At 48.0% G+C, this 72089-nt stretch overlaps 1 protein-coding gene across 1 annotated transcript; it reads left to right on the forward strand.

Annotated features, from left to right (window-relative positions):
* Nucleotides 1–10185: 10185 nt before the first annotated feature.
* Nucleotides 10186–55711, forward strand: LOC119431673 (uncharacterized). Its single transcript, XM_049657219.1, has 11 exons — nucleotides 10186–10344; nucleotides 23956–24223; nucleotides 25232–25547; nucleotides 29013–29148; nucleotides 30913–31080; nucleotides 32629–32784; nucleotides 38215–38482; nucleotides 39696–39856; nucleotides 43119–43465; nucleotides 44476–44818; nucleotides 55257–55711. The coding sequence occupies exons 2-11, from the start codon at nucleotides 23959–23961 to the stop codon at nucleotides 55578–55580; spliced, it is 2484 nt and encodes an 827-aa protein (XP_049513176.1). The 5' UTR covers nucleotides 10186–10344; nucleotides 23956–23958; the 3' UTR covers nucleotides 55581–55711.
* Nucleotides 55712–72089: the final 16378 nt, after the last annotated feature.

Raw genomic sequence — 72089 nt, forward strand, 5'->3', positions numbered from 1 at the left:
GTAACTGGTGACAATGCGTCGGGGGTAGATGAACGACTCCCAGAAGGAGTCCGTAGCATCAGGCGTGGTCAATATACCCAGCACCTCCACCACTGTCACGGTACAACGCCGAGAGAGGACAGGGAGACGTTCTTCAAGAACAGCAGGACGACCTGTTTAAGCCAAACGGAACAGAGACACGTCTTCTTCGTCGTTAGCCAAAAATCCCACTGACCCACTAGACGGAGTCCGTTAATGTTCCCATCGTCGTTGTCGTCGTAGAGCACACGCATCAATATAATGTAGTCATGGGCGAATTCAATTCAAAACTGGGGAAAAGCAGGCTGGCGAGCAAGCAATTGGCAACTACGGCATCGATTCTAGGAACCCTAGAGGAGAGATGTTGGTAGAATTCGCGGATAGGAATAGGCCCCGAATAATAATTACTTTCTTGATGAAGTGCAGCAACGGTGAAGTGGACCTGGAAAAGCCCTAATAGAAAAACGAGGAATGAAATAGATTTCATACTCTCTGGCGATCGCAGCATAGTGCCAAATGTACATGTGTCAGGTACGGTGAATTGCAGTGAACATAGGTTAGTGAGGTCTAGGATTTCTCTGAATTGGAGGAGAGAAAGAATGAAGTTAGTCATGAAGAAACATGACAACCTAGACGCAGTAAGGCAGACGAATTCAGGCTGGTGTTCACAAATAAATCTTAGCTTTCCAACAGGAAGATAAAGACAACGTAGAGGTAATGACTGAAACCATAACTAGGTTGATCTCAGAAGCAGCAATTGAAGTGGGAGGTAAGGTAAGCTCGCCCAAGTAACAAAAGACCTAATAAAGAAATGTCAATTGTCAAAATGTCAAATTAGAGAGATTAGATAGAATTCGCTTAACTTTCGAAACCCATCAACAAGAAGAAAGTAATGGATATCCGAAAATATAACGTGGAAAAAATTGAGGACAGAATAAAATATGGACGCAGCATGAAATCAGTGAAAAGAAAGCTAAGCATAGCACAAGGCAAACTCTATGCACTGAAACATAAGCAGGGTAATATCAGCAATGTCGATGACACAGTAAAAACAGCGGAAGTATTCTCCTATACAGTACACAGAGCAGCCAAGGTACTTTCATTCGAAGTATTGATGAACCGGATACAGAAGCCCCTTCAATACCTAGCGATGAAGTTAGACGGGCATTGAAAGACATAACCAGGGGAAAAGAAGCTGGAGGAGATGGAATAATCGTCGATTTAATCAAGGGTGGAGGAGATATACTTGAAAAGCTTGCGGCCCATTATACGCAATGCCTCAAGCTTCAAGTATACCAGAAAGCTGGAGGAACGCCAACATTATACTCATCCGTAAGAACGGAAAAAAATTATGGGGTTGTATGTGCCAAAACGACGATCTGATTATGAGGCACGCCGTAGTGGGGGACTCCGGAAATTTCGACCACCTGGGGTTCTTTAACGTGCACCTAAATCTAAGTACACGGGCGTTTTCGCATTCGTGCACTTAGATTTAGGTGCACGTTAAAGAACCCCAGGTGGTCTAAAATACGAAGGGAGACGTTAAAGAATTAAAGAATTATAGATCCATCAGGCTTTCTCTCAGTATTGTAATAAATATTCACCAAGGTAATTACAAATAGAATCAGGGCAACACTTGACTTCAGCCAACCAAGAAAATAGGCTGGCTTCAGGAAGGAATATTCTACGATGGATCTTATCCATGTCATCAACCAGGTAATAGAGAAATATGCAGAGTGCACTGAAACTCTCTATATGGCTTTCATACTTTGTAGATTATGAAAAAGCATTTGATTCAGTAATTACTCTATGACTTGCAGTCATAGAGGAATTACGTAACGAACGAGTCCAGGATGCACACGTGAGTATATTGGCAAATATCTGCAAGGATTTCACAGCGACCTTGGTTCTCCACAAGAGAAGTAGAAAGTTGACTATCAAGAAATGGGTCAGGCAAGGAGACGCGATCTCTCCTGATCTTTGGCGCAGAAATGCATTGGCGTTCCAGTTGATTTTGTGCTTCAATGCATAAAGCGACGTTTTTTAAAGAAACAGTGTAACGCCAATGCATTTATCTGCAATGTTCGGGAATTGATATCTCAAAAGTGGTGTCATCCTGAGAATTAACTGCAAGTGAATCCGCCTTGCGAACTACACGGCTACAATTTGTAAATTGCAATATGGGCCAATAGGTAATTCGCTAAAAACTTAATTATTCAATTTTTGTTAATTATTCCATTATGCATTTTAATTTCTTGTGCAAGGAATGTCCGCCTCTTCGAGTAGACCAGCGCATGAACTAGACTTGTGCTATCTGCCACGGGCAACCTTTAAAAATTTTTGAAAGTGTTCGCTTAAACTCCTTGTATATTTATCCATATGCATATAGGGCCACAAGGGGCATTACATAGAGGGGAGACATGAATCAGAACACAATTTTCACTATCGTAGGAGCATTGCAGCTGGTTAATACTGCGCTTTGGTACAGCATGAAGTGAAACATACTAACACGGTAAACATTCGTACAGAAATGCACAATAAACTACGAAAGAAGACAATAGTGGATGCGAATAAGTACTCTCGGAGAGAACATTTTGTTACTGAAAGTCTTGGGATTATAGATACGTTACCAATCCTGAAACCACCCTTCCATACTTCATCGATGGTTTTTCGCATATATCTAATGTCTTTATACTTGTGACATTCAAACCTGGCTCTGCAACGGTCTTCTCACGATCTTGGAGGTTGCAACCAGCGCGGCTCTGTAATACGGCCTTCGTAAAATTTGTTTTGAAACGCCACAGCGGTTATGTATGAAATTCATATACTGGGAGCAATGAAAAAAGCAACAGGATAGCGTCTTTTTTGTTTTTCTCTTTATCTTTGTTATTGTGCGTCAGCTGTTGCACCTAAGGATCTTCTGCTAACAGGTGGTAGTAATAATGACGACTAGTGCAGTGGCCCTTCATTGATTGTATTTGTTCTAAGCCTGAAGTTTCGTATTTCAGAGACACTGCTAATTTGGGCAGTGGAGATACTTGCGAGCGGGAACCTCCACAGGAGCCAGAGCCATCTCACCGGACCAGAACAGCCACAGTGGAAAAACACCGGTACACCGGCGGAGGCACTTGTGGAGGATTACAAGGCTGCAAAATTAGACGAGTTGAGAAAACGTAATTACACTGCTGGAGCGCGTTGATGGTGCTGTAGAGGCATGTACTGCCAATAATAAATGAGCTATCTTGCACATTGTGGAAAGTTTTCTTTTTTATTAGAAATTTGACAATGTGAGCTTCGAACCTCCATATGCTATGCATCTAAACTTTACGTTACAGATTCTACAGGAGTATAGTGCTTTATCAAAGTAATGAAACCTTGGCACTGCTTCTGAGTAACGGCTTTTTCCTCCAAACTTTATGGGCGGGAAAACTTTGGGTGATGATGCCATTTTAATCGTCGCTACCGACTTTGTCTGCACGAGACGTTTTTTTGAACGAAATAAATCTTCGAAGTAAATTTTTCATCATTGCACATGTTGTGCAATACACCCGGGCCCATGACACCAGGCCTGTAGTGCTTGATTACAGCAGCGTCAATAAAGTATAATTTGCAAAACATTTCCTTGAGCTGTCGAGGAGTGCATTAAAGCGCTTCACTGAAAATGGCACTTCTTGTCACTTTTCTTGCATATCGGAAACATGTCCTCAGTATCATGGTAATATATCAAAAATATTGGACGCAGCTGGTACGCATACTCCCACTTAATCACCACCAGCACCTCTTGTCACAGCAACGTGAAACAGTCTTAGCTAAGCACCCTGGCATTGTGTGCCGATCTAGTAGATTCGACGACGAGATCAATACTTTGTTCCTGTCATTGCGTGCTCTCCATCGCAGCAAATATGCCAACTTCGTTGCCATTCGGCTGTTAGGATTCAGCCAGCTAATTAGTTTTTATATAAGGCACCCTCATTGGCGCTCCTTGGCAGAAAGCTGGCCGTGATGCCTTATTGCTCATCCAGGTTTGTCCATACGATGACTTTGTTAAGAATTAACTCGGGCGAGTCGTAGCAAGCGGCAAGATGGCTGAGCGTCTCGAGTTACTGTCGGAGCAGCCGTCTGAATTCGAGCCTAAAGTAATTGAATTCTGGGGTTCTACGTGCCAAAAACCACGATTTGATTACGAGGACCGCCATAGTAGGGGACTGGAGTATAATTTTGACCACCAGGTGAGCTAACGTGCTCCCAATGCACTGGGAACGGTCGTTTTGGCATTTCGCCCCCATAGAAATACGGCCGCCACAGGCGGGGATTTGGTTCCACGATATGTTGCTTATCAGCGCCAAGCAATATATCAGCTAAGCACTATAATGTGAGGGTTGTTCAGGAGTTCACTAGACACGCGTCCTGCATTTTGGAGGAGCGAAGGGCAACTCACGGTGGTTCTCTATCTATGTAGCCTGTTGCGCCAAACCAGTGGCCAAAGCTGTGTACCTGTTTGGACCACTAGGTTCGTGGTCATGGCGTCATTGTCGTTGCACTATCACTATCGTCATTAAATTTCGCGATCTTACCCTCGTAATGCAATCGTCGTCACGCCTTCGATTGCGACCCAGTGACCGAAGTTGTCTAGGTATCAGCTTGGGCCACTAGGTCGTGATGTCGTCCTGGTCGTTGCAAGGCCCTCATTCTATCTTTGTTATCCAAGACTCGTCATGCAGTCGCGATCACACCATAGTCGTCACAGAGCCATCATGCATTCCTTGTCACACCGTCAAAGTGGTGCCGACTCACATCGATGTGTGCCGTCATTCCAGCTTAGTGACCTGACTCTCGACATGCAGTCGTCGTAACGCCTTCTGCGCTCACCCAGTAGTCCAAGTTGTCTAATAGACGTCTCCATGTTTGCGAACAGCCTGACGTAGCTTTGCGAGTGCCCCTCCCATCTGCCGCACCTCTGAAGTGAGCGCTGGTTGACAAAACTGAAACGTTCACCCGACCGGTTGTCTACGTAGGAGCGCTGCTTGTATCTAAGCTACTGCAGTCGCGTTGTTTGCATATTGATATTTTCTGAAACGACATTGGTGAACAGTGCTTACGAAGTAACCGTCCTCATTTTACTGGTATAAAAGGCATAACGAAGTAGCACTGTTGCCAAGTGCCTGGCGAGTTTATGTCAGCATGGTTTCCTAAGAATGCGTCTTCAGGCCACAAAAATTAAATTATTCTTCCAAAGCAAATATATTACCGCTATCCCACCGCGGTAGCTCAGTCAGCTAAGGCGTTGCGCTGCAAAGCACGAGATCACGGGATTGAATCTCGGCCGCAGCGACCGCATTTCAATGGAGGCGAAAATGCAAAAACGACCGTGTGCTTGCGTTCTAGCGCACGTTAAAGAACCCCAGGTAGTCAAAATGAATCCGGAAGCCTGCAGTACGGCGTGCCTCAAAATCAGAACTGGTTTTGGCACGTAAAGCCGCACAAAGAACAAGATTACGGCAAATATTTTACCAGATGAACATTTTCAAGATACCAAAATGACACTTCACTTAAATGACTGGTCTTTCGTAAAAACATTTTATTGTACTGACGCGAATGTACTGAAATTGGGTCCATTTACACTGTAATGCTAAACGATTAGTAGGAATAATTTCGTCTACAGCTATCATGTATGCCCTGTAAAAAACATTCAGAGCCCTTTCACTACTCTGCAGATGGAAGTCAGTTGAGCTGTGACTGTGGTGGGTCGGCTATAGTGAATATTGCTATAGTGAACTTATCTATTACTACTATTGACCATATTGAGCGTCTTCGGCATGTTTGTCAAAGAGAAAGGACACCGGCGTCTTGTTCTTGCCCGGCGCAATGGCCAAGTAGTGCGTTTGCTGCACCAAGTCCGCCCGAGTACCATAGATTAGCGTATGAGCTACAGCGTTCATGACCACGGCACACTGCACAACATCATCAGGATCCTGACGTCAGGATCCTGGAAGATGTGCTTAAACGAGCGTCCGGCCCCTAGCGAGTCCAAAGGGCAAGTGCTGATAACAGCGCTAGCGCGAACTCTACGTCACGAGAAATACGGCACAATGACGGGTGGGACGTCCCGCCGCCGAGTATAGCGACACTTGTGAAAGAGGCATCGGCGGTGGCGAGGGGTAAAGCAATGGGTCATCCATCCGTTTTGACACCGCCACGCATATGGAGCCAAAGGAAATGCTGATGACAGTTTTTTTTTTACGCACGGACACGATCCTGGGAAACCTAGCCTTTAACAGCTTCGCCGTAAAAAGAAGAAATAAAACAAGAAAGTCGACTGCTTTAGTTAAAGCCCAAGAGATCTGATAAGGCGCGATAATTTTAGTAGGCCGCCTTTTGTGCAATCCCCTTGGCGAAGCGTATACAGGCCGCTTCGGCAATGGTATAAACGTGCTAATAACGCACGCACGTTCCTCGCTGAGAGGCGTACGCTGTTCCGGGAGTGGTAAAAAACGTGCGATTAGTGGATTTCCAACCATACAAGGCTAATATATTATGCTCAATTTTTTTTCGCCGCACAGCGCAGACGGCAATGACGTATACGTGCTCACTGGTCAACGTGTCTCTTTCATTCCCACCTATACAAAAATGACGGTCTCTGAAGTTCTGTCAATGGCCTGGTCCCTGCGACGGCCCCTTTTCCACGTCCGGCGCGTCCGCATTTTCGTAAACATGTTGTATTGCTAATCGTGCATTACAATTACATACACACACAATATAATTGTAATTGTAATGCACGACTAACAATACAACATGTTAACGAAAATGCGGACGCAATTGCATACACACACACAATATGCCAGTCTTGAACGTGCCGCCAATTGGAACGGGACCATCGTGTTGCCCTCCGAGTGATGCTTGGCTTACCTCGAGAGGCGCAATCGGTTCCACTACTCACAGAAGCGCACCAGTTGCCCCTGAGCTTGCAAGCAGACCAGAGAGCGCTACACCACATCGAGCGTTTGCACCGAGCATCAGACGGCAAAGCACCGATTAATCGATTGATTCAGGATCCGTTCTCTCGGGTGGGGAAAATGGCGGCATTGTTTGGGGACATTACTCGCAGTTCAAGAGACACTACTTCATTCACATCTCCGAAGAAGCGCAACAAATGTTCCTTCCCCATTTATCTATCAATTCCCGAAATACACAAAAAGTCTAGCCAGCCTGTTTCGGCACTATTTCAATTGGCCCAGTCCCACCTATTTGAAAAATTTTCAGGTTATATTAAAGTATTCATGGACGCATCTGTACACAGGGCCGCCATAGGCGCTTCTGCAGCTTTCTTCTGCCCTTCGAATGGCATCAGGCGGGTGTTTAAAATATTACATCCCACCTCATCAACAACTACAGAACTGGCCGCGATTGATGTTGCTCTGAAGTACATACACGAAGAGTTAAAAGCATCGTATGTCGTCATTCTTACAGACTCCCTTGCTGTCCTCAGCAGACTGAGACAAGATTCCCCAATTTTGTGCAGTATTGAAGAAACTTCCGGCAAAATTACTTCCTGTGGAGTGTCCCTCATTGCCCAGTGGATACCATCGTATATACGTAGGCCTCTCTGGAAATCAAGAGACTGATCGCCTCGCTTCAAGTTGTGCCCACCGCGAATCCAACTGCCTTGAGATTTCCTGCATGTTTGAAAACGCTTGTCTTCTGATATGCCGACACCTCCTAAAGCAGCACCGAGACCAGCGTGTTGCAGACGGATCGTTCCCTTTCTGTGTTCGTGGTCGAGGCTTGCCCCGTCGTGCTAGAGCACTGCTATATAAGTTAAGGGTTGGGTCTGTGTTGGTGCGGGAACGCCTATACCGACAAGGACGTGTGGACATGCCCGTCGTGTACGTTTTGTGGCTCCTGTGGGACACTTGAACATCTCGTGTTAGACTGTCCTGCATTCGTTGCGCAGCGCACATTGCTAATTAAGGAATATGGACTTACTAGACTGCAATGTGTGACCATTGACGATTTTCTATTTCCAAGGGGGTGCGCTTCCCGACGTGACCAGGCTCATCGAGCCCTGCTAACTTTTCTGAAGGACACTGACTAGGCCTCCCGTTTATAGACATTATTTGTATTTTGTTTTGTTCTGTCTGTGTCTGCGTCATTTCTTCATTTCCTGTTTTCTTTCTTCATGTTTTGATTTCATCTATTCCCTCCTCCTGAAAGATTAGACAGGCGTTGTGCCCCTCTCGGTGGCAGTTTTCAGCTTGCTCCCTCCTTATTTCCTTCGTGTCCTTGTGTTATATGTATACAAACCAAATAAATAATAATAACACACACAATAATGTGGTCCGTTTCCAAACACGAAAATGAGCCCATGCCGTCGATATTTTTCGGCGCGCCCTTTATCACGCCGCAACAAATATGGTGCTTGTCCAAAAAAAAATGCCGATGTCACTATCCTTCATCACACAGTCCACCACAATCCACCACGTTGTTCCCTTCCGCAAGTAAAAAAGACAGCGTCAACAGTTTTTCATCGCGCAGTTCCCCACACACCGATGTTTTCCGGCACACATTACGGCTAATCTGACTGACAAGAGCGGAGGTTCTCGAAAAAGACAAAGCTCATTCACATCACACACACACACACCCAAAGCACTGCACCCTTACACCCCGCCGAGATCTGTCGGAGGCATTGTTTTGGCAACCAGAGCCACTGCACGTGCGCCTGTGGCGTCGTGCTATGACGTCGCAGGTGCTGTGTGACGTATCCTAGGAGAGGTCTGAAGCTTGCGCCATTGGTTGTGTGTTCGGGGTCGTGTAGCTGTCGTGCTCCTTGCGTCGTCGTCATTCCAGCTTTGTCATCCGGCTCTTGTCATGTCGTCGTCAACCCTGCATCTTCGTCACACAGTCTTCGTCATTACATCATCGCCACGCATCCGTTTTATCACTGTCATCACTTCAGTAATGTGATCCCATGGTCGCCATGCCATCGTTGTCATACTTCCTTAGTCGTTCATTCAGCGTCAATCTTTCTTCGCCATTGTATTGTAATCTTACTGTCGCCATTAAATCGTGATTGTGCTGCCCTTGTCGTGCCGTCTTCATCAGATATTCGCTACCGGTGCCTGCATTGTGAAACCGTCGCAATGTCACCATGGTCATGCCGTCATCGGCACTCCAGCTTCATTGTCCGACTCTTTGTCATGCCATCGGCGTCAAGCCATCATGGTCATAAAGGTTTTCGTGATACAGTCATCGTCAGGCAATTGTCATTATACACCCGTCGTCATCCCATTTTCCTTGGGCGGTTTCCATGCCATCGCACGTTGAAGTCCGTGGTATTGTCATGCCTTAGTTACGCGGACCTTATTTTTTGCGTGCTTGTGATGGCGATTTGACGGCTTTGGCCTCCTGAGCTCGAGTTCGCACGCTCGATCCCGGCAGCGGCAGCCGCATTTCTAAGGCAGTGAAATGCAAAAATGTACCTAGAGTTAGACGCAAGTTAACGAACCCCAGGTGGTCAAAGCTGATCCGGGGTCCAACACATGCGGAATGCCTCATAATGATAGCGTGGTTTAGCGCGCAATGTTTCAGTATGTCATTTTCTATAAAACTGAATTGCACCAAACGTGCAACTCCTCTAGAATCATGAATGGTAGATGTGGATTTATGCAGCAATATACGCGCCGAAATCCATTTTATTAACAATAAGCGAAACCAGTTTGGTATTTTTTACCCAGAATGCCTCACTCCTAACCCTAAAGACAGCTCAGTTATATTTACTGAATATTTCTGGTAAATTAGCGACCATATGGTGATGTATACATGTATGTTGGACACTGCGTCAAAATTGCTTGTCGCCGCGCCGAATAAGATTTCTGCTCGCGCCAGAACTTGCGCCAAAATATTAAATGGCTGTTCCAATACTGAAAAAGTTAATTTTAACGCGACACGTGCATCGTGTCTCTGCCCGTCATCTTCATTTGATTCAATCTACTATAAAAAGTGTCCTGTGCACATGGCTTGTGCTATCTTGAGGAGGTGTCTAAACTGCTGTATAACTTCAAATCCATCGCAATATCGCAGTGCCTGTTGCGCATGCGCAGTTTTGCATAGATTCGAGATATTGTATCGCTACGGGCACCATGGGCACAAATGTTTGCTTAGCTACAGGCTGTGTGGGCGTCAGCGGAGAAACCCACCGTGCTTTGTCCTACATTGTGTAGTCTTCGGTAGTTCTGTAGCCGCAGGCTTAGTCACCAGACGCTCGCAGTTCGTGCACTCTGTTCGGACATTTACGGATGCAGCGAGGCTGGGCACCAGGAAACTTTGAAGGTAAGCCTTGCTTTCTTGAGAGCAGCAACAAAGCATCGGCAAATTAAAAATGTCGCAAGAAAAAAATTGGAAGACGCTTAAGCTTCGCTTTTAAGAGTGGAACGCGATAGCATTCAAGGATCTCTGACAGCTTGTCACGGTTCCCGACGACTGCAGCTTAATTATGCAACCATAACGGTTACTGTCAAACACTGGTGGTGAACGCTATGCACATAGGCGAGCGTTCTGGTACAAACGCAGTCTCTTGCGTGGGCCGATCCCGGAGATGGTGCACAACCGCGTCAAAGAGATTACATCATTTTTTCAGGTTCCCGTATTTGTTTCCCACTTTTAATATTTCAGTCTGAGAAGATTTAACATAAAAGGTATGCGCTGTGGGTGTTTTGTTTCATTACATTTGTTTGTGGATTGTCATTCTCAAAATTCCGAGGAATAGCTTTGTCAAGAATGTGAAACAAGTATGAGCAACATTAGTGATAGAATGATGTGGCAATATAACCCGCATATACCGCACGTCTTATATGAAGGCGTGGCATATGCATGTGCCTGAATATATTCGGAGGGCCTGCATAGTTGGGGATAATTTTCTCCGCCACCCGCAGACATCGCACGCCGGTTGCCGACGCCGGATTTTCTGCGACACGGTGCCCTTAACGCTGTCGCGTTAAAAATGTTCAAGCCCCTGACGCAGCAGTGTTTAAACAGGGCCACATTGAACAACGAGGCACAGGAAAATCCTTTGTGTTGTCTTTTGTTTTCTTTTTCCTGTGTCCCGCTGTTCAGCATTCTGCCGTTTCACAAGATTTGTCAACCTGCCCAAAGGAACACGCTGCAGATGCTTTTCCTTTTGGTTTTCGGCCGGATGGGCTAGAACATGAAAACGTACGCATACTAAGCAACAGCAAGTGCAAAGCGAAGTGCGAGATGAGTAATTTTTTTTGTTTCAGATTTCAATGGCTTATTGTAATTTTTCTCGCTTTGGTACTTGCAAAAAAAAATACACTAGCGCTAATACCTCCTATTACAGTTCGCGCTTTCGGTGAACCTTCCGGACTCAAATAGACCAGGATACGTTAATGGCCTACGCAAATGAAATAATTATGTCCTCATTACATCCTTCGTGTTCGTTTAGGTGGGTGCCAGGCCGTGCAGCAATAACGTACAATTCAACCGGTATAATCGTACGAATCGGTATAGTATGTTCATTTATGCAATCCAACGTATAACTCTGTATAGGCCGAGTGTAGGCTCGCCTTTTCAACGCAGTTAAACTGTCATACCGAGACGACGCCTATACTTGTTAAGTCATTGAAAAGCCTGGGTAAGCGTCGTCTCAACGTGAACCGAGAATCTGCACGAGGAACGTGGGATAAACGTCGAGGGTAACCAAAAACCGCGACATTCTTCGTCTGCATCAGTCTTTTAGAGCAACACTTCGCGCAGAAAAAAATTGTTCCTGTATTTGGGGTGTGTCCTGTAGATTTCCCCGTGGTTGCAATCGGAAGTATCTGGAATAGGATTCGTATACGTTGGCTTATCACCAATTCAATTGAAATCACACGCAACTTTAGGTTGTAAAGTACTAAAAATGTCGCTTCATAGTCATGTGTTGGTAACGTCCTGCTGTAAAAATGGCGGGTATTCGCAGGACGACGGAACAACTTGTAACGGCAGCCAACGAGTGCGTCCTGCTCATTGAAAGCGCTTTCTTCAGCTTTCTTGCTCGGCAACAGTGGTGCAGAAAATTTGAGGCAAACAATTTACCGTGCTTCGAGAACTGTTTAGTGATGATCACTGGTGCACCTTTATCCGAACTTTCGCGCAATTTTCAGACAGCTCCTTTCAATGTCTTTTGTCATATTGTGGAAGAAACGTCGGCAGGCTCGTAGCATAGTCGTCATTCACCGGGACCTATTTGAGCCAGGGCATTAATAAATCAAACCCATGACTAATCGAACTTTTGATGGCTACATACTCTAATGCGCCACACCTGCAATAGTCTGAAAGCTGCCCTTCGTGACAATGTTCTTAATTGCTTTAATTACTGCTTACGTCAATTTGCTGCTGGTGCCCCGTATATGCTTATTCATGTAGACGATTTTGACGCTGTCCTACGAGCATCTCAATCGGGATGGTGGTGCTCGTTCACGCGGTGTTACCTGTTACTGTCAGTAACTCTTCCGACTAAGTTCAGGCTTGAAGAATGCGAAGATCTATGCTGCATTGAACACTGACACAATCGGCACTTAAACGGGGTATTCAAGTCGACCTGAGTTCGTTCTCCAACCTGCACACTTCGAATTTGTTTGAATCCCGTCCTTCATGCACCATTTTGCATGCAGTTTTTTTTATTACGAGCGTTCGTAAGATCAGAGGTCATTTGCGCTCACGTTTCCCATTAACATGATAGCTGACACCACTAACGCTAGCATAAAACTTACGTTTACTTGCCAGGTTTACAGTAGGCAAAAACGAGTGCCTTGGTACAATTTGAATCAATTTTAACGCCACTGCAAACACGTTTCACAATTCCCACTACCGTCACGTTTTGGTAAACACTCCTTGTAAGTGACCAAGCCTCCGAACTTATTTCGGAATCCGCTCGGGTTCGTTGTTTACTTATGTAGCTCATAAGAACTGTGTCGTATTGAGAATATACGGGTTCCGCAACGTATATTAGGTTTTAACTAGGCCCGCAACCAAAAGCCTTTAGGGTCTCGCATGCTACTAGACCAACAGTTTTCGTCCAAATCTCGACTATGTTTTCACGTTTGCTCTTTCTGTATTAGGAGACAAGTTTTACTTTCTCCATAAACGCGCTTCGCAGAATACCAGGTTGCTGTATGAGGAAGAAGCAACACCAGTAGCGACATCTAGTGGCCCTTTTGTTTTGCGTAATTGCTCTCATCGAATAAAATTTATAGGATGTAATGATGGCTCCATGTCCCTTCTGGTTAGAGTAAGCGCCACATGATAGCACCACTACCGCGACTTGTGTCCGGTAACCCGGCCTTCCGTAATGCCTTTAGTGACACGGCCCCTCGTACTTTTGATTTGCGACGGCTTTGTAAAGCAGCTTCATAGCAGGCTCTTTTAAATCGACGGCGCACTGGTTGACTCCCAGACAAGAACCCAAACAAAATAAGGACGGGTGTTGCTTGTCATTGTCTCTTAACTAAAAGAAATCACTGAATAGCCCAATCAGTTTCTCTGCTACATCATGATAGGAGCAATTTTCTGCAAATGCTGTGCTGGATAAATATCCCGATCCAAAGTTTACATTTAAATCAGGTAGGTTTCTGTTTTAAAGCAAAGCTTTCTTTGCGAATCCCCCTGCTGCTCTTGCTGACCGTGGCTGCCACCTGTTGCTGCTACTCCTGCGTTCTCTTCGAATAGCTCACTCTCGCCTGCGGGACGGCGGCGCCATCTAGGAGGGATGGCTCACACTACATCAACCGCAGCCGTGGAAGTTAGAGCGGGGAATCGGGCTTGCGCAGGCGGGTCCTTGGCAGCTGGTAAAGTGGGCGAAAGGTCCCCGACGCGGAGATCCGGGATGAGACGGGAGAGAGGGTAGCGGAGGAGATGGCCTCGCCTTGCGCAGCCTGGCAACCCCGTGGACGGTCGCATCTGCGCCTCCAAGGGGACGTCGGGAACCCAAAACAAAGGGCGCAGAAAGGTGTTGCCCTACTTCTGCGCCAAAACACCAATGTGACCCCCACGAACACATGGGATTGACCGTTGTATTACACGTGTGCGTGATTTACAAGTAATTGCTTTCCCATTGTAAAATACCTGAATAAAGCGTTCGGTTTCACTTTGCAGTCGCATTGAGTAAACACAAACACGTGTTTCAGCACTCCTTATGCATCTACGGAAAGCATCGCGGCATATATATTCCAACAGGGCACGTTGGATCTACTGCATTTCCTTTCCACTGGCATTGTATTCCAGACGCCACTGGGTAATCAGTCCTGCTGCACGAGTTTCGCGTTCAAGTTGCCAAAATGTTTATAGTCCACTTATTAAAGTTAAGAACGGTCAGTTCGTAAGGCATATCCCCTTGAAACGAATTCTGAGGATGACTCCTCTTTTGAGAAATTCGATGTCAAACTAGCGGTAAAATATACTGTTGTAGCACATATTTTAAAGGAAAACGCCGCTTTATGCATTTAAGCACAAAATAACTAACTTTAGTAGCCAACAATTGATTTCCTCTGAGACTATGAAAATTATCTCGGAACTGACGTAGGCCTGAGAACTCGTTCCAAGTGAATACACCTTGCGAACTCACCGGCTACAATTGGTAAATTGAAACACTGGCTGTAAAATATTTATTAATTTATTTAGAGTAATTGTTCTTTATTTAATTACGCATTTTGTTTTCTCGTAGAAGTAATGACCACTTTATCGAGTAATTTAGCTCAAGGGTGAGAATTGTATTATCTGCCACTGGTAATTTTTAAAGATATCGTTAGCATGCCTCATAATCAAATCATGGTTTTGGCACGTGAGACCTCAGAATTCAATTAAAAATTTGGTTTGCTAAGAACATCTGGTACATAGTGGCATTACATGCGTGATGCCATTTGATCCTTCCATGTAAAGTTTTGTCATTTTAATGAGTCACAATATTCAAGCTCTACTGCTTGTAAAGGTGGGGTACCAAGTATTACTGGATCTGCAGACGACTGCCGGATGCATTCCTGCGCCCACTGATTAAGCCAGCCGCTGGTGTCGGTACATAATGTCGCGCTTGCGCGTTATTTTTTGCTCGTGGGCCAGCCGATACGCCAGCTTCTGATCAGCTTTCCGTTGACTCGCGGTGAGTACACAAGTAAATTGGTGCAATAACGATGGATTCGTACCAACTAGCTCGCATTCATACCCTTCTGAGTGAGCGAGATTACGCTAGGAGAACGGTGTCTGTTTTAGCCGGTAAAGTGTGTGGTGCATTGCCGACGTCACAACGGCCTGAAAGGGACATCGCTCTCCTATGTCGCTCTTTTGCAATCACTGCGATATATAAAAGGCTGGCCGGAAGAGGGCATATTGAGATGCACACGAGGAAGAAAGGACGCGCAGTGTCATGTCACACTAGGCGCTTGTTTCGTCAGGTGACCCAGGAAGGCAGTTTTGCACCACGATTGTTTAGCCCTCAATATTTTGTACCCGTTGGTATATTTTCCTCAGTAAAGCACAATTCCTTGCACTTTGGTGTATGGTGCTTTGCAGGGCATTTTACCAGTACTTCGTACGCTCTTAGTGCGTTGGCTCGATGGGGGGCGAAATGTGAAAACACCGGTGTACTTAGATTTAGGTGCACGTCAAAGAGCCCCAGGTGGTCCAAATTTCCGGAGTCCCCCACTACGGCGTGCCTCATTATCAGATCATGGTTCTGGCATGTAAAACACCATAATTTCTTAATTGTGTGTTGGCTTCTTAGGATTGTGACGAAATAATTTTTTTTATCATTCAAAAACGACACATAACCAGCGATTCAATTTCGCGTTAGATATGTTCATCGAAGAGCGACACATACTCAGCTGTGCGTACCCAATTACCAAAGTTGGTCCGACGGTTACTTTTGAACCGGGGTCCCTCGGCAAAACAGCTCAACGCTTTACCGATAGGACCATGCATGGGACCCAAATCAGCGAGAAAATAGTTAAGAACCCAGTCTGACAATCCCCTAGAAGTGAGTTCCTAAAAAATGCTAATCGCGATCAGTGACAGAATATCGCAGGGTTGCAGTCACCATGAGGTGTCACAGTGCTTCCTGCATGAGTTACTTTTCACTGTTTAGTGCCCGAACTTTTATCCAGAAAAACAAGCAACGCTACGATAACAGCAGCAGCTAACAAAGTCGTCGAAATATGAATTACATGTTCCTATATCCCGTGCTCATGTGAACTGGTGTTATCCCTTCAAAATTTTTTCCCACAATGAGAGAGTTAGACGACTAATACGTTTATCTTTTGTTGTGTGTCTGTTCAAAGCTTCAGACGGCCCCTTACCCGGAGGGGCGTCTGCGGCAGCAGGCATGACCGTTAGTGTGTTCTTCACCAAGGACCAGAGCAAACAGGCGTCGGACAATTTCGCGTATAGCCGTGTTCGAAGAAAATTAGATCATCGGAATTGATCCAATGTCGGGTGTTTGGACCGTTAAGGCTCCTTGGTGGATTCAGCACCCATCTTTGGCCACCGCTTCCCGTAGACGGCACCACCGAACTGACACACCCCTGGGAAATCAGCCGTGACCTTTTCCTCTCCTGTTCCCCACGCAGTTTTTTTACTTCTCTTTCATACCAGTCCTGTATTATATTCTTTTCTATTCGCTTTTAATTTTTATTGGTTGCGAGAGTTTGTGCGGCTAACCTGCGTTGGTTATGTCGTATTTGGTTATAGCACAGGTGCACAACTTGCATTGCCGTGACTTCCTTTGCCGGAATTCCTGTACCTTGCCCTTTTCTTGAGTTGGGAGCTGGTCGGCTGGCATCGCGGCCGAAATTAAGTAAGGCTTCCAGGTATCAATTTTATTCTCCAAACTACCTGATAGTCCTCTTTTCAAAAGATTGACCGAGGAAGCTATAAACTTTACTGTCCAAAGTAAATAAATGTTACCCGATATCATATCATAGGCCATTAAAAAAACCGAAAAGACTGTCCACACCACTTCACGATTTTTTGTTGCTTAGTGCATCACCGGCTACACCGGCTGGATCCCGGCTACAAAGTCGCAAAGAGCGAAGAAGGGCTTCTAAATGGAAGGACCAGAATGTTAAAGTGCAGTGAATGACCATCAAACGTGAAAATAAATTCCAACAAACCATTTGATGCTCACCTTTGCGAAGAGTCATCATCCAGATTCTTTTGCAACTGAGTTCACAGACACGGCTAATGGCATACATTCCATCGAGTACACGTGTTCGTAGGCTCCAAAGCTTCGACTCTTGAGGCGAGCACTTGACGACGAACACACCGCTCAGAAGAGTGGACGTCCGCCAGGGGTCTTAGGGCCGCGCCAAGAGGAACCCCAAAGTACGGAGCCCGGAAGAGGCCCTTTAAAATCCTCTACCTTCACCTCCTTCTCTTGGGCAAACAGCACTGAACTTCTCTTAACATGAATACTAAAGTACTGCAATGGAACGTCAGGGGTCTTCTCCGCAACCTTGATGACGTTAAAGAACTCCTGCATAAGTTTAATTCAAAGGTGCTGTGGGTTCAAGACACACCTTAAATCTACAAAGACAACTTTCTTTGGCGATGTGTCATTCACCTCAAGGACCGCGACGACGCTGTCGCATCATGCAGCGGCGATGCCATAACACCGGATAACAAGGCTGCCCTCCCAGCAACCACAACTTCAAACGTCTCTTCAGGCAGTTAGTCCGAGCTGTGCGGTTCAATACGTTAGTCACCATTAGTTCCTTATGCATTCCTCCAAGCTCTCAGCTATACAGAACCGACTTTAAGAACAGAACCATATATAATTTCAGACTTCAATGTGCATAGCAGTGGGGAGACTGACGTTGAGATGCGAGAAGGCACCTAATGGAAAATTTTGGTTCTCCTCAGATGCTTGCGTACTTATCAAAAAGGAACGAACAATGTACAGGCTTGGCGCAAAACATTTTCTTAGATAGATCTAATTATAGCGTGCAGTACACTTAAGCCGTATCCGGAGTGGAACGTCATTCGGAATCCATACGGAAGTGACGATTTCGCGATTGTTTTAAACAGTGCTAAACTACGAATAGTACGAATTACCTTTTTTTTGCAGTAGGAACAATCGGTTTATGTTGGTAGCAGACGTTGTACTCCACACCAGACAGCAATAGTGTATGTGACTCAGAAAAAGAGCATTATATAAGAGAAGTTTGACTTTGCGTGGTAGTGGTTTTATACTGAACAGTATTCCAGCTACTTGGGCAAGTTTACCTGCAAAAAAAGTCTATGTGGTCATTCCATGACATATGGCTATCAAAAAACGCACCAAGCGTTTTCGCCGACCGGGTATGCTCAATTCTTGAAGAGCCTATAAAAATGTCTGACATTTTCAAGCATTTCAAGAAGTTCAAGCATTTATTCTTTGCTTGAAATAAAATAGCTTTGGTTTTGTCAGTATTAATTTTTAAGCCATTATCCTGTGACCATCTATGCATTTTAGCAAGGACAGAATTTGCAGTTGAAGTTAATCTTGCAATATTGTTCGACGAAAAAAGCACAGTAGTATCGTCTGCGTAGATATATTTTGGCTCACTATCCACGAGAACAAGGCATAGACGTTGAAACAAAGGAGGCCTAGTATGCTCCCTTGGGGAACTCCAACTTTTACTTGTTTGAATCGGGAGCAAATGCCATTAATTTCAACAAGTTGACTCCGCTGCTTTAAATAAGATTTGACTATATCTAGAGCCATACCGCGAATACCGTAGTTCTCTAGCTTCTTTAATAAAAGTTTATGATCAGCAATCAAACGCTTTACTGAAGTCGATTAGTATGCCGAGCGTGAGTTGCTTCAATTCAATGTTTCTCAATATCAATTCCTTTTGCTCTAGTAAGGCAAGCTGGGTTGACCTTCCACTTCGGAAAGCATACTGACAATCTGTTAGCAGGCTGTGTTTTTCTAAGAAATCCGAGATACGCCGAAATATTTTCTCAAGTTCTTTTGAAAATGTTGGAAGAATAGAAATAGGTCTGTAATTAGATATTTCAGTTTTATTACCCTTTTCAAACAGTGCTATTACTTTAGCGATCTGAATTTTTGCAGGAAATACCCCAGATACCAGACAGATTGTAAACGTATACCAAAACAGGTGCGATAATGTCTAAGACGTGTTTTACAGGTGTAATCTGTATGCCGTCAACGTCACATGATGTAGTATTACGTAACTAAGAAAATAAGTGAATTACCTCAGATTCAGTAGTGAGATATAAGAAAATGCTATCGGGGCATCGGACCTGAATACAGCGGTCGGCATTTTGATCTACACATATGCCAGCTGCACTGATAAAATAATAATTAAAACAATCGGAGTAGTACTTCGTTCAGAATAATTCCGTCTCTCAAAATCTCATTACCTGCTTATGAGGACGATGCACGATTTAGCATATTGTTTATTTTTTCCAAGTTTTGCGGCTGTCATTTGGACAAGACATGAAATATTCATATTCATAAGAGGTTTTAGCTTCCAAAAGTTCATTTTTTAGCTTATTACGGTAGCCTTTAAATATGTGCAAACCAGTTATATTACGCGACATAACAAACTTATTGAAGAGCATGTTTTTGAACTTTATTTTGCGAAACATGTCATCTGTGATCAATGGTTTACGAATATGCGAAGATCGTTTGCGTTTCGTTCGCAGAGGAACGTTTTCTTGGTAACACGGGCTGAAAATCCGCAGAAATTCCTCATACGCTGATTCGGCACACCGTGTGACGTATACATCGCTCCAGTTGAGTAACTGGATCCGAGTGCGAAAATATTCAAGGCGATTTGGTGTAATCAGTTGGCTGGGTGAAAGACGCTGTGTTCTTTTTGGTGTGTCGTTTAAGACAGAAAAATGTGGTTGATCCCTCTTATATAGGAATCGGTATAGAACACGAAAGTGAAACGTGTCTTCACAGAAGTACTGTAATGTTTATTGCACAATGATATATAATGTCTATTGGTGTTTTGTGGCTAAAGCGCCCTTAGGCGTTGATGCACCCACGATGACGCCTGGTGGCACGTCTCCTCCATCACGACTACCAACGTCGATGACCATGAGCAACCGTCGTGCATATGGAAGCTGCACTACGCTGCACACGCTAGCACAACGCGAAAGACGAAGCACGTAACTGACACACTAATACAACGCGCAAGACAAAGCACGTAACTGAATCGTCACCGAGTCAAATCAGCGCGTACAGCGCGTCGTAATTGCAGCCTCCGCGATCAACTTCAGAAACATTTTCAGAGCTAATTGCGGAGGCCACGCTCTGCTGTGCTGAGTACGGTGAACGCCACCTAGGTGGCATTGGTAGTGCTAAAAAATGGGCATGTGGTCACTCAGGTTGCACGAAAGAACGCCGGCCTCTGATTACTGTAGAAACATTAGTTATATACAGATCGGGGCAAGTGGACGCGCCATGCGTTACTCGCGTTAGCATGGAGATAACACTTGAGCCTACATGCGACTGAAGCAAGATATGAAATTCCCGAGTCAAGCGAGTGTCAGTTAACAAATCTATGTTAAAGTCGCCACCCCAGATGACGTCATAGTTATACATGGAAACATACGTAAAAAAAGTTTTCAAGCAAACAGAAAAAAACTGTGGATATTCCCACTTGGTGGACCATAAAATACTGAGTAAACGCTTCTGCCACAAAGAAAGGATAGAACCTCGTAATCATCGGTGACGCTTGAGAATTCTTCGATGTAGTCAACAATAATACTGTCGCGAACAAGTAAGCTAACACCATCACCGCGAGAGGTGGGCCTGCATTGATTAAAACATTGATAGTCAGATAGATGCCAAACAAGTGAGCCGCGGTTGTACCATGTTTCAGATAACATAATGAAGCCAAACTGAAAATTAAGGCTGCTAAAGAAGACATCTAGCTCATTATGTTTGCTTCGAACAGATTGACAGTTTAAATGAACACATTTAGTAGATAGACTGTTCCGAACCAATGTAATTAAAAAACTCTGTGGGAGATGCCCAATCTGTACTAGACATGATGAACTGATGACAGGCAGGTTGACTCATCATTTCAAATTGTTAAGGTCAGCTGCATTCTTTACCACATGAGCAGTATTACCTTCTTCCTTCCTAATAAGGATCTTTCCACCGCGGTGCCAGAAAAAACGAAAATTGTTTGCTTTCGCCCATTCCTTGGCTTTCTTAAGCAGAAACCTGTTATGCGTTGTAAAGTTTTCCATCACATTTTCCATCCAGCCAGATTGACCTGCAGGGAACAATTTTCGGTTTTATAACCACTTATCTCGGACCATTTGGTTCGCAAAACGTATGGTGATACCAGGAATTTTATCCGCCCTAGCTGGCAACCTGTGGATTGCCGATATCGACTGATCGTTCAGCATATCTAGATTGAGCTTGGAAGCGATAGCATTGATTTCGGTGAGCAGACATTCGTCTCTAACATGCTTAACGTCATGAACTTCGAGGTTCAGCTTTCTGCTCTGATACTCGAGATCATTTACAGAAGCAATGCGCTCCAGTTCCGCGGCTGAACCACCCGTTTTGTTTAAATGTCTTGTCTCGTCGGCAAGACATTTAATCTCGCCATCATGCCTAACTACATCAGCGAGCACGACGTCGTATTTGTCAGACATGAGTTTGACCGATGCTTCCAGGTCGTGAACCATCTTTTTCAGAGGTAGTAGCTCGTCAAGCTTTCTACTCATCTCGAGAAGCAGAGCAGCGACAGAAGTATCATCAGCACCCTTGAGGCATGGTGCATTTGACTCGGCCTTTCGGCACTGGTTCCCCGCCCTCATGGGCGCAGTCTGTCCTAAACTTACCAACCTTAACGAGACGGCAAACTCCGCTGCACGCGACATAATTGACCGTTAGGGAACAGCTCTCGCGGTTGACGCAGACAAGGACAGGCTAATGAGCTACAATGAAATAACTAAGGCCTTATATCTGGCGCGACGAAGTTTCACTCCGCCTAACATGTTACGCAGAGCCCAAGCTACCACCGGGCGGCAGCTACAGACGTGACACTTATCCAAACCCGCTAGCGTATCATTGATTCTACCCTGAGATCTATCCTGACAGCATCTGTAAGGTCTGCGACATAAGACATGCTGCACTAAAACACATGCTCTTGGCGTGTGAAGCAAAAACTAGAGGCATTACTCCCGATGTTCTCTCGGCGAGGTGGGCCGATGTCCAGCACAGCTCCAAGCTCGCAGACCAAATCTGAGCCGTCCAACAGGCCCACGAAGCAATCGACTGGGAAAGGCCTGGACGTCCCGACGTGAGACCTGAGCCCGGGGTCATCAATCTGCAGGACACTTAAATGTTTTTGCCAACCAACCAATACCCCATGGCTGAGACCACAAGCGTTCACCAAACTGAAGCAAACAGTGTTATATTCATTGAAATCACCCGTACAACACAAACAGCATACGTATTAATAAACGGGCTCAAAAGAAGCATTCGAACTATGAATAACCCATTACATACCCTCCTCAATAGTTGTAGCGGTGGTTTTGCAACATCTTCGCTGGACATCCACTATCTCAGGTTGACAACGACAAGGGGCGGATCGAATTCGATAAAGATAACGACCGATAAAGCTTGATAAGTGGTTCGACTGGTCGGATTAAGTTTGATAAGATTGATAATGACACCGCGCTGCTTGAGCAAGTGACACAATGCTTACGCATACTTGGACAACTCCAGTGGAGTTGAATTAAAGAAAAATGCGTATCTAGGCTTCTCAACAAACTGAAATTAAAAAGTCGCAGTTTCACCCAAAAGGCGAAGCTTCTATTGCGATAGAAAATTAGCAGAGTCATACGAAGTAAGCTTAGTACTTTTAGCAGCCGTATCGACTTGTAAACATTCGCTTGATAACTAAACAAGCGTAGTGTCAGCGCGCACAATAAACGTATCATAATCGATGACCGCGCGGAAGCTCGCTGTCAAAACACTGGTGTCAGGAAACGCGACAGCAGCAGTGAGCGAATTGGCCTTCCTGCTGCTGGTTATCAACGCAATCTGAGCGCCAAGAAAACGCAGCACGCACAACGCCACCACCCGCCAACGTACCTATGCTCTGCCCCAACACAGATCGCTCTCAAGATACGGCCGCGCGACCGTGCGCAGCCGCCACATGCGCAGTTGCTGCCGGTGTAAAATGCCGCCCCCTGATGCCCCGCAACGTTGGGTGCCTCGCGCGTGGCGAAAGATGGCGCAATGCCTGCCCGCTTTCTTCTGCTTCGCGCGGGCGCAATTGAGCCGCGCTCGTTGGCTCCCCTCGCACGCCTTCGCTAGCACGAGCTAAGGGCGCGTGGCGACGGTGTTATCGCCCTTGGGCTTAAAAACGAACTTCACGGCGATGACGACGGTGACGGCAGAAATTCGCATAGTGTTCATATAATTGACATCGCAATAAAATTATTTGGCGAACTTATTTATAGCTGCAATGGAAGCATCTGTAGCACAAGTGCGTTCAGGGGCCCTCATGAGGTAGCGGTATACTGCCACATTTACGTCTGGCTAATCATTCCTTTGTCGGAAAACTTAGATTCATGGTACATAAAACTTATCGTTGTCAATATTTTAATGCGAATATGCCTTACGCTTTTGACAGCGAGTGATATTTAGTTCTCTCTACAGCCACGTTAAATCTGCAATCTGCCATTCATTTCCTTATTTCATTGACAATTGCTGCGGATCAGAACGTGCACGGCGCTATTTTCCCATGTGGCCCTGGCGCCAATAAAATGCACACATCAATCAATCGTAATCAATGAGAAGGTGCATTCAGACTGCCAAATGATTGTGTGGCGAAGTCGGTAGATCAAGGAATCTTTATTTCACTGCAGTAGCTGTGCTTACAACATGTGTTTACGCTCTTTTGCTCATTACAGAAAATGGCGAGCTCATCGAAGCCGGCGCCACGAGGCGCCGGAATCCTAAGTCCGGACTACATGACCTTGCTCCAGAGCCTGTGCACCTTGAACCAGCCAACAGTGGCTGATGTCACCGGGATTTTTAACAGCGAGTTCCGCCGCACTTTAGGAGGCGGAAGAGCCAGGCCTTCTGTCAGGGCTGAAGCTGCCAGGGCTCAAGCTCCGTCGACATCCCGGGGAACTCCGTCCACATCCCGTGGTTCCAAAAAGCGCGGCGGCAAGCCCGGTAACGACCGTTTTCTTGCAACCTTTCAAAACCATTTCTCACGCAAGAAACTGACGTTTTTTTTGCGAATTCGCCAGCTTTCCTAACCTGGGGCTGCCATCTTGCCGAATATCTTTGTTGATATACAGGGGTATGCTAAATTACAATATTGACCATAATGTAATTAGTTAAAAACCTTAATTAGAGAATGTTTGCTAATTAGTCGATTGTGTTTTTCAATTGTCCAAGTAATGTCCGCCTCTTCGAGTAGACCAGCTCATGGACTAGAATTGTGCTGCCTGCCAGAGGCAACCTGGAAAAGATTTTTGACAGTGTTGGCTGAAACACCCGGTATACATGCAAACGCTATATGAATGTACCCGAAAAGTGCGTCATGTAAACCTTATATGCTGACTACGCATTCCCAGCTCTGTTCTGCGTAATAAAAAAGCCTTTAAAAAAACATGCATATATCATGCCGGATAACAGGCATGTCTAAAGCGCACCGATCTGGTAATGTAACGGTGGATTAGGTTTAACGGATCCTTGTATTTGCTTTTTCTTCGTTATAGCCGCTCTGTATGTTCCACTGCGGTCTTGACCAATCCTTAGAAGGGTTGTCCCACTGTGACGTACATAATCCTTCTACAGGGTGTTATTACGAATACTTTAGGTATTTTAAAAATAGCAGTTTTGAAATCAAAGGACCGTTTCTTCGGTGATATGTCATTGGTGGCGATCATGAGGCGACGGGTGTTATTCGCTAATTAACGAAAATACATCAATACCTTAAAGGTTTAGCTTCAGCGGGCTCATTGTACTTGGGAAATTGAAGCGCGCTCTCCGTAAAACCATTTCAAATTTTGGATCTATAAAGCCGCAGACTGTGCCTATGAGAGGGCTAAATTCGGCTATGAGAGCGAATGAAACCTAAGCTGCAGCGAGCGCAAAGCCGTGTCCACCGAGACGACGTTCTGCTACCACCACCACCATTGTTCTGCCAATATCGTCCGTCCATCTTTATCTCAGGGCGTGGCAAAGGTCGGGGCCGTAAGGGTGGCGGAGGTGACGACCCTGATGATGACGACGAAGTTGAAGAGGACACCAGCGGCGACGAAGACGGCTTCCAAAGATCGTGCACGTGGGAGCCCGACAAGCCCTGCTGGCTTTTCGCAGAGCTAGACCCGTGGAATCGGCTGCTCGCCAAGGGCTGCTTCGAGCTGAGGATGCACAAGTGGTCCGAGTTCGCGCTCACAGGATTCGCCTGGCCTGAGAGCAATGCACCGGACTACCCGGACGTGCTTCGGCTTTCACTACTGATGCACTTGCTGCTGAGGCAGCACAGGTAACAATTCTTCATTCTTATCTCGTTCTTGGGGGAGTTAGTTTGTGCGTGGTTATAACATTGTAGCTCAAATAGAACATTATAGCAAAAGCAACTGGTGTTAGTGTCCCTAGAAAACCAGAAAAAAGTGAAGAAAAATGCACATGCACATATTCAACACTGCGAAGAAAAAAAATTATTCAAATCAATACACGTGTCGCTGACACAATCCGTGCATCTATGATTTGAAGAGCCTCAAAACACGTGCTGTAGTTGCCTTGCGGCTTACATATAGGTCAATTGGTCAGCCCGTATATATATCTCGTACTACTCAATGCATTAATGACCGAGGATGACCGCAAGACATCTCCCATAAAAGTTTTAGCAAAGCGTTCACGGTAGGCTTGTCAGGCTGGTGCGTCCGATGAATTTACCCACAGCTGGTCAGCGGAAACGACAGTGCGCGCGCGCACACACCGCTAATACCGGCAGCTGATTATAGAACGGTGTCTTCGCTTCGCTGCAAGGCCGCTTAATTGAGCGAAGCGTGAGTGTGCGTCCACTTTCTCATATGACGTTTTGTAGCCTGGCTGACTGAGCCTCTCTCGCGTCTCTGGGAGACACGCTTGGTAAAGGGCCCCTCACCAGGCCGCATAGCAAATGTTGGTTATAGGCTGGAAGTGGTTACCTGCCCTCTAACGAGCCTTCTACCCCTACAATCTCTCAAATTGTTTCAATAATAGCCGAGATAGAAATATTTCAAATGCCACGAAACCATGATATGAGGAGGCGAGTGTCACCCCCTGCTAACTCTCTCCACTTGCCCCTGTCTAATCTCCGCAAGCGAACTTCTTTCCCTGCGTTCGCCCATATCGGAGCTGGAGGATGGCATGACGCATACGATCGAATTTTACGACGATGGGATCAATACATGAACAATCGCGGTAGGTCCGACTGTATACCACCCCAGCTACCGGCGAGAAACGGCAACCCACGCAAGCTTTACTCACTTGAAAAGGGAAATACACGTGTTTACTTCACACAGAAATGAGCATGACAGCTTTCCCGAAACTCATAAAGAAAAGCAAACGTCGCGCCTCATCGCTGTGCTTGTGGAACTGCTTAAAAAGACTAATGTGGCAGCAATTACACGGCTCATGAAAAGCTCGCGTGATGGCACATAAATTACCGATGTAATAGACGCGTTAGCTGAGAGCGCGATATCCGCTCTATGGAATGTGCAATGTACTTTCGACGCAAACGGCAGCCTTCACACCATGGCGGCAGACGCCGCGCGCATATTTTTCAGACAACCATCGTCTGTTATGCTTGCGCTGGTCCGAACAAAAATCGGCTGACAGCTCCGAGAGTCCGCGGACAGTCCGCGACTTCAGGTCCGGGAAAACCAACGCTCTCGGACTGGGGGGCGGAGCTTCCGAAGCTGTCCGGGAAAATCAAATGAGGGAGTGCAGTCCCTAGCAGTCCGGGATTGTCAGGGACTGATAATCGAAGACGCCTAGTGCTGAACGACACTGAGGTAGAGGCAAGCGGATCAGAGCATGATCGCGCGTGGGAACACGGTAGAAAAGGAGTTTATTTCTCTGCGCGTGCGACTGCACGACATGGGAACAAGCAGACGAAATGGAAGTGCATCCAAGGTCGATTCAAACAGGTCGCGAAGCTTCGGGCGTAAAGCGCTTCAGAACGAATTGTCACCGACATCAGCAAGGGTGGTTATGGGAGCAGCGATTGAAGCGCGACTATGTTTGGAGGGAATAAACAATGAGAAAGAAAAAAGCGTTTTCAATTTAAAGCGAGACACAGATTCGTTCAACGAAAGTAAAATTCCTAACCAATTTTATAGTCTTGGCGAGAAAATAGCTCTATTTTACATATTCATTTTCAATACATTTTTTAGCGCCCACCGTAAGAGCGCCCATCGATAGCGGCGGGCGTTGACGCCGCTATCACTTGCAATGCAATGCAGCTCTTGGAGTGCGCACGCGCTTGTAAAGTTCACCTGTTACAATACGCCTCCCTTACATGTTGTGTTGTTTTGCTTGTCGACGTTTGTCTGAATTTGTTGACGCGGGTAGTTTCATTGTTTAACCTACACAGTCAAAAGTAGTGAGTTGTGACTGCCATATACTTGTTTGCGTTAGTTTGCGTGCGACAACGCTGGCCGGGCTTGGCGTCCGATGAAAGGTCGAGCACTGTACACACCCTACATCCAAAGCGTTCTTCGGCCTCCAAAGAAAGTACGTTCTGTGCAGCGATGCGATTTCGACACCCGTATGGCTGATCTTTTCCTGCATCGCTTTCCACGCTGAAAGCTTGGAACACCCATGAAGTCGAATGACGGGGCATTTGAATATGCAGCTGTAATGGCAGGCCTCCGAAAACAAATTGCGCGCCTTTGAAAACAAAATGACGTCACGTCTGTTTTAACGGATATGACGTCACATGATTTTCTTCCGCCGAAAGTGTTCCCTCCTTACACAGATGACGCTAAGCCCCATGATACAGTATATTCAAGGCACTGTACCCATGAACCGCCGATTAGCCGCCATGTTTTGAACGTATGCGTTTCTATGGAAGCTTCGCTACCAGGCATATTTACCTTGGTACATCTCTCTCGCTACGGTACGATGTAAAGTAAATGCGGGCATATGCAGACTTTAGGTTCATACATTTTGTTATTTCACTAAACATTAATTCGTCTATTGAAGCAAGAGATCAAACAAATAACTGCTGTTGCCTTGAATAATTCTCAGTCACGTACCACTGTGTGTGACGTCACAGCACGGCGAACTACGCAGATGCACTTGCGTGATTGACGTCGACTCTCCGGCTGGGCGAGCGGCGTCGCGAGGAAAGGGAGCAGGGCGTTTGGTTTGACATTTTGGCTCCTCTCGCAGTGCGTAGCGGTCTATTACTTTGCATGCACGATCATTAGCGCGCATTGTATGCACTGCGATTGTCAGTTTAAAATGGCCACACCTGGTGAGTGGCCCTCTAAAGCTAAATCAACGCGCTTATTTATGACCCCCGGAGCGCCTGATCTCAGCGAAATGTGGAGTGTAAGCGACGCTCTGCTAAAACTGTGTAATGAATCCAATACGCATTTGCCTGCACATTGCATGGCTTACAAGTATAGACCTTGATTTCACGAGATGAATACTCCTTTCAGAAGCAAAGAAATTACATGCACGTGAAATTTCTGAGACTTTTCACATCGGGGGGAAAAGAGACATGGGTTGCATCAGCGATAGGTATGTTTCAAAAAGATTCGACTTTTCTTGCTCATAGCTGCGTCGAACCAGCTAGCACGCATACGTAATCAGCGTTCGGTGTAGCGCCCGTGCTGTCCTGCCTTTTTTTTTTTTTCTTTTCACTTGTGGTGCTCGGGTAACATGAGGGGCGATTGTCTCACACTAGCACTGAGTGTTTGGTGGTGGGGCGCGTTCTTTTTCTGTAATTTTGCAGATGCGTGACCCGCGTCGTTGTGGACCTGACAATGTCCACGGTCGAAACCAAGATTTTCTGGCACGCCTTACAGAATAGCGCCGGTGGCGTCAAATGCATCGAGTACCAGGCCAGCCTCGCTGAAAAACATGGCTTAGTAAGTGCGCCAAGGTTCTTTGCGGGAAAAATTCCTACACATGAGCCTGATACGATTGGGCCCAGCCAGGTGGCCCTTTGACTTTGCACAAGATTTCCATTTGCAGCAGCGGAGCTGTTTATGCCGCTCGTTATTCTGTTTGTCATCCACAAAAATATGTAGGCCGATCCTGGCGGTAGTGCAGAAATGGTCCAAGCGCAATGGCACACACCCCTGTGAACTAGCGAAGCTTAGCCTGGATAAGTCTAGCTAAGCATGGTTGGGACTACTTAAGCGTGCGACTGTTGGGATACGGTGCGTGCGACTGCCCGGCGCCGCGAAAAGTACAAGTTGCTCGCAGAGCAGAAGCCGCAACCCCTCCCTCCCACGCTGCCTTGCCGCTTTCCTCCTTTCGCGTGGGTGATTGAGTTGCCAGTTGCCCTTGCGCCCGGTCGCAAGATACGCATTTGGTGCCGCAGCTAAACGTCGCCTGCCCTCCCTCCCTCCCGTCCCCCCAGGGACTTTCGCGTGACGGAGGAAGTTGCGTTTGCTCTCCGCCGTCCGAAAGCACGCGTACCTCGCGCGCTTTCACCCGCACATACAGCATACGGCCAATGGTTTTTCTTTTTCTACATCCGGTCGCGACCATCGAAGACTGAGCCCTTCAGCGCTTCGCTTTAAGAACTCGGCGTCCACGCTAGAAGCTTGCATACACTGTGTGAAGCTCGCTCTGCTGAGTCAGGGGGTTGAGGTGCCCGTGTCTGCGTGGACAGACGTCTGTTTCCCGAATAAGAGCTATTTACTTGAGCTTCGTAGTTTTTTCTGGCGCCTCAATAGATTCAGGAAATGAAGCCGCGGCGCTGCACGAAAAAGAGCTAAAACAAGATCTGGGCCACGACAGTGTGGGGATGCCTTGCGCTTGATTTTATATATATATCTCGTGAAGTAAAGAGTAACAGGAGCCGGCACAGAAGTAGTTCAAGAAATAGTATATATAACATGGCATATATATATATATATATATATATATATATATATATATATATACGATACCTATATTACCCCATTGACAGCGCGGGCGGAGCGTCACTCTGACTATTGACTGAGCGCGAAAATCAATAGCCGGAAAATGACATCACTATAAAATTCCGGTACCAATCCCATTTCTTGTGTTAAGAATTCAATGTGACGAGTAGAAGAATGAGAACTCGGCTCATAGCCTCACTGGCATGTCTGCACATCCATATTTTCAGTGACGCTTCCTACAAACATCGCACAGAACTTTTGACGCCGCAAATATGAACTCTTCCTGACATTGGTATAGCGAATTCTATGCAAAGCTCTATTATTACGCCATCTTGTAGACTTGATGACGTCGGTGCGTCTCGGAGTACACCCTCCCTTTATATAAGTGCTGTTGCTTGAGCGTCATGTCGAAGCTAACCCAGAGGGAAAATATTGTAGGGTCTGTTGTGTGTAACAGTGACCCTTTTATACGAGCGCCACTGTCTTTGCGGTGTAGTTATTCGTCGTGCTAGACCCGAACACGCTTTAAGCCTTTTTCGTTTCTCGCGGACGTTGCTGGAGATCTGGTTGCGGTGCCCCGAAACCGCGAGTACAACTTTCTCGAAGGTCCTTTGCGTTTCTTTCATACGGCTCTACCTTTTGTCAGAATGTTGGAGTGGGTCTTTGTCCGGGTTAAGTCCGGCGGTGACTGTGCAGCAGCGCAAGTGCTTTCACTGTACATCTGCTTTCACCCTCGTTTCCTAACCAATATCCTCGCAGGCACTTCCGAGTGATTGTGTTCAGTGGGCTCTCTCGGTTTCCGGCATGAGCTCCCTCTGCGCCTTGTACCTCGCGAACGTCTACTTCGACGCAGAAGTCGCCCGGACACTGGCCAAATACATGGAGGAGACTACCACGCTGGTCACTCTGTCGTTTCAATCCGTGGCGGTAACTGTTTCTCTGTCTTTCTAAACTATGTGATCCAATATTTTACCTGTCATCTACTCATTCCACGGTTATCGGGACCCATATAGACGTTTAATAACAAAGTGCTTTTCTCTGTCCTCCTTTCCCTGTCTGTGTCAAAAAAAAAAACGGCATGCTGTGCCGACAGGCAAGCCTACCAGTGCATTCTAATACCAACTCAGGCTATACTTATAAGCGCTGAGACACATTGACTGTAAAGGACCACGTACACATTGAAGTACAGAAGTGCTTCTAAGAACTCTCATTTAGAAAAGCAGGCATATCTAAAGCCAAGCATACAAATTTCAGGCTTTCCGGTACACTTCCAGTTACTTTCGATACATTGAAATAGCAACGTTAGTGACAAACCTTCCGATCTGGCCTCTGCATCACGGTTACATATTACCGCTCCTTGAAAAGCGTTACTGCGCCGGCACTGTTCATGATCGGCAGATTGAAGACTCGTCACGCATTGCTCACATTTTATCATGCAATTATTCAATCTTCCATTCGGCACTCACATGTTTTACGTTACTTGAGGAAAACTAAGATGAAGTGTACATTTCTTGTAGTAATACTTATTACCTAAAGTGTGGTTTTACAAGTGCAATTCGTTGTATTCGCATAAATTTTAGACCGTCTTCGAAAACCACGACGTAATTTTTTACGCATGTCTTTGTTCAGAGGCTTTGAAGAAAGCGATGAATCTCAACGCCTTGATTTTTAACAAGCGTTTTCAGGACGCATGATCCACTGCCTTTGCTAATATTCTCAGTAGTATGGCTTCAATAACCACAATATTGCGTGGTAAATGCAATGTGCCGCTTAGTGCAGCAAGTGTAATTGTCAAATTTTGTCAAATAACTTGGCTGCACCAACCGCAGGTGTAGGAGTGTTAGACTGCTGCGAGTAGATGTAGCATAAGGCAATCAGTGTTATGTAATTCTAGAACACCTTACGTGTACACTGCCCCTGGCAGCGATATAACAATGTACCTTGAGATAGCACGTCAATAGCACTGACACAAGTGTTCAAAACGTGCCATGCACATATTGACACTCATCTAATTTGACGTTGGCTACAAGTGTCACTACCGTGTTTTTGTGAAAGGAGTTCGACGATAGAACGCCTGGATGCTTGTCCTCGGCTTCCACGTACCGACATGTACGGGGTTCACTTTTATTGTTCCTGTAAATTAGTCACGTCGTAAATACTTTTTCAAGTATCTAGAAGAATGCCTTCACAATTTTATGGGCATACAGTATTTATCCTCTTAATATTTTTAGAGAATGCATGCTTGAAGTCAACTTTCTAAACTTGGCAGGACTTGCTGAACAATGGAAAATTTTAGGTTTCCTTTTTCTGCATTACACATTTAGTGTTTGCGAAGGGGGCAGGAAATGTGACGAAATTGATTTTCAGTAGACACGACTGTCACATGAAGGGGATATGGCACGAATACTTCCAAAACGTGGTCTTGCTCTGAAAGGCATGACGCCACTCTGTGGCGTATTGTTTGTGTGTGTGCAGTCGCAGACTGATGACGATGCCGGGACCTTTCTGGAATCCTTGGCTCTGAACAAGACGCTCAGAACATTCTACATGCCACCCGACTTTGTGAAGGCTCGAGACGGCGAATCCGTCGCGAAATTCCTCCGCAACCACCCTGCCATCGACAAAATTGTGGTAAGGCATGTCCATGCGTCTAAATTTGTTTCAGCTCAGTCGAACAACTACACTTGCCAATTTTGACAACTCGGAGCACGACTTTCGCGACATCTCGCTTTCCGGTCTTGTATTTCACGACTCCTATTGCAAAACGCCCGCAGGCACCATTTTTGACGTCATGGTAACCGGACTCCTATTGTGAATTTACCAAACCATGTAAATAGACTGAAATGAGATGCGAAACACTCTAAATGTCACTGCTTAATGTCGCAACAGATGGGCAGTTAAGTACTCTTGTTTCTCGAAGCAATACATCGCTTTCCGAAAACCAGCTTTTACAAAGCAGCACTCCCTGTCAACGTATGACAACCTAACCGCACTGGACTTTTCAGCCAATTCTAACTGGGTAACGGCGCCTGCTTCCTTCCGAGTCTTCTCATTGGATCAATCGGCTGTGTCACGTGCTCACTTCATGGTAACATTGCTTTTCTTGCATATTAAAACCGAGGATTTTCTTGCGAACCACTGCGCGATGGCACGTATCGTCCAATGTATCGCCGAGTAATCTTTCGCTGCTCGACCCACACGTACTCATCTGTCCACCATAGCACAAAAACGATTCACGTCGCGATGCATTATGCATGATGAGCGGATATCTGTCACGTGATGTTGCACTTTGCCCCTTGCCTCACTACTAACGTGCTGATCTCCACGCATCACTAGTGTCCCTACCTGTTCCGACTACATCCGCTGTATTGTGGAGTTTACAGAATAGAATGTTGGGCTTTTTGATGCATACCTTAAGGCGATGTATGGCGCAATGTTAAAACCAACAGGAGAAATAAGAGGAGGCGGGAAGAGCGCCACATTTTGACGGCATTTCTGCACAATGGCTGTGTGCATGTATGTTATGTGCATGCACATTTGTGGCTTCCTGGAACAAAATGTGTTGAGTTTGGCGATCTTTCTGCCTCCTGCTATTTCCTCTGTTGGATTTACCCTAGCGCCATGCATCCGTTTTCAGTAACGCGTACAGTTTTCCACACCGTTTCCTTCTTGCGGATGCCCTGGTGCCTGCAGCGGCCCGGGCGTTTGCCGCCATGTAGCGTTTTAGCTGGTGATAAACGCTATGTGGTCATGCAAAAACGCCCATGTGCTTGCTTTGTATTGCACGTTAAAGAACCCCAGGTGGTCAATTATTCCGGAGCCCTCCACTACGGCAAGCCTCATAATCAGAACTGGTTTTGGCACGTAAAACCCCCGCTATGTGGTCCCAGGCATACGTTCCTACATAAATGTTTATAGGGAACACTGACGGATAATTTCTTGCATATGAAAGGAAAGCTATGGGGCAGATATTTTGCTCACGTAGTCGTACGAAACATTGTCTGGATAATTGTGTCACCGATTTTTCCAGCCTTGCGTATCTGTTACTTTAGTGAAGGCAGAAATGACTCACTTGGGGTAAATTTATGCAATTAATCAATATTTATACACGTCGAATATGTATTGAATTCGGAATTGCGAGTAATGCAGCGCGTGTCGGAGCGCTGGAGCGACCGTATGACATCCACGTGGGTTAGGAGTAGGACGCGCAACAGACAACGTCGTCGGTCGAGCCGTGCGCGGCATAAGTTGAAGGTTCGCTCACTGCTTTGTGCATGCCGACGTTGCTGATTTACCGATGCGTTCTCCTGGTTTCCGCGTGGCCGCTGCAAACACTCGCATTATTTACATAGATGGTTTTTGACAGCGAAGCTGTATATATGACGTAGAATGCCAACCATTTCTTCGTCCCTGCAACGAAAAAATCAACCAATTATTGTGGGAGGCGCGCGCCACGCGTGCCGCTGGTTTTCCTGCAGCAGCACCACCCGATGGAGCTTGCCTCCACGCATCCGCAGAATTTGTGAAAAGGCGTAATGGTTCCATACACACATTTGGAAATGCGGTTGTTTGCTTGAAGTGACGGGTGCAATGAGGACGCGATGGCCACCAAAGGTCAGTGGGAAGCGTCGCTTTGGGCTCTCACGGGAACACTACAAACGAAGCTCTGCAGGGCGATATGGGCAGGAGAAATTTTGAAGTGAGGAAAGCTCAAATTAAAATTAATTTTGAAGAACGACTGAGGAACATGAAACATGAAAGTGAGAACATTCACTCAGTGGAGAAAAAAAAAAACTAGGAAGCTTACCAGCAAATACGTGACCGATATAGTGACATGGCAACAAACACAGAGATGCTCAGTCAATCTGATGGATGGCGGCAATGGAAAAGAAACCTGCTTTGAGTGACTACCTAGGAGGTAAAAGCGAGGTCAGAAAGCAAACAATTTACGACAACTCAAAGGAAAGCTCTTTACTTTTCTAAGCGAGATCAGGGTGCCTTAGAACGCGTACTTATAAAGCGAGGTACAACAAGGAAGAAGACGCATGTGGATGCGGCGCTAAAGCTGCGGAAACCAAGGAACATGTTTTATTAGAATGGGAAGATATCTACACAGCGATCGGTTTAGGCTACTCTGGCCTCCTTGAAGCCCTTGGGTTCAGCGATAGAAGAGGAAGGTAAACATGTCTGCTATAGAAGAGGCGATTGGAAGTTTCATTGCAGAAAAGTAGGGAGATCACAAACAACGGAGTCGTACAAAAAATGTCAGTTTCGCCCTAAGGGCGAAGCAATGAATGCGATAGCAACACAGCAATGTCATACGAAGTAAGGTGAGCGGCTTTGGTAGCAATATGAATTGTAGTAAACATGAGCTGATTAAGTAAGCAGGTGTGCTGCGGCGTAAGTAGACCGACATGAAGAGAGACTCGATGATCACGAGAAGGCGTGTGTGAAACGGTGGTGCTGATGAGAAGCGCTTCCCGTGGGCAGCGCGTGCGAAGGGACACACCTGTAGCGCTGCACTGCCGATCTGGGCAACATTGTATGTGTAGCGTGAGTTGGAAAATGTGGCCCGACTATTACTAACTGAACAAGCGTGGTGTGAGCGCGCACAAACATGAATAGATCACACTGAATGACTGCAGACAACGACTGTCAAAACGCTGGCAGCAAGCGCATACGCAGCAGCGGGCGAGGTACGTGCGGTCTATCGCATCAACGGAAACTGAGCAGCGAATGCACAGCGCATACAAAGGTCAGGGCAGTGTGGAGATAGACGGTGCGGGCGAGCGCCGAGCGCGGTTGTTGGCAGAGTAGAAGTGCGCCCCCCCCCCCCCCCCCCCGCTCCCTCCGGCTCTGGCTTCCCGCTTCCTTGCTTGCCCGTGGGAGATTGAGTGCGTTCGCTCTCCGTGATAGCGCGCGTCCCCGCACGCTTCCGCTCGGGCATACGGCGCGCGGCGAAGATATTTTATCTATACGGAACCTCACGGCGACGGCGATGGCGACGCCGACGGCAGAAATCCGATTGAAGTGTCCATATAATTGCTATCGCAATAAAACAAAGTTCCCAATAAAGGTTAATCAAGTTTGATGCTAGGGATTCTTTTGTTTTAACATAGGTCGGACATCGGGCAAAAAAATGTTGCAGTGGCTTAGCTCGGCTATGCCAGGATATACGTAGCGTTAGCAAAGGTTCAGCTGATTATTCTTAGCTTATTCTTAAGATAAGATTATTCTTATGAGTCAAGCTTCTCCGTTCTTCTGCGCTGTTGAGCAGCATTTGCGCTCTCCTTCTCCATGGCTATACCACACTGGCACACGCCAGTCAGAAGCGCAGCGGCTCCAGCGCAGTGTCAGACGGCGACTGCACAGCGAGCGCGCGCCGGCGCCAGTGCGTCTACCACGGCTACGACGTCACTCCTCTGGAATGCGCAGACCGGTGGCGGGGTGCGCGAGAGGTGCCGGCTCCGGTGGCTCCGGGGCGCAAGCCGTATGACATCACTGATCCTTGCGCATGCGCAGCACGGCTCTTGATGTGCCGCACGAAACAGGCTTGGCTAGGCCAGTGTAGCTAACGCTGGTGGCACAACCCACCACCCCGTTTCAAAGGGGGCGGTCATAGCATCCATCCATTAGCGGCAGCACTGACCATACGAGGAAAAAAACCCAGAAAGCTCGCCTTCACGCACAGCGTTTGTCGCAAGCGTTTCCCGGTAAAGATTGCGGTTGCATAAGCTGCAGTTGCCGGAAAGCGGCAACTGTGTGGCCGGTCTATAGATAGCGCCGCGCGTCGCGACGCTGCCAGGTTGTGCGGTGATTTCGGCGAGTTCTGTGGTGCCTTCAACCTCTCAGTCAGTAGTTGCACCCGGCTCCTTTGGACAGCCACGAAAGCCGAGGCATTCATCCACGTAGGGATACCCAAGTGCCCTTGATTTATTGCTAGGTTGGCGAGTGCTCACCTTTTTTGTCAAGCAGCAACGTTTTGTGCCGACTCTTGGTTCTTTGTCGCTGTCGCACTGACTGTTCCGCCCAGTGGCGTGACGGCGGTCAACCAACTTAGCCTCTCCCACTCTTCGCCGGAACTACCACTGGAGTTAATTGGGCGCAATGTAGCCACCGAAGCTTCCGTTGACATTTACAGATCAACTTAAAAACTCTGCCTCAAACTTGAGCCAGGCTTCAAGTTGGCTCAAGTTTGATGGTTTCTTTTTTTTCCCCAAGTGACAAGAACTTCTAAACTTCAGCGCGGAGCCCGCCATCGATATGTTATGTGTTAACACATCTTTGGTATATACGTTTATAAAAGTAATTTACTCTTTTTATTCTCTTAAAAACCGTGATTCCTTGCTAAATTTCAACCCCCGTCTAAAGACACCTTCTGAGCACGCACAAGGTTCCGAATATCTTTTTATCCTCGCTATTCGTTGAAGCGGGAGCCTTCCAAGCGTGGTAAGCTTTACAGAAAGCACTGTCATTCACATGACAGCGCCATGATGAATTTCTGGAAAAGCTCGAAATAAATGCTGTAAGGTGACTTACCAACTATGTCGTTCCCCTGCTAAACGCGACGCCTGGAAGCGAAGTAATCTACCTCTTATCAAGAAATGCTACTCGAACCTCTATCTTCTTGCTTCTCCAAACGCTGGTCTTCCCTTGAGATTTTTCGCGGCCATTGCCGTTCGGCTTCCACGCACGTTGGAATTTTAGTAGCTGCAGCGCACACACGCGGCATCACTTGTATTATGTGTGTGTAGCTTTGATATCTGAAGCTGCGTCAGTCACCGTAACTCTGAGTTGGATATTACAGAAAATTGAACTGCTTCCTTCAGATACGATTCTGCAACGAGACGTGATTTTTTTTCTTGCTTTAAGCTACCTTCACTTCGAATATTCCGGTAGAAATTTATTTTCTGAATCACTCATGTTTTTGCAGTGTTGCCGTTCTTGCGCTAATGTTCGAGCTTATGGCTCCGAACATCCGCCTGTCAGAAAACTGTCGTTGCACGGCAGCCAGTTATGGCTGCTCCAACTTGAGGCCCTGAACTATCATTCTCTCGGCAGGCGTACGGATCACAGACCACTTCCCCGTCCGGCCTGCTGAAAGGGGCAGTGCAGAGCACAAGCCTGAAGAGTCTGCATCTCAAAACGTGCGCCGTCAGCCCCGAGGATATCCAGGAGATGGCCTTTGCCCTGACTCGACGCCCGCCGTCTCCAGTCACTGATGAGGCCGCGACGTCGACGCCGACCAGCCGCCTGGAGAAACTGTCATTCACCGGCTGCGACGCCAGCAACCCTCTTTTGGAGCACGCGTACGCCTCCCTCATCGGAGGCAAGCATTCCACCTAACTCAAGCGCGTGGCAGAAAAAAAGCGCCTAGTAAGACCCAAAGTAAAACTAGAAAAGGGAGATCTGCGGGGCTAAATTTTCAAGCGAATAGATTTAGTTCGCTTTTTCGCCAGTTTTGTGGTGATTGGTTTGTTGTGATTGGTTTGTGGTCTGCAGTCAGACTTTCACCACCGTCACAAAAGCGCGCGTGTGCTCTCCCATCCTGACTATTCCGGCCGTTCAACTCTAGTTTACAACATACCAATAGATAAGTATGTTACTTAGCTACCACAGGAGCTTAAGCGATGGAAATGCGGATTGCCACTTCGTCGCCGATGACGTCACCTACAATCGTAGGTGCCTCTGTCAAGTGGACTATGTCAAATGGTAATATCTCATCTTTACACCGGCGCAGAAACGTTATCACTCGAGGCTGATTGAGGCTGTTCGTGAAGCTGATCGAGGCTGATCGTGAAGGTGTTGCAACGTCGTACAAAAGTATGACGGTGGTTGTTTGTGGGTAGGTTAAGCCCCAGAGGGTCCAACGGTTTTAAGTGTCGGGCCTCAAGTTAAGCTGAAGGGCAAGAATCGACCCCACCACCGGTCATTCATTTCGCTGCATTGGAGGCCCCACACGAGACGAAACAGTGAGCTGCCTACTTACCACAATATGCCTCGATCAAAGAGAGAGAGAAAGCAATGAGAGAAAAGGCAGCGAAGGCAAGCAGACGAGCGTCCGGTTTGCTACCTTACACTGGGAGGAAGTGAAAGGGGAGTATAAAGAATCGAGGAAGAGAGCATTGAGTGCACGTTGGAGGAGGCACACGATCACTATAAATATAGTTACGGGGTGTGTAGAAGGCTTTTATTGCAGGCAGCCGTAGGGCAAGTGGGTGCCGGTACTGCATGACGTCCTTCTCTTCCTTGCTGCTCTCCTAATGTTGTTGCTGCTGATGCTGCCGCTCCACTACCTTTGACGCAATGTAACAATATATATACGAGGTCGCTGCCGCATAGAGCACCTATAATCAGTATGGCAACATGGCCAGTATGACGATGTTTTAGCTCCAGCAATCGCTTCTCCTAGTTTGCAATGCACAAAAGCATGGCCTTGGAGATTGGCTTCCGGTATACCGAGGAGAACCCATTGGTAGGGTTGCAATTTCGACCACCCATTGGTTGTGATGATATCGTACCGTTTCGACGCCCTGGCACAGGTGTCCTCCTCAGTCTTACGCTGACCAGTTGCAATCTGCGAGAGACGTTCGCGGCGGCTGCGGCTGTGAAACTGCGCACTGACACCCGCCTACGCAAGCTCGATATCCAGCACAACGAAATCAGCGTCGGCGGATGCCGTACCCTGGTCCGAGTCTTGGAGGTAAGCCTCCGTTCCGGATTAAACCGAGACACGGATTTATCTACTCGCGGCATAGTTTGAAATATTTTTTCACTACAATGGAATCTCGAGGTATAGTCGTTAGCTCCGACCGAAAGTAGTAAATGTTTCCTAAACGAGTAGAAGGGCGAGGAAAGATACCGGTATTCGAGGCAATGTTTAACACTGGACGTATACAGGATGTTTCAACGAACACTTTCAAAAAATTTTAAGCGATAGCGCAATTCTAGTTCATGAGCTCGTCTACTCGAAGAGGCAGACATTACTTGCGAAAAAATGAAATGCATATTCACTAAAAAAATCCACTATTTCACTTTTAACTAATTAACTTATGGCCCACATTGCAATTTACAAATTGTAGCCGTGGTGTTCGTTAGGAGGGTCCATTTGAGATGAATTCACAGGATGACACCAGTATCGATATGCTAATTACCGAACTTTGCGGATAGATGCATTGGCGTTCCAGTTAACAAAACCTCGTTTTATGTATTGAAGCACAAAAGTAACTGGAACGCCCGTCCATTTCTCTGCAAAGTTCGCGAATTAATATCACGAAACTGGTGTGATCCTGAGAACTAGTTACAATAGGATCCGCCTTGCGAATTCCACGGCTAGAATTTGTAAATTGTTGTATGGGCTATAAGGTAATTAGTTAAAATTTTATTTGTGATTTTGTTAATTTCAACTTTTCGCGCAAATAATATCCGCCTCTTCGAGTAGACAAGCTCATGAACCTAAATTGGGCTATCTACCACAGCCAATCTTTAAAAATGTTTGAAATTGTTTACTGAAACACCCTGTGTAATCCAAATTTCGGACACTGCTTGGTTCAATTCGGGATTCGCGAGTTCTTTTGATAGCCCTAACAGGCTTCTCTCACTTCCATAATTGCTGTCGAACGTGATCTCCATGTGGAGAATACACTTGTGCTAATACCTTCAGAAGCATCATTGGATTATATTTTATTGCCCATTTAACGTGTTGAGGTTGATGGTTCCTCATTTACATTTATACCCGGCGACAAGTTTCAGTGGCACTTGCGCCAGAAATTACGCTAATAAATCATTTTTGTTCTATGGCAGCACAGCCAATGCTTCGTGGGCAGAGCTTCCTTGGTAGTGTTACAAGGCCAAGTAGTCCCAGTGTTTTCGAGGAAGTTTCAATTTGGGTTTTCCCGGCGCATTCAACACATTAGCATTTTTGGGTGTGTTTATGTGAGCGTGCTTAGTGCATCACTGCTGTCGTTGAAATTGTGCTAAGGATCATCGAACATTTTTGTGGTGTTATCAAAAGCAAACACAGTGATATAACGTGAAAATGCAGCTGAAGAAACAAATAGCTGGAACTATTAGTGGAGCTCCTCTTGTACACCCATACTACGTTTCCACTGATCATACGCTTAGCCTTGCGCTATTCAACTACACGTACAAACGTTCCTTGATATCCTATAGTAACCAATACACCAATTTTAGATGCGTAAGTACTTATCGAAGCAAGCATTGTTATTTTTTGAAAAACCACGGACTGCGCAGTAACTTCGCAATTAGCAGTCCCACGTAAAGGAAACAAGATATGTCAGTAATTCCACGGTATACAAGGTCTGTTTTTGGTTGTCGCCTTTCGTCTATGGGCGGCAGCTTCCCTGAAACGTTATCATCGCACAGTTGGATAGCCTCTCGACCGTACGTATAGTAGACTACCACAACGCAGGAACACGAGCGTTTCAATGCTACCATTCCCGCGCGGCCGTGAAAAGATATCGGCGCTTCTGGGGCTACAAGCAAAACTTAGTGAACGTGACTGCACCCCCGAACTTAAACGCTGTCGTCGCAAAGCGCCAGGAGCACACGCGCTCTACAGCTTTGGCCATGGCAGCATGACCTTGTCGCCGGGTAAAGTGTTGTGCGAAATTTGCACTGTATATTTCTTATTCCCTTTTTCAAACCTTCTTTCAGTGTCACTGCTTTTTCAAGTGCCGTAGTTTCAAAACCTCGTACGAAGCTTTGTTCTCTATTGTTGCGCACATGCTTATTTTATTTGCCACATTTCGTTCTTATACATTGAGCACCTTCAATGTGTTGCTTTTGTTTTCTTCAAGAGAATGCATAAACAAGGCATCTTGCCCTTTTGACTGTCCTATAGTTAACAGTACTTGTCCACACTAAATTTTATTAGGACAAGGTTCCTGCAAATACATAATTAGAATATTCAACCAAGAACTTCTATAATAAACCTTTCTTCCCGTGGTAAAATGGGGTAACTATTGTGAAATTCAATTATCGGTGAACTGGCGGGGCCGTAAGCCATTTCTGGTATTCCTTTTTTGCGAACAGCCAGGCTGCTCGGTATAACGCATTATACTACAAGCACAGAAGATACGTGAGAGTGAATTGGCGATATTAAGTAACTTACAAGAAGGTTACATTAGAAACCAGACAAGCACATGTTAGCGGCGATCAGTCACCAAATTGCTCTATGCGGTGCTACAGCTTCCAACAAATGCAAAGTTAGAGTACCGGGTCTTTCCCAAACCTCGCACTGGTAAATAGTTCAACCGAAATTTGGGCTTGGGATTTCGTTTTGCTGACAAGCCAACATACGCACTCGAGACATATTGCGATATGAATTCAAGATCGCTTCGTCATTCCTTTATAGAATCCTATTTTACCTGACTAAGGTTTCACCTGGCTTGAAGAATGCATTTGCCGAGAACAGTCGTTATTTATCTACTTATTGTCGTAGCAAACGTCCCATTTTCACGACGTGACTCGAAGTGTGTTTCAGTTACATTTATCACGGCTTCCGAGTTCCAATTGCTCGTTTAATTATTAGGCCCGTATAAAACACCATTAAAAAGTTGTATCTACTCGAGCAATTCAAAAAGTACAGAATGCGAACAAGTGGTCTTACTAGCTACGCACTCGTAACACACAAATTATTAACATTGTGTGAATTGGGCGAGTTGGTGGAGCATACTAAACTTGCGAAACCACTTTGCTAACACGACAGAGGCTCAGGAACTTGTTTTCCCTCTTTCCCATTCGCCCCACGTTTTTGCAAGTTCGCTGCGAAATCGTTTACTGAGACTGACTGTCGAGCAAGAAAGCTACTTGTTACAGATTAGCGTGCCAGATTCAAACCCACGAATTACGAGTGCTCACTGCTTCAAAGTAAATTCGGCAATCTTTTCCGCTGCTGACAGCTGTACGAAACACTTTCTCGGTGTCTAAATGTGCTCCCGCAGGTAAACAAGACTCTGGAAGCATTCTCCTTCTCTTTGAGAACCATAGCACCTGCGCCCCACATCGCCATCTTCTTCGACATCATCCGGGAGCTCAAAGTCGCTGCTCGCCTGAATATCGGCTGGGTGAACCCACGCGGAGCCGACTTTGCGGATGGTGTCGCCCTGTGCAAGATCTCTTCCGCCTACATCGATCTAGACAAGCGGAGCATCAAGGACGCCACGCCTCTCCTGGATGCTGTTGCATCCAGTCGCAACACCCACGCTGCCACGATAGAGTGCACGACCCTGACGCCCGAGCCTGTGCTTCAAAAGCTCGCCGAAGCCATCGGCTCCACTGCTTACCTGAGGTAATCCATCCTACACACTTTCGCCGCAACGTAGATCAGCCGATAGCAAGAACCTTCGAAATTACACGTGACAGCACTGATCCCACTGAGCGTTGCACGCAACGGCACTACCAAAACGTTTAAGTAGGGGATACGGCGCAGCATTTTTCTGTGCTCCAATGCGTGCCGTTCTATTCTTCCAACTACCGGACTTTGGACATCAGAATATCGAACACCTATGCTTTGCAAGGAGCAGGGCTATTGCCATGATAACTAACGATTGAATGTGCCACTAATACAGGCAGGCTGCCATTTTACCATTGCAACATGCTCGGTTACTTGGCAAGTTTGCCGTCATCGCTCAATAACGTTTTAAACACGTCAGTAACCGACATATTTCAGTTGCTCTACGAGTTCAACAGTTCTCAGGTTACATTACGCATTACATTTGCATAAAATACACTACGTACACATTAGAGCGTAAGTGATGCAAGAAATATAAACGAGCGAAAATAAACCTCGGGATATAACGGCCCTGGCGTCCGCTTGCTCGAATGTGTTGTTGAAAAATTTTTTTTGGTCTTTTCAACATGTACGGCCTCTAAAAGATACAAATGAAACGCAAGAAATGTCGTCGACCCAACATGGGCTTGTAGATGGGAAAAGTTTTGCTTGTCATCAGCATGGCTGTCTTTGTAGCCGGAGCTAATAAGTTTTTCTACGTGTACTGCGCAAACTTCAATTTAACTAAGGAAATAATTCTTGTCCAACATTTACACCTTTTTGCCACGATCTTCGCAGCCAGTGGCAGCAACTGCAAAATCTGTTCCTTGTTGCGAAATATTTTCCGCGTAGGAGTTGCCTCTCAATTTTTCGCATCCTAGTACATTAGGATCTGTACTGCTGTATAATTAGGCTTGAAGGATGTAGCCCATGCTGTTTTAGGCTGTAGAATTGGCGGTAGTCGAAGGTTCAATGCCGGACCTGAACATCATTTCGCGATAAATCGCTGGCATTTTTCATCAATGCAGAGAGCTGAAGCTGTGCATCACGCTCCCCGAAGTCAATGGGGTCAGCCTGCTTCGGTCACTCGAAAACAACCGCACCATCCGAATCCTTGAAATCACCAACTTCGTCTTCAGGAAAAGGGCCATCAAAGCACTGGGCCGACTGGTCGAGCAAAACCGGGCGATAAACATGCTCACGATTGTGATTCTGGACGGCAGGGACTGCTGGAACGAAGTGCGGGCAGTCTGCCGGGAGCTGAAGGAGGCCATTCTGCGCAACCGTTTCCTCATCGGCCTAGCAGTGAAGATGGTCAGGGACAACCATGCCAACGAATTCGCCATCAAGGACGCTCTGCGGCGTAACCTGGTGAGTTTTTTTTTCTTGTGCATATGTCGCGTATGCTGGCGAATATTTCCAGAATCGTTGCCCTCCCTGTACACTCCCCAATGTTTACACAATTACACATTTTTTTGCACAATTATTTGCAAACATGTCACGATGACCTGAAGACGATGTTTTACAGAGAAGCTGTCAACGACTAGGCTCCAGGAGATCGTATCCGCGTGTAGAAAAGCCATGTGATTTAGCGGAAGAGGAGAGGAAAAGAGCTCAACCCTGTGAGAATGCTGGGAGAGGGTGCAGATGAAAAGGAGACGGGGAGGGGGGTTGACGCAAGTCGCGCCGTCCAATACTGGCGTTGCAGGGGGAGGGCGTGTGGCGCGCCAACTAATGACGGTGTACGACAAAAGTAGGCCATAGGAGGAGTGGGGTGTGCGAGGAGTTCGCGTTAGCGTTGGTTGTATGTGTTGCTTATCGCGACTTTATCACCAGCGTCTCGCTTGACCAAATATTTCGTCTTTACCCGGCTAAAGTTTATCAACTCATAACTTCATTTCAAGCCTGTGTATCTGTAAGGCGTGTCATTATTGTCCACTTTCAAGCCTTCTGAAATGTTGGCCGACAATTGCTTCCACCTCAGTGGCTCCGCGGTTATAGCACAGAGAAACATACTACGTAAAGAGCGGACACTCCCGTAGGGCCTTGCGGCCCAGCTATGTATACTGCACTACTACCAGCGCGACCAGTGGCTGGTCAGACCGTCAATTTTGTCTTCCGAGATTCGGGACGCCTGGCTTGGCTCTGTTTTGGTTTCGGTTTTGACAGCAGGGCTTTTCAATGATTTACCTTGCTGTTTAAGTGTTCAACTACGTTGTCTTTAGTGAAGCTCCGGTGTTGTGTTTTTGGCATAAACAGGCGTATAAACTAGCAGATCGCAATCTTTTTACTAAACAAAAACAACCAAGATTGTCGATGTACCATGAAAAACGGAATTTGCTCATGCGAACACCATAAAATCATGCGGTCAGAGATTTTGTTGTTTTTGTTCTCACTTTTTTGCCATTCTTCTGAATTACACACAACAGGAAGCAGTAGTGGCACAGTACAAAATGCTTTATTTTTCCTTGTTTACAAGCGTACTACCAAGATCCTATTGGACACAACTAATTTCAGTACATATCCTTAAAATTGCAGGTAAAGAGCAGGCAGAACAACAAGGATGGTTTAGCAATGACAGGAACGCGTTATGTACAGCCCACGCTTACGAACCAGCCTCGGTGGGCGCCGAAGCATATATTGTATGCTACGCACGCAAAAATACACTCCGTCAGCATCAATAAACATCGCTTTAACAATGTTGAAAGCAAAAACCTGCAAATTCTTAGTGCAGACAAAAGGATGCAACTTACCGCAGCAGCGAACCGGCGTGTTGAAAGCTCGGCGAGGTGGGCGTATCCAGCGGCACATGACCGGAGCAGCCGGCGCAGCATCAACGTTGCTATGGAGACGGGACACCACAGAGGGGACGCAATAGAGAAATATATGACGCGTCGATGCAGCCCGCTGGAGGCATGATAACCTGTATCTTTGAAGCGAAACGGAAGCGCTTGTCGCTACGCCATCTGGCGGGTGGTGAGACCCTCAATTGCTCGACCGCGAAACGGCCCTTGTGGCCACTCTTTACGTAGTATGTTTCTCTATGGTTATAGGTGAGGCTTTTTCGCGAAACGTTCGTCATTTGAATGTCGAGATGGAATGCAATCAACAATGGTAGAACTAGGTAGGCGTGGAACAGCAGGCGTAGAATTTGGTTCTCGACAGGCGTTTGGAACTAAGCATCTCGCTAAGGATAGCCACTGTTCCTTAATGTAGCCTAAGGTTGGTTGATTTTGTCTAGTGTCGTCAACGGCAAGAACACGAATTCGAAGCCCGCGTAATTTCAGCTTAGCTCAAACGGTTCCAGCCCATCTTCGTACTTTTGCTACTGCCCGTCAAAAAGCGTCTTAATGAAGAGCGAGGTAGAACGACCATATTTGCGAGGTAGATTGACAGCGGAAAGCCTGCAACCCCACCGTAACTATTGCGCGCGCCCGCCACCTGACTATTGGTCAGCGTTGTGGCAAAGAATAAAGGAGAAAGATGACAGGATGCCACCGATTATAGAACTTCACACCGTAGCCCACTCTAAATGAGTCAAGGAACTCAACAAAACAACTCTTAGAAGCAAATTGTAGGTTAAACCAAACGACCTTTCACCACAAAATCTCTTGTTTCATTTTCATGATTATTTTATTCCATTAACCTTACTGATATGCCACTATGAATACGTGAAAGCTTTAGACTAACTTTTGTAGTGGCGAAGAGGGCGAAGGAGCGCTCTTGCGTCTGTCGCTGTGCGCGCGATCAGCGTTCGTGGACTACCTCGATTGTGTGAGACGTCATTGTCGTCTAATAAATCGTCCTACTACACTTTGTATGGGTCTCGTAGCACTCAGTCTTGTGCGCCTTATGTGCAGACGAAACTCTAGTGATCGGACGCCGTGAAATAAAATTTCTTCACGTATTGACGTATAGGTGTACGGCCTGCGTACGCCCCTTCCACTAACATAATTCATTCGCACAATTCCAGATGGTGGAACTGTTCCAGAAGAAATTCAAAATTTTCGGTACTGCCTTGGTATCTTGACTTTTCTTCGTGTCTGTAAATTCTTTTCCCGGAATTTAGAATTCTCCTTTTGTTCTAATGGACTGGTTCTCCCCCGAATTTCAACGTCCAGAGTGTAGCTCTGCCCCTCTACTACAGACAGCACTGCTCTTCAAAAGCGCTCTCGGCGATCTCTACGATGAGTAGTGGCTTGACAAACGTACAATTTCAAGCACATGCAAATTCTGACAAGTATACAAATGAATACCTCTTCGCAGTAGAAGACATCTGGTTGGTGGTGCTTAGACATTTTACACACATGTGCAGTGCACACATAACTTAGCTTGACACTTGCGGCTAGGAGCGCATAGTATTAGTGCTTCCTTTAACAGTGTACCGCATTGTACCATCAGTCCACTATATTTGGTTAGTCGCTGTAAGTGACTGGATACCAAGTTTTTACACGGGCATTGTCAGAGTGCCATTGAAACGCAATGAGCTCTTTAGTCGAGGTGGTGGTGCCTTAAACTTTATTACATGGTCTGTCTACCGTCTTTCTAGTACTTTATATCTTGTAGTGCAATAGAAACCTACCATTTGAAGTGTCTAAACTTGCAGTTCTTTCTCTGTAAACTCTGTACGGACGCCGACAACACGCGATTGCAATCTTAAATTCCATGCATCCATGCATGACTCCCTTCACCATAACTGCGCTCGTTTATCCAAGGCGGCTCCTCTTTCCAACATGCGCTAGAGTTTCTGTATAAGCTCCCTTTAGGAAGCCAGAGTTGCGCCAAGGTACGCAATATTCGGCTTCGAAGTTATGCGGAAAAGCCACTATTGTACGCGCAGGAGCCGCGCTCGAGTGGGAATGCCAGCAGCGCTTTTTGTCCAAAAGCACCACTAGCCTACAAAGCTGGATTTCGACGGTCTGTTTGAAGAACTCATCTCGGCTAGCTGCGTATGTGTTGCTATGGAAACCAAAATAAGCCTAAAACAAATTAAAAATACGTCATCGCGTGCGAGCGTGAGAGAGAGGAGGGGGCTGGTGGGTGAGGGAGAGAATAGAGGGGGGGCTCTGGGAGATGGAGAGAAGCTGATTCCAGCGATTCAGTTACGCTTCGGATTTCATCTGTGCTGGATGTGTGCTTCGTCCGATCGGCTGTGAGGCGGCTGCGTCTGCAACTACAGCCTCGACATCGGCAGCAGCGTCCGAAAGTATTGTGGGGATCGAGGTGCCTTCCCGCGCCTCGTCCCCCGGCTCGCGCGTGGCGCTTAGCTCGATCCCCGGGAACCGCCGCCGTAACGGCAACATGGCGGACACGGCTAGCGCGCCGGACTTACTTTCCCGCGCAAACCGTGCTTCTCCCCCCCGGAATCGGACTTGCCCCGCGAGACACGTCACCGGGACGCGCCCTGATTGGCCTCCCGCGCGGCGGCCCCCGGGCACCCTCTCCACCCGAGCTCTCGTCCGCTGAGCGCTTCCTCGCCGCGAGAGAGGCTCACAGGCTCGCAACGAGGTGGTTACATGAGACCTTTGTTCTCGCGACTCCTCGTTATCGCGCTTGGCGGACCGCTACCCGGTTAGCCCTAGCGCAGCGGGCGCGCGTACTCGATCGGTCTTGCGGCGAGCCTTGGCCCGTAAGCGCCGTGACTGTAGCGCTGAGCTGTACCTTGGGTGAATAAACCCGTGTTTGTTGGCGGTCTGACTCCGGAGCCTTCTCTGCGCCGTGTCGGAGAGTCGATGAACCCTGCCGTAGCGCCTTTGTGCGTTGCGGAGTGGAGGAGCGTCGTGCCCTTTCCTGACCGTCGCTCGTAGGGTAAGCCTTGTGCAAACCCATCTCCACAGTATGCAGTCGTGGGGCCAACAAATAGGCACAGACACCTGCAGAAACAACTTCAATACATACAGTTAATATCACCACCATCGGCCTATGTTTATGTCCCCTGCAGGACAAAGGCCTCTCCCTGTGATCTCCCTGTCTTGCGCTAGCTGAATCCAACTTGCGCCTGCAAATTTCCTAACTCCATCACTCCACCTAGTTTTCTGCCGTCCTCGACTGCGCTTAACTTCTCTTGGCATCCATTCTGTAACTCTAACGGTCCACCGGTTATCCATCCAACGCATTACATGACCTGCCCAGCTCCATTTTCTGACTTAATGTCAGCTGGAATATCGGCTATCCCCGTTTGTTTCTGATCCACACCGCTCTTCCCTGTCTTTAACGTTAGGCTTAACATTTTTCGTTCCATCTCTTTGTGGGGCCTTAATTTCTCGAGATTCTTTGTTAACCTCGAAGTATCTGCCTCATATGTTAGCACCGGTAGAATGCAATGAATGCACACTTTTCTTTTAAACGACAGTGGTAAGCTCCCAGACAGGATTTGACAATGCCTACCGTATGCACTCCAACCCATTTTCACTCCTTTGTAAGGTTTCTCGTGATCAGGGTCCCCTGTGAGTAGTCAACCTACGTAAACGTACTCCTTTACAGACTAGACGCTGACTGGCGATCCTGAATTCTTGTTTCCTTCCCAGGCTATTGAACATTGTTTGTCTTCTGCATATTATTCTTCAACCCCATTCTTACTTTCTCGGTTAAGGTCATGAATCATTTGCTGTAATTCGTCCCCATTCTTGCTGAATAGGACGTCATCTGCAAACCTAAGGTTGCTGAGATATTCGCCGTTGATCCTCACTCCTAAGCCTTCCCATTCTAAGAGCTTGAATACTTCTAAGCATGAAGTGAATGCCATTGGAGAGATTGTGCCTCTTTGCCTGACCCCTTTCTTCATAGGTACATTTCTACTGTTCCTGTGGAGAACCAAGGTTGCTGTGCAACATAGTTAATATAACCAACTCAAAAGACGAAATGACTGCGGCTTAGCTCAGCTAACTATGGGTATCCAACGCGAAAGCTTGGTTTAGCCTGGTTAAGTCTTGGTTTCACTTGGTTAACCTTTGATTTAGCTCTAAGTATTATACTTAGCTATACACTCGTCGTTTAGCCAGGTAAGAATTATAAGCCGACAAGGCCAATCCTTTTGCAAAGCCGAACCGCTCGCTCTTCCTCAGTCTCCGACGCTAGCTTCGCGCGCTGGGCATTTCGGACCTTCTCCAGTAAAGCAGCTCGAGGGGCGATGGAGCTTCTGCGTTGCCCAGGGGGCGCTGCAAAAATGGCACTAAAAAGCGCCCTCACTGCGAAACTGGGTAGTACCAAGCTCAGTCGTCTGCTTAGGAAAGCACGTTTACAATATGGACCCGCCACTTTCGCTTGTGTCGTGCCACGGCTTGCAGCGAATATCGGGCGCTGAAGATTTTTTCAGGGGTGGCACACTGCGTACAGGCAAGAAATCATGCTACGCCAAGTGCGTGTACGCCGTTCAAAAAATAAGTGGCGAAGGTTTAGCATGGTGTCAATCGCAAGTGAAGCGAGTCGCGTACGAAGTTGAACTTCAGGTAAGCTTTACCCGCTGCTAGATTCAGGCGCACAAACGCGCGTAAATGCTTGCTGTAAATGGATTCACAGCAGCGATAAGCAGTACGGAACTGCTCGAGCGCATGATCGTACGCGCCGCGACGGCAGCGCTCCTGCAGCATGCCGCGAAACGGCGGGCCTCCTGCAATATTTGTTGACTGCATGCCGCTAAACAAGTAGTAACGCCTGCGCTGTAGTAACGGCCATCTGTCCCTTTAGCAACTGATAACTGATGCAATGTATATGAGCTCGCAGTAACGTACTACGTGCCAATCGCGATGCAGCGTGAGCTCATGCGCTGCTCGCTTGATGTAGCTTTTAATGACAGCGCTCGACCGTCGATGCGCTGTAATCAATACTGCCTTGCTGCGCTGCCAAACGTGCTGGCTTGAGGTCAAGGATGTGCACATTTAACTCTCAAATCTGTGCTGCTCATAGTGGGGTTGTGAAGTTATCTAGCGCGCCCGACGCTCCGCTTCGTGAGGCCTTGAAAGAAAACGGTAGAATCTGATGTTGGGATTCAGGCCTTCTTGTTCGTGGCAGCTCACGACGCATCAGTAACGACGGCGACGTTTTTTCGCGGCTGAGCTAGGTCTCTCCGGATCGGCGTCGCCGATTCCTTCTGCTTCCAGCATTACGTCCCACGGTACACAGAGTCCGTTTTCGTTAAACTAGGCTGCGGCCAGCTCGCAGCGTGGTCGGCGTGTTCTCTGAGAAGTGACGAGCCTTTTCGCACTCGCAACAGGGCCGAAAAAGATGCGAATCGACGTAAAGCTCGGGCTAGAAACGTGGTTCGCCACAGTCAGGGCTCAATACTACTCAACCTGCTACTACCCAGATATGTTCTCTCGTCGCCACCCGGCGGCGATACTATACCTCACTCCAGCGCAAGACGCCCATATCCGCGGGGCGGTGAGACGCCGCTTGGCGACGACGGCTCAAAGCCTCCCGCTCCCTCGCAAGCTAGGGGCGCGGTGAGTCACGTGGTCAGGCGGCGACCTAGTTGCGGTCAAACGAAGGTCAAATTGCTGTCGACGGCAAAACTCGTCTGTATTAGGTTAGTAAAGCTTTCGCTTTAAAAGCTCGCCATAGCGCCCATGCATTTAAATTTGCAACCGCAAGGCGCCGTCATCTTGCTACGCTGTACAGGCGCGCCGGCGCATACGACGAGACACGCAATCAACGCGATCTCGATTCTCACTCCGTATGGTGGCGCCAGCTATTTCAGGCGCCTGCAAACGCATACTTTCCGGTACCGTCAATTCACCATCGACATTTTATAAAACGGCAACTCATCTTTCTGAGAAATATACGGAATTAATTTTAAACGTGATGCGTACCTGCTGAGTGTAAATGCTTGTTTTTGCATAATATTGTTACGGGTTACTCTCTGCGAAGAGAGGGCTTATTGGGACACGACGTAACCGACGATCTCGAGCGCCAGCCGAGGTTCCGTTATCGCTAGACGAACGTCTTCCTCCTCCGCCCTCTTACTCCGTGTTCCACTACAGCTTGTGGCTCATACCAAAATCATACAAGATTTTCACGCTTATACCAACATCTTAATGCTTAACGCAGGGAAACTCAGTCGTAGCAACATGGCGACGACATCGCTGTTGCCGGTTCTTTCAGGCCAGCTTTTCCTGTAGCGTTCGTATGCTAATTTTATGCTTTAATACATGTAGACCGTTTCACCCCCGGGACTATGTTTTCGCATTCCTACACGTGAGCAGTCTTAAGTATCCTTGCTTTAAATGAGAGGCATTTCTTGGCGAACATTTGCCACTTTTATAGTATCTATCTATCTAGACGCATACGTATTGGTGCTCTAATGGTCGTTTCGTTAACTTGGTAGGCACCAAAATTGACATAAGACAGGAGTGTATGACGAACAAAAATGAAGTCAGTCATGCTCATGACTCGGCAAAAATGACAATGACTCTGCGAAAAAAGAATAACACTCAAAAATCAACGTAATGGATTCGGATGTGGTACTCAGTGAAGGAAAACGCTCAAGCTTGGTCGTCGAAGTCATTCATGAGCATGACTAAGGTTTTCGGCTTATCGTCACTCAGGCATAGCTAAAGTGACTCCTGAGGACTCATGGCATGAATGTCATGACATGCGTGCCCGGTAGGTCATGAAACAGCCGCCTAAGTCTTGGTGGTCTCATGGTCGTTTCGTTTACTTGGTAGGCTCCCCGCACACTGCTTCGCATAACGTCGATTCCCACATGGCGTGGGATCTGCCAGCGTTATTTTACACCCCGTCCTATTGCAAGGACTCTCACTGCTTCATGTGACTTTGATTGCGAAATTTAACCGAGATAATACCTGCGAACACGCATCTTCCGATGCATCGATGAACAAGCAATAAGGATAACTGAGCTGATGTCAATTGCGCTGGGTCGGTCTGTTCCTGCGGAGCGTTGGCGTTGCCTGCGAAGGGTTGGCTTTTCCGCAGTGCAGTAGGGCCTGTTTTGACCACGTGAGGACGCTCGGTGAATAGCAGGGCTTGAATCTCTGGAGGTGGTGCGAGTGGCTCGTGGAAAACACTGGAGTAACTGTATAGGCTCCCTTAAGGGAGCCCGAGTTTCACCAAACATCTCGCTTATCTCGGCCACTGGCTAGGGCAACCTTCTATCAGATTTGAACCGCAGCGATTCTGAAGGGAGGACGTTGCCTTATTATATTGGCTTTCTATTAGAATGTGACGAGTTGTCTGGAGATTTGGTTCAGCAGCTGAAACATACCTCATTCTATGACGGATATTTGCCCCCGTTCGTCTCCGTCGTCGGGCGTAGGAAGCAAGGCACCGCCCCGTCTGTTACCACGTTATTGTCATCGTAGACCTCCATGGACTGTTACTCTTTTTTGTATCCAATTTGTATCCAAGAAATTACTCTCACTGGGAAGTAATGTCTCGACAGAGTACTCACTAGTGAGTAAGGGTCCTTTTAACTGAATGATCGAAAAGGATTGTAAATTGGATACAAGAAATGGTAACAGTCCATGGAGGTTTACGAAGACAATAACGTGGTAACATACGGGGCGGTGCCTTGCTTTCTACGCCCGACGACCGAGACAGACGGGGGCAAATATCCGCCATCGAATGAGGTATGTTTCAGATGCTGAACCAAATCCCCAGACAACTCGTCACATTCCAATGGAAAGCCAATATAATAAGGCAACGTCCTCCTTTCAGAATCGTTGCAGTTCAAATCTGATAGAAGGGTGCTCTAGCCAGTGGTCGAGATAAGCGAGATGTTTGGAGTATTGCTGAACTAAAAAAATGGAAGTCGACTCCAGTTACTATTCCCATAACGCGGAGCGTACTCGATTTGATAGACAACGATTTTGTATTGTGCAGTTAACATTTACTCCTTTTAAGACGTGTATCCCATCAATTTATCTATGCATACATACTTCTATAAAAATGCATAGGGACATACGGTGTAATAACTCTTGTTTATTGAAGGGCCATACGCAGGGGTGCTGTGTATGTGCGTCTCCAGGGAACCCGCCGTTGCATAGGTTGGAACGGGACAATGTGCGTCTCTAGAACGTTATCCGAGCTGCTACGGGCGGACCCTCGCACTATTAAAATTACCACCTTCAATCTAAACTAACCGTGCTCGGCATTTGATTCAAAGCAGATTTAGTGGGTAATTGGCCATTTCCGCGTAATTTAATGAGCCATGTCACGCAATGAATGTCCAATTTTTTTCTTTCTACGAGCTGCATCGCGAAAAAGGCCAGATACCAAGTACACAAAAGTTGAGCAACTTTAGCGTACTCTAAAGAGGATGAACGCGAAAGCCTGCGCGCTGACGAGGCATTCATTAAATTACTTCACATTTTCATTTGAATGCGCTGTAACTTCCTATGTTTTCTGCCACCAAAGGTCGTGGGTTTGAGTGCCTTAATTACCTCTCCTAATTAAGGCACTCGCACCCACGACCATTGTTCCTGGCACCATGTGGCATGGTGGCACCACGAATTTTGGTGCAGTAACGTCGGACATTGGATCTTTCGAATCCTGGGCCATCTAAGGCATTCGCCTGAATAACTGTATTGACTCGGACAGGAGGGCGTGATCGTCAACGCCATGGGCAACCTTAGGAGATTACTCATATACGCAGCGCTAGGTTACGATAGAGTAGGAATTACATTAAGGAGGCTAGGTGATGATCGGTCGCCAGCACGATTTAAAGGGCAGACGTTATTAAAAATCATAATCTTTGATTCGAGGTGGATTTGCCGAGCGGACGAACAATCTAGAAAAAGTCCTAGCACCTGTGTTCGCTTCGTCGCGCGCTAAGTGTCTGTCCTTCTTAACGCAGCTGTACGTCCACGAGGCCATCCGCTTCGTCCACGGCTCCAACGAAAAGAGCCACGCCCTGGCATTCGAAGCTCTGCAATACTCGCACTCCATAAAAATGGTGCTGTCCCTCAACTTATCCATCAAAGAGGAAGAGGCGGTCAAGAAGATTGACGAGGCCCGTGATCGGCTCGCTGCCAACTACTTCATCCTCACCGGCGTCGTCAGCGGCAAAATAACCTGCGAACAGGACCGCAGGAGGAGAGCCACGCTGGACAAGCTTAGCGTAGACCTTCTTGCACGCATTTGCAGTTATCTCAGCCTGACGGATGTGATGGACTTGTAAAGCACCAAAAAGGCTGCGGTAGCCCATTGATGTCCACCAATCCAATGCATTCTTGCATTCTAGCACATCAGGTTCAAGAATTTGGTTCAATAAATCTTCAGGTTGCATTTCGAGGCCCTCTAGTGCTTCAGTGCGTCCTCATTCCCAGTTACCGAGTCTGAGCACCGTGTTTGTGTAGTATCGTCTCGGAAACAAAGTTAATTTAGCGTGACATTCTAGTCGCTTTGTTTTTCGACATTTCTTAACACCTGTAAGTCTCTTCCTTCACACAATTACTTTTTAATGGCTTTCACGTGTGTTCTTCAAACGCACTGGCTGCGAATCTTCTACGTGAGAACGTGTTGGCAGTTTTCCGCAGTGATGGCGCACATGCTATACATTGTAAACATTGTTTTACTTTAAAAATACCCCACTTCTCTTGTATGAGCGCCCATTTTATGCGTTCATTTCTTTCCTTTGTAGGAATAACTTTTTTACTTTTTTAATACAGTGATACGGAGTATTGATGACCCATGCACTCGCCCGATTCATGGCAACAGTAGCAGTGTGGATGTTATTGGCCTAAGTACAATAGCGCTAAAGCACAAGTTCGTTACACCCGGTTTTGCAGATTATCCTTGTCCAAACGTGAGCATTCTTTAGACACGTGATTGGTACACGAAGCTCTAATAAAAGTTAATTGCAAGGAAGTCATTACTGCTTCATAATTCCTTTGTGCTGGATATTTGAGCGGGAGTTGTACGTTCTCTTGCGCTTGTTTGGTAATATCAGTGCATTTGTCTGCTCTTCATATCTGGGCTGACCATTTAAGCTTTACGGAATTTCAAGGAAATCGACTGTTGCAGATAACATTCTAGTCTTCCGGGTGGTATATTCAGAGAGGCGGACAATGCTTATGAACAATGCGTCTCAGTTTTGGAAATAGCTCGAAATTGATGCCATCCTGGAGATACACATCAAATGGATACGCCTTCGAAACTCAGTAGATACCATTCTTAAATTGTCATACGTGCGGTATAAAGGGATTGAAAAGTCATTCCTAAATGCTTGAAGGTGTTTTGATTTCTCGTGCTATTAATGTCTGCTTCTTAAAAAATTGCGGAATACTTAAAAAAAAACGCAAGTTTGCACTCGGTCGTGCAAAGCCTAGGTAAAGCGAAACTGTCGATCCTAAAGTCGTATTGGCTGCTACTGCTAGGTAATAACTTGGTTGCTGCTAGGTCTTAATTTGGTTTAACTTAACTACACATGTAGGGAAGGCATTCGTGAGCGACCCTTTTCGGAGGTACCTTCCCTTTCACGAAATTTTGCGTGACTAGCGCTGGACGCGTCAGCGCCTACAAGTGACAGCGTTCCTGGCATGCCACAAACGCACGCAGGCTAACCAAGGTTGGCACAGTGCCAAGAACGCTGTTGCTTGCGACGCCGAATGCGTTGAAGGCTAGCCGCTCGATATCTAGCGAAAGTTGACACGACTAGGTGCAGCCCCTTTTATGGCAAACTCTGAGGCCATGCGCATGCACACTGGCCGAAAGCTATGCGCAGTGTACGGGTGGAGCGCAGCAGACATGCCAGGATGACGTCACGGAGCATGCGCAGTAGCGCGCACCTGCGCCGGTGATTCCTAGGCAATGCCAGGTGACGTCATCGTTACTGTTTCGGCGCATGCGAGGCTAGGCCACGCGGGCGGCGTCGGCAGCAGCTGTGCGCGTTACCTCGTTGGTGCTGCTACAATTTCTCTATCTCGCTCCCATTTTTTCTCTCTCCCGAGCAGCATGCTCTCCTTCGGTCACCTTACGTTCCATGTTAAGGCAACATGTGCACGGTGCGGAGAGGAGGCGAGGCATACGCCGCTCCGCCAGGTGGTTGCTTGGAAACGCAGTGACGTCATGCATAGCCTGGTGAGGTTTTGCGGCAGCAGGTGGCACTTTTTACCGTTAGCTAGAACAGATTCACTGTTAAAATGATCATCTCGTATATTGTCCCTTGGACATGTACTTGCGGTACGTTTTGCTTTATGCCAGGTTGACAGACCATCTGCAACTAGACGAAATGAACTGGAGTAACAGCTGCAACATGGTCGCAGTTAGGCCGATTCAACTGTAGTTCACACGAAGTAACGCGCATCATTGTGCCAGTCGCTGCGGCATGGCATACCGACGTCTGTCTAAGATCCCTGTATGTTCCAAAGGTAGCGCAAACCATTGTTCAAATAGGAAAGGATAATTTCCTCCCCGCCCTCTACCCCTCTCCTGACTTCTTTGCCGTTTTCCGCTCTCCCATCGGACGAGGCTTGACACGTGACGAATGAACCGCGCGGCTTTTTGAAGACGCGCTCGGCTGCAGACCGATGCCGACTTTCTGTGCTGTTGGATGTTCGAATAGCATTGCCAAGAGGGGCAAGCTTTTTGCGGCCAATTGTGGCAAACGAAGCCTCAAACGGCGAGCGATATGGCTCCATCGTATCGGAAGAAAGAAATTTGACTCCCACCGAGGGAGGTCATTGAGGGAAGTTCTGATCACTGTCGTCATCCAGTTAGTGATGAACTCGGGAAGGTGCGTGCGCTCGTGAGTTCACCATCAGCCAACAACTGAGTAAAAAAAAGTCCCGGTTTATGCTCTGCGGCGAACGAAAGGGCGCATTGTGGCAATATGAATGCCAGCATGCCTTCTCATAAAATGAGCATAATGGAAGAGTCGCCAATTAAAGAGCAAAACGCAGAAAGCGCGTCCACACCCGGGAACCAACTGAGGGGGAAAGAAAAGCACTCGGATGAATTTTGGAAATAAAAAAAGAAATGCGTTGAGAGTATTTAGCACATAAATGTATACGCCGTGTTGTGTGGGCATAGTTTGATGTAGCTCTTTCTTTTCGTAAATGCGTCAGGTAAACAGAACACCATTAGATTTCTAGAAACAATGCTATGCAGTAAAGACTGTATAGGATTGCGTTTAACTTGACCTTTTGTTTTTCTCGTCTCAGGAAGGCAGATTGTACTAATAATTGAAGGTACTACATATCTTACGTAGATATCGCACGAACAGCCTTGTGAAAATGCGCCCAGAAAAGTCGCTTTTCATGCAAGCACTTCAACGCGTCGCATGCGATACGATATGAAGCGGGCGGTTGCAGCAGCATGCTTCGCTCACTATTGGCGGCCGAGAAGAAGGGGAAAGGAGGAAACGGCGCGGAGAGGAGGAGTTTGCGCTACCTTTGAAAAATACAGGGACCTTACGTCTGTCAAGCTCGTGGGGCCCCTAGTGGCCCTTGACGCAGTTTGTAGTTTTCCCATGTCCTAATGTTTTCCGACACCGAACGACCGTTTTCGTTACCGACCACCATCCAAACCTTGAGAAACATCGTAGTTGACGCGCAATGGCACGGGATGTCGAATACGATGCTGCCAGAAGGAAACTTGACGCTTAGTTAGTGCCATCGTATACAAGACCTCAACTACAAGACATACAAGACCTCACTCAATGGGCTTAACTGGTGTTTCCCCGTCGTCCTTTTAGCGGCCGCCAACTGAAGCATCAGCTACTTCCCAATCTTCGCTGTGGCCTCCATCACGTTGGCAGGCTACATCACGCCCCGTGTAGCACGGCGGTGCTGTCGAGGTTGCGAAGCCGACCACACTCGCACATGGGCAGCTTGTGTCAGCTCTACGAGGACATTGTTGGTCGCCCACCCACACTAGCCGTCCCGCCACCTCCTCCTGCACCATTAGCCATTGGAGGTTTGTACTACAATGGGGGGCCTCCCGAAAAGGCGATCCCCAACCTCCGCCTTGTTCAAGGCGTCGGCGTTCCTGCTGGAGGACCGGCCGGACGGACTTCTGCACATATAAACAGAGGGATCCGTTCATGCAGGCTCCGGATCTGCCACAGCCTCCTGCGTAATCCCGGTACTCCAGCGCTCGGGAGTGTGCCGGCTGCCTTTCTCAGCGAGCTCCACCGCAGCTGAGGTGGCCGACCTGCATGTGGCTGCGGACCTGCTGGCGGAGGACCCCCGGATTTTCCGGCTGTGATCATCTGCGACTCGCGAACAGCGCTCCTGGCTCTTTGTCGACGGGAGACCGCCGGCCTTGGCGTGGCCCTGCTGGCGGTAAAGCTTCGCGCACTTGTTTCAAGTGGCTTGAAGCTGTCGCTGCAGTGGCTCCCCAATCACGTCGGCGTCCAGTGCAACGAGGAGGCTGACGCCTTGGCAAAGGCAGCACACCATGCGCCTGTACCAGTCAGCACCGCTGTAACTGCATTTGACTATGCAAGGCACACGTTGCAGCAGCACCTAACGGCGCTCCACCCGGAGCGGCGCGTCGCCAGCGGTCGCCCTCCTCGTCCACTTCTTGATCGCGGCCTCACTAGGCAGGAGCGGTCTCTCCTGCTGGCCCTCCGGATCGACTGCTCCTGGACGGCTTCCCGGAAGTACAACAAAGGCCTGACTCCAACGCGGTCCTGCTCAGCGTGCGGAGAGGAGAAAACAATTGACCATCTACTTTGTTTCTGCCGCGTGCCTTCTCCAAAGAAAGGGCTTCTCTCTACACGTCTTTCCGACGCCTAGGACTCCCTACGGACTCAGCATCGCAGCTGCTCTTTCCCGGTCGGCACCACGGCTCCGCCTTCAGGCACCTTCTGATATTCCTGGAGGACACGGGGCTGTCGTGCAAATTGTGAATGCGCCGCCTGGCTACCCCTGACAGCCAAGGGCTGTGTAATCGATCGACCTTCACTCTCTTTTCTTTCTTTTTTGCATCCCCCACCCCTTCCCAAAAGCGCTGAGTCGTGCTCCCTAAAGGGCTGCAGAAAATAGCGCCTCTTCCTCGTCACAACCGCAATCTCTCTCCCGCTCTCCCACTGCGGCGCATGCGCGCAGCCCTGCCGGCGTCTGCCGCCGTCTGCCGCCGACTCTCTCTGGGCTCTCACCCGCCTCTCCTCTCACAGTGTGGAACAGGCGTTTAGCCGTTCGTTACGTAGCCAGCGTTTTGACAGCGGTTGTGTGCGGTCCCACAAACAACTCGCATAGCTGTTGTCGACGGCGGCGGGGTTTTTCACGCGTTCGAAGCGAACGCGCGCGGTGTTCGTGACGTGTTTATGAAGAACATGCCATAATTTGCCGTACACCCTATGGCAGTGTACCGTAGCGACCATAAGGCCATGGTCCCTGTGGTGCTGTGGTCATTAAATAGATGAACACCACCGGATCGTATACATTTCTCATTCTTTAATATTTCAAAAAACAAATTACACCATCACATCTTAATAGTCATAGCTGGAAATACATAATTCCCACCATAGTACAGCTTCACTGGTCTTCCATCTCCACCCCAGTGGAAGGGCTGACAATTTTAGATGCGAAGCAGCTTATGGTCGGGTCTATGTCACTCCCTGCTCCCTCCATCCATCCATTCGCCGTGCGGTGTCCACACCCCTACTGCACATGCGCATCCTCCTCCCCCTCCTCTCCTTGTCTCATCTCCTTGCTCCCTCTTCTCCTCTCATTGTCTCATCTCTCCTCCTGGCATTCCTCCTCTCCCACGCTCCTCTCCTCTCTGGATTGCGCAACGAAGGGCAACACCTGCGGCTCCGCGCGCGATAGTGCGAAGTAGCTTAGGTTAGAGGCGCGACGGTAGGCGCCCCAGAGGCACCGGCAACAGTCACCAACGCCACGCGCGTTCGGTGCGAACGCGGGCAAAACGCCGACGGCGTCAACAACAGTTCTGCGCGTTGCTAGTGCTACTGCATGTTCAAGTTTATACTGCTGATAAAACTACCTTAAATCGACCCGATGGCTGCTTGGTGGTGGTGGTGGTGATGATGTTGAAGCAGGCGGGGTTAGCCTGGCATACATAGCCGGCAATTGTCCCGCCTGATCCTCCTTCGAGTTGAGATCAGGGGTGTGTCACCAAGTGTCTATGAACCCCGTGTCTCGCAGGAAGGCCAGCAGCAGTCGTTGCGCTCTCTTCCTGGTTGTCGCAGGTCCTCCGGGGAAAACGACGTCTTCAAAGGTCCTGTGCCTAAGACCGCTCTTTTGTAGGCTGTCGATCATCGCTTTTCTTTCTTTGTGAAACTGCGGGCATATCCAAATGTAATGTTCGATGTCACCAATGTCCCCACAGAAAGCACAGAATGGGGAAGCGCGAAGCCCAGTCTTGAATAACCAAGCTGTGGTGTACGCGGAGTCGGTCCTGATGCGGTATAAAAGCGTCGCTTCTTCGCGGGTAAATCCATGAGTCACACAGGCTTCGTGGGGATTCTTGTGGATCTCCCTAAAGTGAAGGCGGATTGCACCCTTAGGGTTCTGAAAAGCTTTTGGAGCTTTCACTTTTGGGACACATGTCAGCGCTAGGCGTGCAAAGGCGTCAGCTTTCTCGTTTCCATCAATTCCTACGTGTGATGGTATCCACTGGAATCTTATATTAAATCCTTTGCTTGTTAGATCGTTAATTAGTGCCAGAGATTGCCTTGTAAGTTTCTCTAGAGGTAGGCCACGATGCAATCTCTGTAACGCTGACTTGGAATCCGTCAGCACCACGACATCTCGTGCAGAGAAGGCCCGTAGTTTTCGCAAAGCCGCGGTGATTGCGGCGCTTTCTACTGTTGTAGAGGAAACTACGCGATCCAGTCGGCCAGACCATGACACATCAAGGGATGGTATGCAGAATGCCGCTGCACAGCTATCTGTTTGTACGCACACCGAGCCATCTGTGTAAACTTGTAAGTGGCGTTGAAATGCTGTGCTCAAGTGTTCCAGCACAATAAACTTTGCTTCTGCAGTTGAAATGGTGCGTTTCTCCGGTAGGTGGGGTACACTGAGGCTGCAAGTAACGTCCGAAAAAGACCATGGCGGGTCAAGGTGACTGCGTTTAGGCCATTCCAATCCTAAACATTGGAAAGTGTTCAGCGCCGCATGGAAATGTGAGCGAGTTCTTGCTCTTAGCCGCCGGAGAAGCGCCGTGCCTGCGTGGGACTCGCCCAGCCTTAATAGCTGCGTCAGCAACGCCTGAGATGCCAAGAGATGGAGTGGAAGAGACTCTGCCTCATTAGTGACTTTCTTGTTTGAAGCCGTCTGTGGAACTCCCATCGCCAAGCGAAGTCCCTTTCTGTGCACAGCCTCCAAGCGCTTGTATTGACTCGATGACGGGGATATCAGAGAGAGCTGATAGAGAATGCGGCTTGTTATCAGTGCCGCATTCAGTTTAAGCATGGACATAGGATTGTTTCCCCAACGTACACCTGCCAATCGACGAAGTGCGTTGACTCTTTGCACTGATGCAGCCACAACACTTTCGACCGCACGACGCCATAGTAGCTTGCTGTCGATGGTGACGCCCAGGAATCGAACATGAGTTGCACGAAGAATTGAATGCCCTGTGATATTCAGCGTCAGGCGTGTTGACTTGCGTCTCACTCCCGGGAAAAGCATGAAGGCAGATTTTTCCGCTGATAAAGATAGGCCAAGCATCGATAAGTGGCGTTCGATGGCGGAGATTGCGCCCTGGGCGATCCGGGCCAACCGTTTGTGTTGGTACCCCGAGATCCAAATGCAGATGTCATCTGCGTAGATGGACATTTTAACTGCTGTACGACCTACTTTCAGTGCATCTGGAAGGCTGGCCATGGCAACGTTAAAAAGCAAGGGAGATAGGACGCTTCCTTGTGGGACACCCAGGGAAATTCGTCGCTTATCACTCATTATACTTCCGAGCTTAACTTGGGCATACCGATCTCTGTGAAATTCATGGATGAATCGAAGAGCATTTCCCGAGACGACCATGTTTTGGAGTCCGTTGATGATGCCTGTATGAAGCGCACAGTCGTATGCCTTGGCAACGTCCATAAAGATGGCGAGTGTGGAAAGGCCGTCCGCGCGATGGTGCTCGATATGGCTTATTAAATCCAAGACATTGTCCTGGGCACTCAACCGTGGACGAAAGCCGGTCATGCACGATGGCAGTCTATTTCCTTGCTCAAGATACCATGTTAACCTCGTAAATACTAGTCTTTCCATCAACTTTGATACGCATGATGTTAGCGATACTGGCCGATATGAGGCGATGTTCGCAGGATCCTTTCCGGACTTGAGTACTGGCACCACCCATGCTATCTTCCACGTTTCTGGGATCTCTCCCGTGCTCCAGACGTAATTAAATATGTACAGAAGGGCTCGTCTTCGTTCGTACGGCAGATTTGTCAGCATCTGATTGCTGATCGAATCGGGACCCACAGCACAGCGTCTTCTTAATTTGCTAAGCGCCATATCCAACTCACGGAAAGTGAATGGCGTATCCATTGTATGGAATGCTTGAGACAACAAAGGGTTCGATACTCCTGCTGATCTGCCAGATGTGAATCCATCTGCAAAATCTTCTGCAAGGGTTTGCAAATCTTTTCCTTGCTTTAAAGCAAGTGCTTCAAATGGCCTGTGCGGGCGAATCTTTCCGGATAGGCTATTCATTACTCCCCATATCCCTGTCATGTGAGTAAACGCCGATAAGCTCTCACAGAAAGCAGCCCACTGAACTCGTCTTAACCTTTTTGTGTGACGACGGATGATAGCGTTTATCCTGTTGTATTCAGTTCTTGCAGAGGGATTTCCCGTTTTTCTCATTAGTTTCCGCTCCGCTCTCCTACGCGCTGCGCAGAGCGGCAGAGGTTCTTTAGTTTCAAATCAGGAGTAGGGAAATGATCTGGCAGTTTCAACATTGAGGTAGCTACTCTCTTGCTCCGCAGCATATCTGCGAACAGCTCACCAGGGGATTCATCCAACGCTTCTCTGTATGTGTCCCAGCGTGTCACAGCACAGAATTGTCGACCAGCAGTGTGAAATCCGGTGATGTTGGTGAAGATCGGAAAATGGTCACTGCCCATCCTGTCTGGGGCCGTTGTCGACGATACGCAAAGGTCTGTAGAATGAATCACGAGGTATATGGCACTCCATGAATCTCGTGGTATGAAGAAAGTTGGTTTACCATCGTTCGCGATACATAGGTCAGCAGCATCCGCGGCTGCGACAAGTTCCTTGCCTCGGAAATCTGCAAGCTTATCTCCCAAAAGCGAATGATGTGCGTTAAAATCGCCACAGATTATTGTAGGAGAGGGACAACGAATGCAAAGGTCCTTTATAAACGCCTCCATGGAGACCTTCCTGCGTGGACTTATATACACCGACACCACACTGAGTTTTCGGTTTCCTAGGCACACTTGCACAGCGGTGACTTCCTAGTAGGTAGAACAAAGGTGCTGCACCGGTAAGACGACGTGAGGTATTTCTCGCCTGATGTATATCATCGCACTTCCATTAGCAAATGACGGTATACTCGGATTTCCATGTCTGATGTACCCTGGGATCGTCCTTCCTTTAGGGAGACCAGCCTACGAGAGGGCTAGAATTGGTATATGTATGTCTCGAAGGAAAAGGCAGAGTTCACACAGACGCTGTTGAATACCGGCGCAGTTCCATTGCATTATTAAGGGCACTTTTGAGCGATGGAATGGACCAAGTGGGCGAGAAATTGCCATTATGCTACTGAGGGTATGTGGAAGTATAGCAGAGTATTACTGACTCAAGAGCCAGCACTGCTTCCAGCATATCCTTCGTTGAACTCGCAGGCATCTTCGCGACGTGGGAACGTAGTGCCGTGAATAGAGCGCGTATCACATGCTGGCAATTTTCCAGCTGACTGCTTCCAAGTGGTGCTTGAGGTCGGTTCACTGCGGCCGCATAGGTGCGCTTTTCGGACTCTTTAGGCACAGGTTTCTCAGCGGCGGTGACCATTTGCGTTGGCTCAATAACTTCGTTTATCGGTGTGAGACGCGGGAAATCAGAAGCGTAGTCTCTGTCCAAACCAGTTAGTTGTGGTGCGCTGAGTGTCTTCTTCGTGTTCGATGGTGCGCTTGCATTCTTTGGACCCAAAACAAACATCTTATTCCTTCGTTGTGCAGCTGTCCGCGCAGGACATCGACCATAGCTAGCAGGATGGTCGCCGCCGCAGTTTGCACACACAGAGTTTTCTTTGCTTGCACACCTCTTAAAATCATGAGGTCCCCCACAGCGCTTGCACCTCTGTTCCCCACGACAGTACTTGGCGATATGTCCAAAGCGCTGACACTTAAAACAGCGTGGTGGTGTCTCCACGTAGTCGACAAGCTCGTGTCTGGTGAAACCAAGGTTGATCTTCTCCGGGCGTTCAGAATTTGGAGCAAATGTGAGAACCACCGAGTTAGTGCGCCTTGACTCCCATTCAGATGACGAGGTTTGGACCCTACGGATGATTCTTTTTGCATGAAATACTCCCTGAGGTCTCAGGAAGGTGAGCAGCTCCTCATCCGAGTACCATTTTGGGACTCCTCTAACAATGCAAGTGTTTTTCATATAACTGTGCGGGACACGGGCAGATATGGCTATGCCGCCGATATTCTTGGTCTCCAGAAGGATGTTGGCTTGTCCTTCTGTCTCTACATCTAAGAGCAATGCTCCCTGTGCTGTGAAGCGGTTCTTCACTGGTCCTCCACCGAGAATCGGTTCAAGCTCAGAATACAGGAGAATAGGGTTCACTTGCCTTAAATCAGCTCTTTCGGATGCTGCAGTGATTAACACTGGAATTCCCTCCGCCCTGTCTTTACGATGGCGCACAACTCGGAAACCACCCTCGTCCATGTCGAGGTCTGATAGGTTCGCCACGTTGTCGTCCTCGATGATTGTTGACTCGTCTTCAGAGTCACCAGTGTCTTGTCGCTTGCAGTCAGGCTGGCTTGTACAAACCAGCTGGCGTTTCTGACCCGGTGTCGCCGCTTGGGAGGTCATGGCGGAGTGCTCGTCGGTGCCAGCTTGGGTCCTAGCACCTTGTGAGGCGGCGGGTGGCGCAGCACCCGTCGGTCTCCGATACGGAAGGTACCTTTTCGAGTCTACCGACGTGATGAACAGTTCTGACCAGTAAGGTTACCAGAAAAGAACGATAATAACGATAAATGTACGCAGAGCTACTCAGACAGGCTATATAGCAGCAGCTTCGTCGTCTTCTTCCTCTTATCCCGATGGATGCTTCGCACACTACTCAGGGTTCCCCTACGTGAAGATGGTGTAATTTTTTATTGCGATAGCAATTACATGGACACTCCAAAGTGGATTTATGCCGTCGGCGTCGCCGTGAGGTTCCGTATGACGTCAACGGCGATGCAATCGTCGCCGTGCTCCGGACGCTGTATGTGCGAGTGAAAGGGCGCTAGGTACGCGCGCTTTCACGGGGAGCGAACGCACGTCGGAGAGCAAAAGTGAGTTCTGCGCCGTGCGCCCTCAAGGGCTGCAGAATTAAGCATCGCTTTCCTCCTTTACAATCACCATATATAGAGAGCAAACGCGACTTTTTCCGCCGCGCGAAAGGCCGTGGGGGGATGGGAGGGAGTGGAGGCGATGTTTAGCTGCGGCACGAAATGCGTATTTACATAATAACGTTGCGAGGCGAGAAGGTGGGTAAGATTTCCGACGCTGCTCGACGAGTGTCCCACACTGATACGTCGAAAACCTCCAACCAACGCCGCTCGCGTTCGGTGCGAACGCGGGCAAAACGCCGACGGCGTCGACAACAGTTCTGCGCGTTGCTGGTGCTGCTGCATGTCGAAGTTTATACAGCTGATACAACTATACTATCCTTATTCCGTATAGCTCTCTAATAATTTGCTATTGCAATTGATGCTTCGCCTTTCGGGTGAAACTGCGACAAAGTATTTTTTCATTCTTTATTAGTTCAATTTACCAATTAACCACCACATCTTAATTGTTACTGAGTGAACGAGAAGAAAGGGAACCGAGGGGCCCGATTTTTATTAATCATATTATAAGAAGCCAAGAAACAATGACACCAAGAATAACATAGGGGAAGTTACTTGTACCTACTAATTCAATTAAAGAAATGATAAATTAATGAAAATGAAAACGGATGAAAAAACAACTGTCCGCAGGTGGGGAACGAACTCACGTCTTCGCATTACGCGTGTGATGCTCTAGCTTTGTGAGTGGTAGCGCTGGCTAACACTCCCAGGGTTAGTTCCAGTTGTAAAACATAAGTCCCCCAGAAAGCGGATGGGAAAACGACTCCTCGGTACCTCAATGGTGATATATATATACCATAGCGCTGGTTTGCATGGAGACCGCTAGAGGCGCTGCGGTGCAGAAGTGCGTTCGTTACCGACGCGCGCACTCTTTCTCTCTCGCTCCCGATGCGCGCTGTCTTTCTCGCTCGTCCGTAACTAGGGGCGCTGCGGTGTACAAGAGCGCTCGTTCCCGACGCGCGCTCTTTCTCGTCCATAGCTAGGGGCGCTGCGGTGCACAAGGGCACGTTCCCGACGCGCGCTCTCTTTCTCTCTCGTCCGTAGCTAGGGGCGCGGCGGTGCACCAGGGAAGTTCGTTCCTGACGCGCGCTCTCTTTCTTTCTCGTCCATAGCTAGGGGCGCTGCGGTGCACAAGGGCGTTCGTTCGCGACGCGCGCTCTTTCTCTCTCGTGCTTAGCTATGGGCGCTGCGGTGCACAAGGGAGTTCGTTTCCGACGCGCGCTCTCTTTCTCTCTCGTCCGTAGCTAGGGGCGCGGCGGTGCACCAGGGAAGTTCGTTCCTGACGCGCGCTCTCTTTCTTTCTCGTCCATAGCTAGGGGCGCTGCGGTGCACAAGGGCGTTCGCTCGCGACGCGCGCTCTTTCTCTCTCGTCCTTAGCTATGGGCGCTGCGGTGCACAAGTGCGTTCGTTCCCGACGCGCGCACTCTTTCTCTCTCGCTCCCGATGCGCGCTGTCTTTCTCGCTCGTCCGTAACTAGGGGCGCTGCGGTGTACAAGAGCGTTCGTTCCCGACGCGCGCTCTTTCTCGTCCATAGCTAGGGGCGCTGCGGTGCACAAAGGCGTAAAGCCCCTATATAAAAAAGTAGCGTCACGCTTTGAAGAATGCCGCCGCCTCCTCGCACACCCTGTCCGAGGCCGACGCCGCGTTGGTATTGGCCTAATGACATCACGTGGACCGCCGAGCCGCCGGACGCTGGCTGCGTTTGTTTACGATCACGCTCCGTCGCCATTTTCGCTTGATAAGCGTCTACCGACTGGCGAGGAGCGCACGTTGGTACCGTTGCTCTTCCTTGTTGTTTAAGTTTGAGAATGCGTTAAACTAAGTTTTGTGGCAAGTGCGACGTCGCTTCAAGGCATTTTCCATAACCATGGCTTGCTGCGCCTTTGGATGCCAAAATACTTCCAGCAAAGGCAAGCGACTCTTCTCGATACCGTCCGGTAAGCGCGACGGGTTAAGAAGAAAGACGTGGATTCATCGAATTGGCAGGAAGAACTTCAGACCAACACTCTCCACACGACTATGCGAGGTAATTTGCGAGTACGTGTACTTTGGTGTATTTGGACGTGTAGTCGGCGCGCTTAAACGTTTTGTACGCCTACAGGCTTGCATTCGCGGGCACGCGAGGCTGCGTGCGAGAACGTCATTCCGAAACTTGATTCCGGAACTTTTTTTTTAAGATTCTGCGCAGTCCTTTTGATAAAATTAAAGGGTCGAGTGTAAAAAGTCATCTTAGGAAAGCAACTCTTTATCGTAATTGTGGTTACTTAATAGCCCTCTTTACAGCGAACAGCTTTGTTTGCCTCTTTCGTTCGTGTTTGTCGTTGGCGGTAGCGCGGTTGATAAGCGATACAAAGGCACCGATGAAAAACGTGCGTACTCTACCAAAATCGAGTTACAGGGTGCGTTCGTTGCCAAATGACAGCATCAAAGGTCTTTGAGACGTACATACATGCTAATTCGCGTGAGCTTTAAAGTGTGTGAATTTTAAGAAGCGGCGGTGGAGCACTCGCAAAGAAAACGCGCGGTCACCCGCTCGCAACCGTTCCCAAAGCATGCACCTTAATGCAACTCTGTTCGCGACAAGTACGTCACTTCGTGAACGGACGAGCTAACGTGACAAGTCACAAACCTGAAAAAATAATTTACTGAACGTAAGCTCACTATGCTCTAGTTTGAGACTGAGTGAAGCGCTGTTACCGCCTTCCCGCTTCGCGAGCGAATGCTAAAAAAGTGATTTCATTTTCTATGTACGCAGAGTCCCGACTGGATGACCGACCGCGCAAAATTCTGTCGAGTATGAGGCACTAGAAACATAATAGGACCAGCGCCCACCCCGAGCCTTGGCGCGTGCTTATAAGATTGGCAAGCACGCATGTAGGCAGCTTTGTAGCTTGTAATGCCCCATAGAACCTTCAGAGCAGCGATTGTTTGTGTCCTCTATCAGCCTTTTTACGTCATCTGATACGCGTCGCGAATTCACATGGTATGGACGGTGCGGATTATTTAGGTTACCGAGGGCTTGCTGGAGGCCAATATGTTGACATTCGATCACAAACTTATTATTTACACCAATTCGCAACAATATCTTGCGACACGCGCTTGACAAATGTTACGTACCTAATTGTAGCGCACGCGATACATTCGGGGTCGTCATGGTACGGCGTTGGCGCTCGTTTAGGTACTTAAAAGAAGTTTTCAAAACAGGAATAAACGAAAACCTGCCGTCACTGAATTTATATAACCCTCCTTACAGAAATTCTATGCTGTACACGAAGTTACTCGAAGCTAGAAAGCAAACGCAAACGCTCAAACGCACCGCCTTGCTAAGCGCGCATTCACTCTGCGAAAGGTCGTCTGCTACGCTCGAGCGGTGTAGGCGGCGCCACGGTCGAGGAGCGAGCGCGAAAGAGAGGAGAATCGAGGAGGAGGGAAGGTGGAGGAGGAGAGTGTCGCTACTTTTTTATATAGGGGCTTTACAAAGGCGTTCGCTCGCGACGCGCGCTCTTTCTCTCTCGTCCTTAGCTATGGGCGCTGCGGTGCACAAGTGCGTTCGTTCCCGACGCGCGCACTCTTTCTCTCTCGCTCCCGATGCGCGCTGTCTTTCTCGCTCGTCCGTAACTAGGGGCGCTGCGGTGTACAAGAGTGTTCGTTCCCGACGCGCGCTCTTTCTCGTCCATAGCTAGGGGCGCTGCGGTGCACAAAGGCGTTCGTTCGCGACGCGCGCTCTTTCTCTCTCGTCCTTAGCTATGGGCGCTGCGGTGCACAAGGGAGTTCGTTTCCGACGCGCGCTCTCTTTCTCTCTCGTCCGTAGCTAGGGGCGCTGCGGTGCACAAGGGCACGTTCCCGACGCGCGCTCTCTTTCTCTCTCGTCCGTAGCTAGGGGCGCGGCGGTGCACCAGGGAAGTTCGTTCCTGACGCGCGCTCTCTTTCTCTCTCGTCCGTAGCTAGGGGCGCTGCGGTGCACAGGGCGTTCGCTCCCGACGCGCGCTCTCTTTCTCTCTCGTCCGTAGCTAGGAGCGCTGCGGTGCACAAGGGCGTTCGTTCCAGACGCGCGCTCTCTTTCTCTCTCGTCCGTAGCTCTGATTTACCCGAATGATCCCCCGGTGCTTCGCCCACTCATCATCATTCACTTCGTGGATATGCGGTGAATTATTTTTCGAAAGAGACGGTCGGTCGAGAGTTGCTCGTTGCTTCACCGTACGTCACTTTCGCCACATTTTCGAAGGCCGATCCTGTACTATTAGGGGCGAAGCACCTTAGGGCCGAGCCTTGTCCCTCCCTCGTCGTCCGTAGCTCTGGTTTGCATGGAGACCGCTAGGGGCGCTGCGGTGCACAAGTGCATTCATTCCCGACGTGCGCGCTTTCTTTCTCTCTTAAGCCATGGATGATAACGGTCGCTTCTGATAACAGCGCGCTGGCTATGGATGAGAAGGCGAGAGTGGCGGCTCAACTGCAAGTGGAGTCGAGGGCTCGCAAAGCTACTGCAGCACGGCGACGCAGAAAACAAGTGGACGCGGGAAGTCTAGGGCGCGGGAAGCTGCAGCAAAATGGCAACGCCGGCAAGCGGACCAGGAGCTGAGGGCTCGCGAAGCTGCAGCAGCACGGCAACGCGGGCATGCGCACCCGGACCTGAGGGCTCGCAAAGCTGCAGTAGTACGGCAACGCCGGCAAGGGGACCCGGATCTGGGGGCTCGCGCTTGAACCGAGCATCGGCGCCAGCAACCTCAGGTAGATAACGCTTCCGGCGTTTTGCCGCCGCTTCCCGCGCTCTCGGCGCCTCTGGGTCCGCTTGCTGGCGTCGCGCTTGAACCGAGCATCGGCGCCACCAACCTCAGGTAGAGACGCTTCCGGCGTTTTGCCGCCGCTTCCCGCGCTCTGGCCGCCTCTGGGTCCGCTTGCTGGCGTTTGGGGATTCACGATTAACCGAATGATCCCCCGGTGCTTCGCCCAGTCATCATCATTCACTTCGTGGATATGCAGTGATTTTGTTATACGAATAACAAGCTCCTGACGTATGTGCTTGGTCGACCTATACGCGGCGAGGAGTCCCACAGCTCGTTTATGCAGAAATTCGCCACGGATATCGCACACAGGGGCGGCGACCAAAACATACCTGCTGATGCTTTTAACCGTGTGGACAACGTGACATCATCGTCACATCCGACACCTCTCGAAGTACGG

Source organism: Dermacentor silvarum, chromosome 10 (assembly GCF_013339745.2).
Source record: "Dermacentor silvarum isolate Dsil-2018 chromosome 10, BIME_Dsil_1.4, whole genome shotgun sequence".
Lineage (NCBI taxonomy): Eukaryota > Metazoa > Arthropoda > Arachnida > Ixodida > Ixodidae > Dermacentor > Dermacentor silvarum.

Bases quoted from the DNA above. Each gene is read 5' to 3' on its own strand.
- LOC119431673 (XM_049657219.1), top strand. From the start codon at position 23,959: ATGGCGAGCTCATCGAAGCCGGCGCCACGAGGCGCCGGAATCCTAAGT. The intron at 29,149-30,912 runs GTAAGTGCGCCA...ATATCCTCGCAG, and splicing joins TCGCTGAAAAACATGGCTTA to GCACTTCCGAGTGATTGTGT. The intron at 32,785-38,214 runs GTAAGGCATGTC...TTCTCTCGGCAG, and splicing joins CTGCCATCGACAAAATTGTG to GCGTACGGATCACAGACCAC.